At 38.5% G+C, this 72,089-nt stretch overlaps 1 long non-coding RNA gene across 1 annotated transcript; it reads left to right on the forward strand.

Moving 5' to 3' along the window:
* The first annotated feature begins 40,019 nt into the window (after positions 1-40,019).
* LOC148116732 (uncharacterized) lies at positions 40,020-50,833 on the forward strand. Its single transcript, XR_015731275.1, has 2 exons — positions 40,020-41,072; positions 50,467-50,833. It is a non-coding gene; the product is annotated as an uncharacterized LOC148116732 (long non-coding RNA).
* The last annotated feature ends 21,256 nt before the right edge of the window (positions 50,834-72,089 follow it).

Genomic DNA, 72,089 nt, shown 5'->3' on the forward strand with positions numbered 1-72,089 from the left:
AAACTAATTAAATGAAATTTGGCCCATAATTTAAAACATATCAATTAAAATCAGTATCAAACGTTAAAACCAACATGGAATCAGGCCAGCCCGGCTAGCTGAAAAAAGTAAGTTTTTAGGGCCTGACGAAAAGTCTGGAGGTCTGGGATCACTCGTATCTCTGGAGGTAGATCGTTCCAGAGGGTAGGTGCCACCAAGAGAAGGCTCTCCCCCTGGGGGTCGCCAGCCGACATTGTCTGGCTGATGGCACCCTGAGGAGGCCCTATCTGTGGGAGCGAACCGGCTGGTGGGAGGCAATTGGTGGCAGAAGGCGGTCTCGTAAGTACCCCGGCCCTAAACCATGGAGCGCTTTAAAGGTGGTCACCAACACCTTGAAGCGCACCCGGAAGTCCACCGGAAGCCAATGCAGCTCGCGCAGGAGAGGTGTCATGTGGGAGCGCCCCGTCGCTCCCATAATCCCCCGCTTATGTTGAATGAACATAAATGGTGGCCACAATTACAGATACAATCCAGATATGAAAAAGATAGGAAGGCATATGGGTTTTATAAGGAACCAAATGGGCTAGATCAGATGCTAATGGGAGCAGATGAAAAATTAATTAAGAGGATATATAATTATTTAATAACCATTAAATTGGAGGCAGAACAAGTAAAAGAAACTACCGTATGATCATTTGGGCTAAGAATTTTGGCTATACAATCGAATTAGACAAATGGCAGAAATTATGGAATAGAAACTACAAGCTTACAATGTCAACAGCATATAAAGAAAATCTCTATAAAATGTTTTATAGATGGCACTTGTCACCTGCAAGAATAGCGAATACCAGTATGTACAAAGATAAATCTGTCAAATGTTGGAAATGTAACCAAACACCAGGTTCATATTATCACATGTGGTGGACGTGTCCCAAGCAAAAATATTGTAAGAAAATTTGCATATGGCTAGAAGCTATGATAAAACAACACAGAGACTTGAAACCTGAGATATTCCTGCTGGGCATGCTACCAGAAAAATATAATAAGGGTAATACATATTTAATTTTACATATTTTAACAGCAGCCAGGATTGTATACACACAATATTGAGAAAATCAACAAACCCCCACAGATGAAAATATAATTAAAAAAAGAATGGAATGTGCAGAAATGGATAGGTTAATGCTAAAAATTAAAGAAAAAAAGATTCTGAATATTTTATGACATGGGAACTTTTTTACAAATGGTTAGTCGATAGATACAGAGATCAGATGGATGGGTTTATATGAAATATGGATTATACGATAAAGAAAAGTTGATTAGTAAACATTTTGATGCTTATATAATTGATGTTAATATGGAAGATAGTATACTTTATAAATGATTGATAGTATCTACTATGTGCTTGTATGTTGATATGATCATAATGATTACAAGGATGTTTAAATTTTAACACTTTTGTTACCTAGGAAACACACTGTTCAATTTAGAAATGGAATTTGTGATATAAAAACAATAAAAACAATATTTTTTAAAAAATGTAAAGAAAAACGATATTCATAATAACTTAAAACAAAATACTGATTTTTTGTTTCTGTGATTTCCTATTGAGAATATGTTTCCTTGTTGCAGACGATGCACAACTTATGTTGAATGAAGGTGAAAATTCTTTGTAGGAAAAGAAGCAACTTCTTGTAACTTGCAGTAGAAATAATTGAGGATATTTAGTGGGAAAAAAATCATTCATTAGGCCTGATCTTTTACATATATAACATAGCCATCAGATTCCATTGAATACATTGAGATTTATTTAGGGGTAAGAATGCATAGTATGGTGTTGCAGGAAAAAAAAATCAGATAAAAATACTCCTCTTGTAATGCAATACTATACAGTGCACATACAGTTGCTGGCAATCACTAGGAAGCATGTGATTAAAAAAGAAATCTTTACATAAACAAAATATTGTTCATTTGTTCTCTTTTTTTTCTGATGAAGCTGCAAAGGAAAGAAACACTGCTTCCACTTCTGCATTCAATGCATTGCATTTCATTATGTCCAAACCCCAAGCTTTGTCTAATCCTCATGGTTTATTGAAACAAGCCAACTTCTTGAAGCATTTGAATTTTCATTGTTATAAAAATCGTAATAAAAATAAACCACTGTTTTTCTAGGCATGGATAGTGACAGTAAAAAATAGTAGCTACATAAAAAAAAAAAATCCAGTACTTCCTTGTGACCTTATTGGAAGATGAGCAGTTTGTTCACATCAGCATAAATCAGCATATATTATATCCAACCAAGGCCTGAGCATTTGCAATATGGAAGCTGCATCTCTACTGTTCAAATTGTGCGTATTTATTCTGGCTACTGCGCTGAGATTCATTATTACATTATTTTAACACGTTGATCTTGGCATTGAGGAAGTCAACTTCATGGAGATGGAGATGAATTGCGCAACACTTGCCATTATTTATGAATAAATGTTGTAGTCCCATTTCTGGTAAAACCACCCACAAGATGGCATAATGAGCTGCGGTGGCGCAGTGGTTAGAGTGCAGTACTGCAGGCTACTTCTGCTGATCACTGGCTGCCAGCAGTTTGGCAAATCAAATCTTACTAGACTTAAGGTTGACTCAGCCTTCCATCCTTCTGAGGTGGGTAAAATGAGGACCCAGATTGTTGGAGGCCATAGGCTGACTCTGTAAACTGTTTAGAGAGGGCTGTAAAACACTATGAAGTGTATATAAGTCTAAGTGCTATTGCTATATCAACTAGCCCTATTAACAAATCTCATTAAAGACTAATGTGGCAGTCTCCCAAGTCCAGTACAGTGGGAAAACAGAGCTTCAGCATTAGCTGTAAAGGCTTGGAAAAGCTTGAGAGGTTTGGCTTGCCAACAGCAAAAGGATAAAGGAGTGAACCTGCAGTACTCTTGAGCAACTCAGAGCCAATAGGGGTATTTTGGATTTATTGATTTTATTTATTTATTTGTAAAGTGTATTGGTTGCCTTACAATCAATAAAAGATAAGGCTTACAATCATAAAAGATAAAGACTTGACAAAGCTAAAAGACATATATAAATAAATAAAATGCTATTTGGAGTCTAAGGGTGCTTTGCAGTGAGAATGAGTGGGGTCAGAACTTTCTTGCCCCAAACACATCTTTGATGGGATTGTACTGCAGATACCCAAGGTTGGGAAAAGGCATGGTTTGCTGACATTTGGCCTTGCCTTTGTATCTAGAGTAGTGCACATAAACCAGCACTCTCTACCTGCTCCTGTAAGTAATGCTGTTTCAATTGTAAAATCTCATCATGTCCCAGATTGTTCATTTTTAACCTCATGTTTGGTGTTCAAACATGTAGAAGAAGAGCATATCAAACTGATCTTCATTTTAAGGAGCTTTGTAATGGGTGGTTTGAGCTGGAAACGCAGCAGGGTTTTCTATCACAGATTTCTCTAATACAGCCAGACTGATCTGCTTCTTAATCTTATGATGACAACTAATAGATTGTGCATATGCCTTGCATATTAGTAGATCTTTCCTTTTTATTGTTAAGTGTCACCTTTGAGCATTTGCCACGAGTAAATGTATTTAGGGTCACATCCAGTTCTCCTGGAAATTATTTGGGACCATTGTGGATTCGCTAATTCAGCAGCTCAGCGTCCAAGGCAGCCAAATTAAACCATTTTCAGGAGTTCCAGGAAATTTTTTGGAAAACTTGCCTTCTAGAACAAGGCAAGGAGATGAGAAGGGCTGTTCCAAATCAAAGTTCCTCAGAAACATGGTTTGAATGCCATCTGTTACATAAGCTTAAGAGCTGTCAATGTGTTCAGTAGTCTGGATTTCAAATCATAAAACCATATGGTGGCGAAGTAACATCATAAGGAGATAATTCAAGGCAGGGACCCGTCATCTTGCTTTAAAATTAGTTTAAGTCATAAATAAGAGTTCTACTTTGTCTTGAAGCAAGGAAAACATTCCAGGCCAAGATTCTCTTAAGACATTTTCCACCTGTAAAAGGATGTGTGGTATTTTGAGACTTTTATAATAGTGGAAACTGGCTTCAACAGTTCAGTGCATTTATTAAAAAAATAAGCTAAGTTTGATTTATGACTCTGGGTATAACAGGGAGCATGTAAGCAAACAAAAACAATGAATTGAATTGGGATGGGGATTAATGTGCTGTTGATATGGTAGCCCAGGAGTCCTGGGCAATCTGTAAGGGGTATAGAGGAGCCGGCCTATAGATTGATGGGCCAGAAAAGGAGATGCAAACTATGTCTGATGAAAATGTGAGGGGGTCTTGCTTCATGACCTTGACCCAGAGATAACTTGCATTAAAATGATCCAGGCTGAGTTACCAGGATTGCTTAAAACAATCCCCTGAGCTCAAATGTCACTTATTAAAAGAAAATTCAGAAGGCCAAAGAAGTGGTAATTATGGCTTTTAAGTTCTGAATTGTTCATTAGGCAATTGTGAAAACTATAAAGCCCCCAAGTGATACATTTATTTATTTATTTTATTTAAATCCTCCTTTTATCACTTTTTACAAATATCTCCAGGCAGCACCCATATCCAACACATCTTCCGCTTCCCGTTTTCCCCACAACAATCCTGTGCGGTGAGTTGGGCTGAGAGAGAATGACTGGCCCAAGATCAACCAGCTGGCTTTCATGGCTAAGGCGGGACTTGAACTCACAATCTCCTACTTTCTAGCCTGGTGCCTTAACCAGTTGACCAAACTGGCTCTCTACATTGGGAAGAGAGCAATGGAGAAAAGAAGGGTGGTTTAGGGAATTAAAGAACTCACAGAGGATTAGTGATAGTATTTTTGGCCCTTTCCTTGGTTATCTTTGGAAAAGGAATGAGAGCCTGCAATTTCAGACAATTTGCCTTTTTTCTCTCAATATACAGAAAAGTATTCTATCTTATGCCATTTCATCCTATTCCAGCTAATACAGAAAATTATAGCTTCTGAAAAGGAATACTAAACATGCCATTTTATAGTTTATAAAGTTTATATAAATCAATTCCTTGGTAAAAAAAAAACAACAATTGCAAGATGTTCCATTAAAAATAAAAAAAGAAAATAGGAAGACTATCACCATTGAGAGTAATCATACTGTATTTACCAGCAATATAAGGAAAGTTACTAAACAGGATTGAGATTTATCAGACCAGATATCTGATTCTTGACAAGTTGAGAATTCACAGCTTTTAGTTGGCAAACCCACAGCAACTATTAACTCCCAACATTGGAAAGATCAGGTGATTTTGAGCTGGAATTTGGATGTAAAATCTGAATAGTGTAAGTCTATCCCTGTTATATAGATCAAAGATGGGTGGGCACTTTAAGTACCATTTGTGGCTTGGCTTGAAGCCTGGATATTTAATTTTACATCAGCATATGAATGTATGAATTCTTCTGAAAGGAAGAAGTACAGTGGGAAAGGTATCCTTTGGGATACTTGCCTAATAGGGTTAAGATCCTATTAGATTAGATTAGATTAGATTTTGGATGCTATTCTCTTATTCAACCATCCAGCAACTTCCATTCCATAAATGAGAGGCTCAGAGTTGTGTGTCAGGGTTCCAAGTAAATTCCTCAAAGGATAGCTTTATTGGAAAAATCATACTGGCACATATCTGGTGAAAACCGACTCTAAAGGTCCCCGCGGTTTTCACCTAGTTAAAAGAGAACGTTTTTCTCAAACCCCAAACAATTAGTCACATGGTCCAATCAAGATGCTGTCTCGTTGTCTGGTGACCTCCCTCCTTCTTCCATGTCCAGGTGTGAGAATGTCCCTGGTTCTCAAGAGAAAGTATTTTGTTTTGACTACACAAATCCTTCCAGGCAGCACACATATCCGACACACCTTCCTCTTCCCATTTTCCCCACAACAACCCTGTGCGGTGAGTTGGGCTGAGAGAGAATGACTGGCCCAAGATCAACCAGTTGGCTTTCATAGCTAAGGTGGGACTTGAACTCACAATCTCCCACTTTCTAATCTATCTCTCAGCTCAGTGGTGAAATCCAAATTTTTTTACTACCGATTCTGTGGGTATGGCTTGGTGGGCATGTCAGGGGAAGGATACTGCAAAATCTCCATTCCCACCCCACTCTGGGGCCAGCCAGAGGTGGTATTTGCCAGTTCTCCGAACTGCTCAAAATTTCAGCCAAGTTGCAACCAGTACTTTTTCCAACAGTTGTAATCACAATTACATATTGCTCTGCTGCTGGCATGGAGTGGGTTGAGTAGGTTGAGAGAAAAAATAGAATTTATGAATGGTACCAGAAAAAGTTCAGGAGCAATTTGGTAGGAGGAAGAGTAGCAATTGCTTGTTGGGAGGATAGATGAGGAAGAGTTAATGTCAGAAAGAAAAAAAACCCAAGCTGTCCACAGTTTTGCAGAAGTATAACAACTGAAAGAAGGAAACAAATTTACAGTAGTGGCCAAAATTGTGGAAACCTTTTGGGGAAAGTGTATTTTTGAGGTTTGATGGCTAATAACACCACTTTTTTTTTTGGAGTTTGAAGATAATCATATTCCATTGCTGGAATAGCCTGGAAATAGCCGAGACCTTAACCCAATTGAAAATCTGTGGAGCCAACTAAAGAAACTTGTTAGTCAGAAGCAACCCAGCATAAAACCCAGTTAATAGAAGCAATCATTCAATCTTGGTTTCACATTATAATAGCTGCAGAACTAAAAGACTTGGTTCACTCCATGGGAAGACATTGTAAGGCCGTAATTCATGCTTAAGGTTGCCCAACTAAGTATTAACTGACATGGTGATAATTTTTGTATATCTTGTTTTTTCTAAGTGTTTCATTTTTCTTATTTATACTGTAACTGCTATTCTAATGGCAAATCCTTCATAAAAGTTATTGCATTACATTCTTGATTAAATTAACTTTCCATTGATACATAATTTTATGGTACTACTAAAAAAAAGTGGTGTTATTAGCTAGTTTTAGAAAATACACTTTTCCCAAAAGGTTTCCACAATTCTGGCCACTACTGTAGATCTGGTTTTAAAGATACTATGGCAGAACCATGAATAAATCAACTCACTTCCAAAACTAGCTATTAATGTGAGAGCAGACACCTTTAGAGCTAGTACTGCAAAGCAATTGTGTGGAAGTGTTTGTAGTGAAAAATCTGACTTTTATCTTTTACTTACTCCTTTCCTTGCCTTCTGGCCATTAAAGGTGTGTTTAAAAAGAGCACTCAATTTATTGAGATTTATACCCAACCTGTTGAGTACAAGCTCAACATCTTATTAGTTTTGGCTAAGTGAGTGCCAGATTTATTAGCAAATGGCTTTCAAATGGTTGGTGGGTTGACTTTTTCCCCCCCTGCTAAATGTCACCCACCTATTTGATGACAGGCCTTGGGAAAAAACCATCTGTACAAACAAAAGCTTAGAGAAGTTGCTAAAGCCTAGCCAGCAGCTGTTATGTCTGCTTCAGCAAAGGCATATGACAAAAGATTTCCACCAACAGCTATAAAAACTGCTACTTTCCCATTTGCCATACAAGCTCAATCTGTTATTTATTATTTCTACTATAAGAGGACTCCTAAAAACTTGCCAGGGTATGTGGATATAGAGAAATTAACCCATCCGTCTTTGGGGAGATTGGGCCTTAGATTGCAAGCATAAAGACTTAATCATACCCGGTTTTGAAGGCCACTCACTGCCTATCCTTGCACCAGATCAAAGGCTGTTACAGAAATGGAAAGACGCCTTCCAGATGTAGAAGGGAAGACCTTTGAAAATAAATTTGGGACAGGATCCCAAAGAACACTGCATGAACTTGAATTTCACCATGAACCTGAATTCTCAGATGCCAAACCATGATAGTGGAACCGAAAGAAGCAGTAAAGTAGCTGTGGATAAGCCAATGAGCTTATGTGCTTCTACTTGTTTTCTGCTTTTCATCTAACTTTTATGGTTTTAATTAATTGTAGACTGCCTAAAGAACTTAATGAGTGGTACGAAAATGCTGTAACTGAAGCAGCAGTTAGTTCAAAGGAGTTGTATGGGGTTTTTTTCTAAGTGCATAGGTTTTGTATTATTCCTGATATATAAATATGTGGATAACATGATGGACTATAGCAGAGTTATTGTTCAGCAAAGATAAAAATGCAGTACTATTTTGGGACTGTTTCTAAGCCTAAACAAGAGGACAGGGCCTGTAAAATCTAAACCTGTCTTAAAATGTGCAATTTCAGAGAAAACCTGTGCAGTTTCTAAACCTTCATATAGCTCAAACTTTCAAGCAATGCAAAAATTGCATTGTGTAATATAAAATATGCCTGCTCCCAAGTCAAATTACTAGTGGAGACTCCTTTAGCACCCAGACTTGATCCAACCTACTTATTCCATCTCCTCCAAACACACAATCTGCATTTCTCCGCCCTAAAGTTCAGAAATGAAGGAATTCACTCCAAATATAGGTTTCCCTTTGTTAATAAGTCCTGTAAAGCTATCAGTGTTAAAGTAATGTTGGCAAAATCTAGATGTTCTATATAGGCATGTTATCAGTGCAAAACTTCACGAAACTTTTGCCTTTCTTTATTAGATTATTATCCCACCTTATTTATAAGTAGTGCAAGGCTGCAAACATTACCTTATATTCTGTCCTGATTCATATGTCACAGTGAACCATTACATGGTTAGAGTTTGTCCCAAAGTGACACCTGAAACCAGTGATGGACTAAATTTAATTCATCCATCCATCCATCCATCCATCCATCCATCCATCCATCCATCCCATGGATTGTTGGGCAACCACTTTCCTAGACCAAGGCTACATGCACTATCCAAACCAAATTGATGAAATTGCCTAGTATGCATTTGACAGTACAAACTTGCAGAATCTTTGGACTTGCCACATCTCTTGAACATCTGTTCTCTTCCCACTCACTCTGCCTGTGATGTCGAGCACTTTCATATGGGGTCAGTACAGCAAGTTGAAAGGTATCTACTAATTTCTTTTCCAGTGTCTTGGTATTTCAATATAGATCTTCTAAATGGATTAATGTTCAGCTTCTAGTGAGCCATGTTGGGTGCATTTTTAATGAGCTAATTAATTAGTGTCTGAAAAGACCATCATCATATCCTCCATCTTATTTTCTGTTTGTTTCTGTTTTATTTTTGTTTAAAGCAATTGTTTTGAGCAGATGTTACATGTACTATGCCAGAACTGTACTTAGCACTTACAACTAACTTAAAAAAAAAAAATAGGTATTTTGGTGGAAGAAGTTGGCATTGGTTATTAATAATGAACAATAATGAAACACGTTCATTTTTCAACTGGCATTAGATTAGATTTTGAAATTACAGGTATTTGTGGTATGGAAAAATTGGACAATGGACGAAAATACATACTTGGCTGGAAAAAATGACGAAGCAACATATAGACCTGAATTCAGAGATATTTTTGTTGGGCATTCTATCAGAAAAATACAATAAAAAGACTACATATCTGGTCTTGCATATATTAACCGCAACTAGAATTGTATTTGCGCAACAATGGAAAAATGATGAGATTCCATCTGAGGGGAATGTGATTAAGAAAATATTAGAATGCGCAGAAATGAATAGACTAACACTTACTATTAAGGATAAAGAAGAAGCTGAATACTTTTTGATATGGGACATATTTTATCAATGGCTAGACAATAGAAACAGAAGTTTAAAAAGAGGAGATATAAAAGGAGGAAATGCCAAGGTGGAGAGTTGTTAAAGAAGGTGATGTTAAGTATTATTGTTATTATTTATTTTATTTATTTTTATTTATTTACTTTGTCAAACATGTACGAAATAATAGGTACAAATAAATGGGGACAGTAGGACAGGGACGGTAGGCACGCTGGTGCGCTTATGCACACCCCCTTACAGACCTCTTAGGAATGGGGTGAAGTATACAGTAGACAGTTTAAGGTTAAAGTTTTGGGGGTTTGAGGATGTAACAACAAAGTCAGGTAGTGCATTCCAGGCACTGACCACTCTGTTGCAAAAGTCGTATTTTCTGCAGTTGAGTTTGGAGTGGTTTACCTTGAGTTTGTATCTATTGTTTGCCCATGTATTATTGCTGTTGAAGCTGAAGTCCTGCATCGAAAGGTAGGACATTGTAGCAGATAATTTTGTGTACTATGTTCATATTATTATATTATCAATATTACAGTGATGAATACCATAATAAATATGTGTATTCTGATAGTTTTAAAATAACTGTACCTAGATCACACACTGTTTGATGAAAATTGAATGTTATATAAATAAAACAAATAAAACATTTAAAAGAAAAAGAAAAAATACTGGACAGGTTTGCATAATCTTTTTATATTTGATAAGCAATAATTTATCACCCAAACATTTGTATTCAACAGTTAATACAACATATCTTAGAGGAAATGATCATTTTGAATATTCCTATTTCTGCCTGATTTATAGTCGCATATTTCATCAAATGAAACAGTAGGGTAAAGGGCTCCTGGTATCTCTTTTATTGAAGTCTACAAATTTCAAACAACAATGAAGAAGGAAGGAAAAAAAGGAAGTTGGTTTTTTCTTTCTCTCTCTTTCTGCAAATATCCCTTTTCCTCATGAATGTTTCTAAAAAATAAACTAACATTTAATGTCACCCTTGAAATTTCTGTTTTCAATGGCTGCACAGATAACCCCAATGGATAATTCAGAATAGAAAATTTCCCAATTGCTTTTAAATGTACAGAAGGATATTTAAATAGGATATGCTTAGGAAAGCTGTTCTTACTTCCTCAATATACACCCATCCAATTTTCATTTGCTTGCTGGGAGTCAGTGGTGAAGAGATAATGTGGGGTTTCCCCTTTAAACAGGTGATAAGGAAACAGCATTATATCTCTGGATGGGAAAACTAAGGATGAGATAAAAATATTTTTAAGGTGTCCTCATTAAGTAAGAGAGGTCAACAAATTTGGTAATGTTTTCTGAATTTCATAGGATTTCGCTGAAGTAAGATTTATTCTTACTTAAACTGGACAGATTCAGTTCACAGTTAAAGACTGCTTTAGCCCAGATGGAATTTTGTTCATGAGGAAGAGCACTAGGTCAGGGGTCCCCAACTCCTGGGTCGCAACCAGTGGTGGGTTGCCCCCGGTTTGGATTAGTTTGCAAGAACTGGTAGTAAAACTGGCGGGAGGCCCCGCCCACCGACCCGGATGTCATCATCAGTGATCTGTGCATGCGCAGAAGTGATCCGTTGTGAACCGGTAGTAAAGGTAAATAGAACCCACCGCTTGCCGCAACCCATTACTGAGCCACGGCCTGTTTGAAACCAGGCTGCGTGAGCAATGGGCAAGCCACAAGTGCACGTGTGGGCCAAGCTCTACTTGCTGAGCAGTGGGTCCTTGTGCTCATGTGCAAAGTTCCACTCACACAATGGAGGGTCCTTGTGTGGAGGGCACTTGTGCTCGTGTGCAAAGCTCCCATCATGCGAGTAGAGGGCACTTGTAGGCAAAGCTCCATTCGTGCAAATGGAGCTTTGCTCGTGAGCACAAGCACATTCCAGTCAAATGTTCTCCGCTTACATGAGTGGAGCTTCATGCAAAAGTACAAGTGCCCTCTGATTGCATGCACAACTTCATTTGTGTAAAAAGTTGAGATTTGATGTTATTATCTTATTCTACTGCACCAGAGGGAGTCAGAAGTCAACGCCTCATTTTTTTTCTTTTTTCCCCTTCTTTTTTACACTTTTCCTTTCCCCTTTCCCTCCCGCCTTTTTCCTACTATTTGCTTTTGTATTTTTGTATTTTATATTATAAACTAATAAACACTGTAAACATATATTTAAAAAAAGTAAATGTCTATGGAAATTCTCAATCATCCAGGTCATGGTTGTCTTAAAGGTGCTTTTCCAAAAGGCAACTGGATTTCCTTGTTTTTTTCCTTGAAAACATTTCGCTCCTCATCCAAGAAGCTTCAATTCTACAGAACTGAAGAAGCTTCTAGGAGAAGAAGTGAAATGTTTCCAAGGGGGAAAAAACCCAAGAAAGTCTAATTGCCTTTTGGAAAAACACCTTTAACAAAATGCATCGGTAGAGTTCCATGATATACAGGAATCTTGGTGTTATATGCAATATTGTCTAAGGCATTCATAGCCATTGAGATAAGGCAATGTCTTGGTGGATTTTCTGACTAACAGAAGATCAAATCAAAACTTGACTGGTCAGTGTCACAATTCTGTCAAAACTGTACAGATAGTCCTCGACTTATGATCAAAATTAGGACCAGAATTTCCATTGCTAAACAGGGCAGTTGTTAAACGAATCACACCTGGTTTTGTGACCTTTTGGCCACTGTTGTTAAGCAAATCTGGCTTCCTCCATTGGCTTTGCTCATCAGAAGCCAGATGAGAAAGTTGCAGATGGTGATCACAGGATTCCAGGGTGCTTTAACTGTTGTACATACATGCGGGTTGCCGATCAAATTTTGATCACATGGCGATGCTATAATGGTCGTAAATGTGAGGGCCAGTTGTAAGTTCATTTTTTTCCCCGTGCTGTTGCAACTTCAAACAGTCACCAAATGAATGGTGGTAAGTCAAGAACTACCTAAAGAGTGATAGTTGGTTTTGTCTTGTATTGGAGAAGGCACTTGCCTACAAATTGCTTAAATGGCACTTTTCTGTGCTTCCTATGGGGCTAAGGAACAGACACGTTGCTCTTTACAAAAACAAGAGAGAGCACTTGCTACTTGGGTGGACGCCATTTGTGAAATCTGGAAGCCCTCCGGTCTGTTTTGTGGCAGCCCCTGTTCTGAAAGCCTTTTGGCTTGACTTGGAGCGGTCTGGAAGAAACACCTGCTTGCTTTTAACATGTCCAATTTTTCCCCTTTTTCCTTTCCTTTCTGGGCTGTCAGGATTTGGCTTCAACTCTGTAAGGGAGCTGTCAGCTTGATCCTTTCCACCCCAGGCCAAGTACAGCAACATGTCTTAAGTGTTCTGGTCATTGCCCCGGTAATTGTGTTTACATCATCTGAGAGAGATACCAGCAAAGAGACAAATAGCCAAAACAGTTTAGTGATTTTTGGCTTGTTGTTTGAATACTTAAAGACATCTGCATCTGGAAAGAATTCTACTAATTTGTAACCAGCGCCAATGTATCAGTTCCATGAGTTCCCAAGTAAGTAAACAGATGTCACTGTAGCTGCCATAGAGGGAAATCAGTGAGACTAGAATGTGGCCAAGTGAAGAACAGTGTGGTACAAATTAATCCGAGAAGGAAACACCAAACCAGATGTGTAGAAGCAATGGACAAATTGTCCTTAAGCCTGCTTCAGTATGGACCGTAATAAATTCCATCACAATTGGACTATAAACAATGTGATTAACATACTAGATTTAGCTTACAAAATATAACATGGGTGGTTGAAGAAGGGGATAAAAAAAGAGGACATAGTTCAATTATCACTTACTCCAAAACAATTGTGCTCCATTTGGAGAGAGAAATCCATTCTCCGAAACATGAACGCTAGAGCCACGGGGCTAGAGACATTGCAGCTCCCCAGTAATGTAGTTGAGTCTAGATCCAACATGGATTACGAGATGGCTTGCTTTCTAGACCGCGTCATGCAAAAGGGAGCCAAATGTATCTCTGACAAGTTTAAATTCAAATGATTTGGCAATGATAATAAAGAGATGTGAGAGTTGAGTTTTGGGGGAAAAGAATATCTAGTCATGCTTAAAAACTGCTGGACAAAATATTCTGTAAGTCTGCCCATCTATGTCCTATTGTTCCCCTTTGCTCTTCCTGATAAAATGTTAGGCAGAAGCAAACACTGTCTGTAAAATCGGTGGCCTACACTAAGAAACCAAGTGCACTTTGGACGTTCGTATTTGTGTGAGAATCTTTGGTCTCTGTTTCATGCCACTTTCTAAAGGAGAGGTAAGGAGTCCTTGGTCCTGAGTTATTGATAACTGCAAACTCGATTGCAGAAAATATGACTTCAGCAACAGAGTGGTCAAGGCCTGGAATACACTCTGTGATCTCATCCCCAAACCCCCAAAACTTTAACCTTAGAATGTCTACTGTTGACCTCACCCCATTCCTAAGAGGTCTGTAAGGGGTGTGCATAAGCACACCAACGTGCCTACCGTCCCTGTCCTACTGTCCCCATTTATTCATATCCATTTCCTGTATTCATAATCATGATTATATCTGTTATCTTTTACGTGCTTGACAAATAAATAAAGAAAGGAAATAAACAAACAAACAAACAAACAAACAATCAAACAAACAAACCTACATTTCAGAGATCAAGAGGAGTGGCATATGATTAATTCTCTCTGAAACTCAGCCAGTGTAATATCTCACCATCCATAGTATAAATCAAGCAGACTTGATAAAACTACAGGAAACTGAAGACTAATGCATCAAATATTCCAACCATTTCCACTGATTCTTCACTTTATATTTCATAGATATACACTGGATGAAATGGCACATTCTTTGCATAATAAATCAGAAAAAAAAAAAAAGAAACGGTCAAACATGATAGCAGCATTTGTAGGAGGGGTGTCTGGATGTGTTGGGAAATTGAGAAAAAGCTAAAAATCCTTTTGAACTGAGCTCACCACCTGAAGACTCTATCAACACAACTTTGTTGGCAGAATTAAAGAAATAACCACTTCTTGTCTTTTTCTGAGATACTTTGTTTGCTTTCCCAGTCGAGCCACCGCCTTAGAGAACTGAGCAAATCTAAATCCAAAATTTGAAAATAACAATGGATAAATATATTGCTGGCAAATTGTCAAGGAGATTTAAAAACAAAAACAAAAAACATTCTTCCAAGGAACATTCTCTTCCAAGGAAGAGAAAGGAAAAGGCAGTCTCCTTCCCTTGCTCCCAAACTCTGTATGAATTGTTCCAGGTATGATTCTTAATTTTTTAATGACTCATTTTTTCAAAGTATTCTTAAGCTGATATCTATCTTTAGTGTTCCCTTCCCAGATTCCTCTGAAATGCAAGATTTCTTTAAACTAGATCTGTTTCCTTGTGAGAGGTGGGAATCTTTTAGCCTTGGTTTGAAAGCTGCCCCATTCAGGTGAAGGAATGAGTAGCTAAGACCAAAGATCATCCAGACCTACTGTGAAACCAACAATGTCTTTCTTTTCCTTATTTGTCACTTAGAACTGGCTTTTCCATTTGGCTCTCCCAGCTTCTTCCATCCCAACTAGGAGTTATAAAAATTGGGGATGTCTTGTTTCATTGTGTCATCTCATTTGAGATAGTAAGGTGGGGATAATTTTATTCTTTTACTTGTTATTGTTGTAAACCTCTGGGAGATTTTTGGACTAATATAGGGGACAAAAATACTTCCAACCCCAAAATATTCAGGGGTGTCAAGCTGCGGGTTGGATGCGTCATGTGCAGCCACACCCACCCTGGCTCCGCAAAGGCAAAAAAGTCACGATACATTGTGATATATCACATGATGCAATTGACTTTGACATCCGTGCTATAGATCATTCCTGCTTCCCATGGAAATTGACTTTAGGAATACCTTGAATTACATTTTGATTATCTTTCTCTTAATATATATGTGTGTGTGTGTATACACACACACACACACACACACACACACATACACACACACACACACAAGGAGATATATATGAATGATGGTGGAACATGCCCTGACTTGTACTTAGTGTGACTACTGGGATAAACCATATTTGGATTTCCTCGTGTAGCCTTATGCATCTTTTAGCCTATACACAGGCTGGCATGTAGAAAGCTATGTGTTCACTCATCTTTAAATTAAAACTGAAAGGCCACAAGGGAAATTAGGCAATGGGAAATAGCAGCTCCAATAAAACTGAGTCACACATTTTATTGATTATGGTAAATTTAATTATTCTATTCAAGCTGCATTCAGACAAAAAAAAGTATCGATTTCTCAGTATGTCTTTCTTCCTGTTTGTACTTTTCTTTTCTGGCTAATGATATGCATTTTGAGTATGGTTTTCAAAGAGAAACAGTAAAGATCGGATATTTTTTTCATTCTGTAGTGTATTTTAAACTCTCACGTTTTTTTCCTAAATTGCACAGGTATTCTTAATCTGTGCATGTGTATGGACACAAAGAAAGAATGGATATACATTTAAATCCAACACACATGTGCTTCTCCCAAAATATCTCACTCCTCTTCTGGGAATGCTTATGGCCTAATTCTTGAGTTCCTGTTCATTGACTGTACCTCTTCAAACCCAGGAACTTGGATGCTGAAATACCTCCCAAATGGAAAAATTTCCCCAAAGTACAACATGCCCCCCTAAAAGAATAGTTTGAGTTTTAGAGCCTATTCTGAAAATTCTTTATTTCATAGAAGAAGCTGGCTCTGAAATTAGAGTGTTCGGGGACAAGTAAACTCCAGAGTAAGAAATAAGGTAGTTGTTTGTTTGTTTATAATACATGTATCCTGCCTTTTATTCAATTCAAAATTGTAGACATAGCATTTCCTCCTTCTGTCCAGCTGAAATGTCTAGCTAAAATCAGAAACATAAGGAGAACAGAGATGTTGATCTGTGCATCTATTTGGGCCACAACATTGATCCACAGCATTGAGTGGTGCTGGAAGGTATCAGGAAGACAGATTAAGCTTTCTGACCTGCATAACTTTGAGCTATACACAATTACATTTCTTTTTAAAATGTAAGGAAAGAATGTCTAAATTTGCATGCATATTGAGTCTTCCTCCCTGCCTTTCCATAATTGGCCACCTAACTGAAAAATCACATCTGTGGTACAAAAATTACCAAAGGTCTGGCAGACGGAGCCCTGTTGCTAAATCTTTTGATATCTGGTTTTCCATTTCCACGTAAGGAGATCCATGATCCAATGCTGACTAGGGTTTGAGAACAAGAGGAGGCGTTGAGGTGAAGAGAGTGGTTATGAGCTCACTTTGGGGTTCATTGCAGGAATTTGGATTTTAAATTAGCTTACACTTATGGAAAATTATTTGCAGTGAGTATATATCTAGGAAACCAATACATCAGTAATGGGTTCCACTTGCCTTCGCTACCGATTTGGAACTGTGAGCGCTCGCGCGTGGCCCTTCTGCGCATTCACAGAACTTTCTGCACATGCGCAGAGCATCTGGGATGATGTCTCCCAATGCCCCCGTCCCTGCCGCTACCGGTTCGCCCAAACTGGTAGGAACCCACCACTGCAATACACCCCTGATTTACTTTCAGCTATTTTACTTTAGCTTCATGATTCAAAGATAATCACTTGGTGTTATATACAACTTAACAAAGGTGAGAATGACTTTGTTGAAGAATAGCTATTCTGCAGTCCTCTCCCCTTCTTTTAAAACATGCATGATTGAGGAAGTTTAACTTGAGAGAATTCAATGAATTAAATAAAAGCAAAGGGTTCAAGGAAAAAACTGAGCATTCCAGCTAGAGGAAGCTTGAAAAACATTCTCTGCCACAAATTCCACCCATTTTTTCCCAGATGTTGGGGGAGTTGGAATGGTAGCAGTTTGCCTTCCAGAATGCTCAGTTCCCCATCCCACCCTTAAACTTCCCAAACCTAGCCATCCTATCACTCAATTGCCTCCTGTAGTTGGGAGGCTCAGTTGTTATCCCAATTTCTCAAAGGTTGCCCATCCCTGGCCCAAAATATTAAAAGTAATCCTAACTGACATCATGGGGAAATTATGAAAAAAATGATTATTGGTTTCTCTCCAATAATTATCCATCATGTCCATAAAACTAAAATATGAATGGACACAGTGTGAATATTACATTACTGAAAGTGATGTGTATGTAACGAGTTTCTACTGTGATTACTTAAGGCATGGCTATGCATGTAGAAACAATACTGCTGCCTTAAAGGATGAGGAGGAAAGATGCTTAGATTTATTTCACATGAAGTTTGTGAGCTATAGTTTGACAGTTATGTTTCTTGTTTTACTTTTGTTTCTTGTTCATCTCCTGAGGCTGAATATGCTTGTGTTTCAGATGCAAGTAATTCTCTAACGTGGTTTGATGCTTTGGTCACAGATATCTGGACACACTCGTTCCGACCGATCACCGTGATGGAAGACAATGAATCTGTGGTTTATATTTCTGAATCACGTTAGAGCAAAGCCCTAAAATGTATTTATAATTTATATTTATAATTTCCTGTGGTTTTAAATGGAGATTTCTGCCTTGCTCCCTCAGTGAAATAACCTCCTCCTTCTTATTACTGTTTAGCCTAAAGATTACCTCACGGTGGTTCTCCATCTCTTTCTAATGAAAATAACAAGACATCTTAATGAGTTTTGGAACAGTCTGAAGTTCATCCCTCTTTTATAGATGGCTATTTAAATATTGGAACAGTGTTCCAATATTTGAGGAGCTGTCGCAAAGAAGAGGGGGTCAACCTATTTTCCAAAACACCAGAAGGCAGGACAAGAAACAATGAATGGAAACTAATCAAGGAGAGAAGCAACCTAGAATTCCTAACAGTGAGAACAATTAACCAGTGGAATGACTTGCCTTCAGAAGTTGTGGGTGCTCCATTATTGGAGGTTTTTAAGAAGAGACTGGACAGCCATTTGCCTGAAATGGTATAGGTCTCCTGTTTGAGCAGGGGGTTTGACTAGAAGACCTCCAAGGTCCCTTCCAACTGTTATTCTGTTTATTTCTGAAGATCCCAGCTGAAAGATTCTTAGAAGAAGAATATCCAAAGAACTACTACTGGTTACATTGCAGCAGAATGAATGAGGTGCGTTAAAATTTATTGAATGCTCACCTCCCAACCACTGAGAGTAGACAGCATTGTGCAAAAAGAGGCACTTTCTTTTATTAGTCCTTGGATCTTTCAGATGACAGTTCATCCTGAATGAAAAAGAATAAAAACCAGAGTTATTAAGAAACAAAAATCCTGGTGTGAACCTTGAAATGTGGCAGTAAAAAGTATGATCTGTACATCTGAACCAGCCTCACATAAAAAGAAAGTACAGAATACTTTAGAAAATCAAAGTACAAAATCAAAGTTAAGCTTTAACCTCCTAAAACTTAAGTACATTCTCAACTATCCCTTTGAGGCCAAAGCTAATTGTTTTCTTGTGGTACGTAATTTCTTAATATGGCTTGGGGAAGCGCTATGTGTTGTTAATGTATCTATACAACTTTCAAATGCCCCAAAGTTGCAGATGTCATACAGCATATAAATAAATAAAATAAAATACACAAGTAATGGAAATAAAATTCAAGGACCTTTCTGACCTGGTCACTCTTATATTGTTATTCTGAATATGTTTAGGTAGTAATGTTTGTTAATAAACTATGTTAATAACAAGTCATGAGAAATAGAAATAATATACTGTCCTGATTCTATTACCAGCATGGTTTAAATGTATTTCCTAATTTTATTTCTGATTCTAAACTCTTACACTGGCTTTATCAATGGATAAAGGACTTGTCTTCTCCTCTAACAAGACAGTATCAATCCAAGCAATGTTTCAGATTTCTCTCAAATTTTACATTTAGAATGTAGAGTTAGAATTTCTCCTGTTCTGCTTCCTTATTGCTCGGTGATCTGTCTTCTTTCTAGAATAGCACCTGAACTACTGTACCAAACTCTGTCTCTTCTGAATATCTGTATTGATTTATTTTTTTTATTTCATTTATAAAGTACCAGATCTCTTTCTTTTGCCAGCAAAATGCATTGGATTCTTAATGGTGTCCCTAATTTTGATGCTGTGTGCTCATTCAGTATCTACCTCAGGTATAATTTGAATCACTAAATTAATGTTTAACTGTTATCCTGTTCTATCATATTACAAAAATCAGTATTTAGATGATTCCTAAAAGCTGTAAAGATGAAATCAGGACTAGAAAACCTATGTTCATGGGTTACATATAGCTTCAATTGCCTTCCTCCCTGCTTGCAACATTGTGCCATGGAAATGTGATTTTCTGCTGATTCACCACAGAACATTTTTTTAAAATATATATATATATATATATATATATATATATATATATATATATATATATATATATATATATATATATATATATATATATATATATATATATATATATATATATATATATATATATACACACATGCCCTCACTGAAAAAGTATCACAAGAGGAAAAATGATCCCCAAATCCCTTGATTATTAGCTTTGGCAACCGCTAAGTCCATGTTGCCCTTTGCCACAGGAGAAAAAACATTTTTTTTTTTTGTATTGGCCATTGCTTAGCATTCTTTGGGAGTTTGCCAAATCTCATGTGCTCTTGGCATTTGGATGATTTAGCAGGGGACATGCAACTTGGCTTTCAATTTGCATTGCAGATTTGTTTTGTGCTATGTTACCTGACCACAGGGGCACTTAATTAGAAATTTTTCTTTTGTCCTTTTTCTATTTTTGGATGGGGAAACAAAATGGAATACAGATTTATTCCATGAAGCCTCATTTCAGCCTCCCTTTTAATAAATAGCTCCTACTATTATTATTATATATAAAACAATGTGAAATCACAGTTACCAGTTCTTTAGTGGTATTGGCCATGCATCATGTTCCTCCCAAGAACTTAGGATGTCATAATGTAGCAGTGTGTTGTGGCCCGCCAGTGGCCTGCACGGATTGTTGCTGATCCCGACGACAAGGAGGCTGGTGTGGTGCTGCGCCAGCAGCCTGTGCAGCCAACGCTCAAGTGGGACAGCGAGGAGGCTGAAGAAAATGTGGTGCCAGAGGCAGGGATTCAGTCAGGGCCTTCAGAACCTCCAGAGGCTCCTTTAAGTGAAGAGGATGAAGAGGAGGAGCTTCTTCTCAATGCACGGGCACGCAGAGCTGCCAAAAGGCAGGAGTGGTTCCTCAGGAGGAGTCTCCTCAAGAGTAAGGCTTGGGGCTAATTGGCCACTCCCTTAGCCTATTTAAGAAAGAATGCAGCTTGCAACAAGCTGCAGGAAACAACTTTAGTTCGCTAATCATCGAGTTTGGATATGTCTGCAACATTGCTTCTGGGCTTTCTGCCAACTACAGCAAGACTCTGACTATCTTATCTGTGGAATTCTGGCAGGCTGTTAAGAACGCTTATTAACAGCCGGCATTTGCAAAAACCTGTGTTATTTGAGTAAACTAAGTTTTGTTCACAGTTTGTGTGTGCTGTGTTCATTGGGATCCGTAGCTGGGGCAGAACACAGTGTAGTAAATGTGCATATCTTAGCAGTGTGGCCTTTTGTAAATAACAGATGATAGTTTAATTTTGTCAATGAGCAGGTGTTCTGTCCAAGATTTTTTGCTATGGTATCCAGTGTACCAATAACGACTGGGACCACCATGGCTGCTTTATGCCATAATCTTTCCATTTCAATTTTCAGATCTTGATACTGTGTGATCTTCTCCAATTCTTTGTCTTCTATTCTACTATCCTGTGGTATTGCCGCATCAATTATCCACACTTTTTTCTTTTCAAGCGCAGTTAAAACTGGTATGTTATGAGCCAAGACTTTATCAATTTTTATCTGGAAATCCACCAATATTGTAACTGGCTCAATTTTTTTTTATTATGTTTTCAACTCTCTGTTCCCACCAATTTTTCATTACTGCAACATGGTGATTTTTACAGATATTCCAATGAGTCATTCTGGCCTCTGCATTATGTCATTGCTTGTAATCAGTTTATGCAATCTTCTTGGCGTGAGCTGAGTATATGGTTTCTTCTGCTTTTATGTGCAATCTGCATTTTGATCATTTGATGTCTTTTCAGTTTTGGCCATGATTACATTCGTTCAAATAGCTTGCTCATTTGAACAGTCAAAATCAAGCCTTCAGTTTCTTTTTTTTTTTATGTTCCAAGCCTTTAGAACATGTAAACCTTTGTCAGGTTATGTCTTTATCCATTTTCCACTCGATCTTTTGTAGAAATTGATCATGGAATACTTTTCCTTGCCAGCATTCTGTTCATGTATTATTTTGGTATTCATGGTTTGTTTCCTCTATATTCAGTATGTTCCAATTTTTAACTTGCATCAGTGTTGTTTTTTGTTGTCTTTTACATAATCAGCCAATGCATGCTTTTCTTCCTTACCCGTTTGTTTGACTTCAAGTAAATCTCTGCTTCCATTTCTATGGAACAGGAATAATTGGTCAATATTACTGTGCAGAATGGATAATGATCAGTTTTCTTGTTTTGGAGTCCAAACTCTCCAATTCAGCTTGTATCCAGTTAATCATTCCAGCAATGTATTGTATCATAGATATGGCCCAGGTATTGATGGCTTTGATGGTGTTTCCTCTGTTCAATTTTATCTTTAGCAACTTTCTCATACTTTGAATAGATTATTTATTAATCACATTTTTAATGTATATATGCTTGATATTATCCAACTGTAAAATGCCCAGATATTTGGAGGCATCATCCTGATGACTCTTGATTGTTTGGCTAATCAGCATTTCAGATCCATTGCTGTTCATGATTTTATGTCGATTTATTGTTACGGCAGCACATTTCTCTAGGCTGGGTGTCTGCAACCTGCAGCTTCGGAGCTGCATGCAGCTCTTTTGTCCACCTGCTGTGGCTCCCTGTCTGCTGAACCCACCACTGGCTGACCCCACCCCTCGCCCTCCCCTCCCAGTCACTCCTTGCCTAGCCTGAGAAGGGGATGGAGACTCGCTCCATATTCCAGAGTGGGAGTGAAGCACCCCTATACTTGCCCTATCTTGCAGGCACTTCTTCCGGCTCTTGTTGGTGCTGTGCGCACCTCAGTTGCTCAGGGAGATGCACGACTTTCTCTCTGGCCTGAGACACTGGCCCAGCCTGGCTGCGGCTGGTGCTCTGCATCGTAATGGGCTCCAGGAGGAGGAGGGGACACCTTCTCCCCCATTGTGAAGCGTGCTAAATTTAACTGCTCGCAAGGTGATGTGAGAGCAGTGGGCAGGCTATGGAGGTTGCAACAGCAGCAGCAGCAGCCGCAGCCAACCACTTTTGAAAATGGTTGAAGCGGGAACACACACACATACACATGAGACAGAGAGAGAGTGTGACACACAGAGAGAGAGAGATACCTTTTTCCCACAGAAAACACCAGGAGCCACAAAACTTGGGTAAGCGTGGCTGGGGCAGGGGTCATGTGACTGGGTGGGACTGAGTGACATCAAGTTGGCCACGCCCACCCAAGTTTTGTGGCTCCCAGTGATTTCTTTTCTGTTGGGAAATGGGTCCAAATCGCTCTTTGAGTGTTTAAGGTTGCAGACCCCTGCTCTAGGCCAAATTCCATTGCTAATATTCTTAACTGTTTATCAATGGCTGATTTTTCGTAAAGCTTCAGATCATTCATCTAAAGCATATGTGAGATTTTATTAGCATTTTTCCTGTTTGATAGGCCAGGTTTGTTTCCTTTGAAATCATCAAAATTGGGTCATAGCAATGACAAATAATAAGGGTGATAATGAGTCACCGTGGAAGAGACTTCTAATGTTGACAAATCCATATATTTCACTTCCAATGAAATCTGTCATTTATAAACATTCTAATGTTTTTATTGACACTAGTTGTTTTCAAACATTTGATGAGCCAAAAGACTTTCTCGCAATGCTTCAAAGACCTTTTATAATCAATCTAAATCATATGTAAATCATTTTTTCAGCTTTTGCAGTTCCTCAAAACCATTTTATCAATCAGAAGCTGATCTTTTGTACCTCTGCTTTTCTTTTTCTTTCCCTTCTGGTCTACTGGAAATTTGTTATTTTCTTCTAAATAATTTTGGATGTTGTCCATTATTATGCATGTAAGGAATGTGAGGATTGGTTGTAAAGTTACTTTTTCATCACCATTGTAACCACAAACAATCACTAAAGGAGGAAGTTGCTAAATGAGGACTATCTGTATCCATGTTCTAACAAATCCGTCTCTCTCCTGCAACTTGAGTAATGTTAATATTAATATTAATGTTTCTGAAATGTCACTGGGGATAATATGTTTCTGGGTACCCACAAGAGGACAATAAAAAGGTACTGGTAAATTCATTAATTTTTGTGAGTAGGGTAATGGGCTATTGTAGAGACTCTGGAAAGAGTGCAGAAAAGGGTAACTAAGATGATTAGGGGATTGGAGGCTGAAACATATAAAGAACGGTTGTAGGAATTGAGTATGTCTAGTCTAGTGAAAAGAAGGACTGGGGTGACACAATAGCAGTATTCCAATATTTGAGGGGCTGCCACAATGAAGAGGGGGTCAATTTATTTTCCAAAGAACCAGAAAACAAAGTCAAGATCAATGGAGGGAAACTAGGTTTCTCAAGGAGAGAAGCAACCTAGAACTAAGGAGAGATTTGTGAGAACAATTAACCAGTGGAACAGCTTGCCTTCAGAAGTTGTGGATGCTCCATCACTGGAGACTTTTAAGAGGAGACTGGACAGTTGCTTTTATGGAATGATATAGGGTCTCCTGCTTGTGCAGGGGGTTGGACTGGAAGACCTCCAAAGTCCCCTTCCAACTCTGTATTCTGTTATTGATTATCTGATATGCAATGTTCTATGGAGGTTGAGGTGAAATTTTTGAAAACCCTGCATCTTGAAAGTTGTCCATGAAAGATATCAGGAAACAAACCTAAAATCTTACTCTATTCCTGGAAACTTCTTTATTAGTGGACTTTTATCCTCTCAAAAAGGGGCATAATGAATGAACCATGCTGCTACATATCACAGTACATCAGCACAGAGAACTAAAGCTGCTTGGAAACTCAATTCAGCTTAAGCAGTATGTTTTCTTTCACTGGGCGTGGATAAACTTGTATTTCTTTCTATCCAATGCCTATAAATACATCTTTCAAGAACAAAAGTTCCACTAAGGAAGGATAGTAAGGTTTTAATGAATTAATGTATGCTCAATAGAAGAGAAGAGAAGAGAAGAGAAGAGAAGAGAAGAGAAGAGAAGAGAAGAGAAGAGAAGAGAAGAGAAGAGAAGAAGGAATTTGTCTTGGTGCATACACTCTCAGTGTACATAAAAGAAAAGATGTGGGGGTGAATCTGTGTGAGATGGGGCCGATGGATCAGGGAAGGTGAGCAAAAGCTTTTGAGTTCATAAAGTTTTTAATGAGTTCAACCCTCTTATTCAAATGAAGTGAAATGGTTTTTGTTTTTTAAGGGAAAGGTTGAGGTTTATTTGTTCCAGCTACTTGGTTACAACTCCACATGGACGCAATTAATGGAGGAAATAGCATGTTTTACAAGACTAGGACTCCAAGTTACTTTGTGGCCCATGTGAAATTCTTTATCTTAATCACCACACATTCCAGACAGGAAAGTTCTGTTCAGATAAAGGGACACGTCTACTTTGTTCCAGAGAGCTGGGTCCATGAGTCAATGTCCACTGAAAGAACACTGACAGTAAGAACGGTTACATTGATTAATTTCATAATTGTTTCTGAATATTTACACATATTTTCATGTAGCCATAATTGTTACAGCTCTTATATATTCCTCAGTTGTCTACTTCTTTCGAACATAGATTGGCTGAATGAAGAATGTGCCTGGCTAGGTGGCTCAGTGGCTAAGACGCCAAACTTGTCGATCAGAAAGGTCAGCAGTTTGATGGTTTGAATCCCTAGTATAGGTCTCCTGCGTGAGCAGGGGGTTGGAGTAGATGACCTCCAAGGTCCCTTCCAGCTCTGTTACTGTTATTATTAAGAATTGAGGCTCAAAGGTGCTCAAATTCACAGGAAGAGATTGTCTGAAGGGATGCTTACTCATTGAGAAAAGGATAGAAACAGTTTATCATCTACTACCTGTTCCTAGGATATGGCAGTTTTCCTCATTTCTTCCAACTGTGTTTAATTACTACATGCATTGTGACCATTGGTTACACAGACTGAAAATAGGAGAGAGATCACCCCAGATCTCTGAAAGGCATGATATCAATCATGGTGCTTATTCTAAAAATTGTCTCAGATCATTATGCTATGCTTTTTGTTTTCCTTTATATGGATTGGAAAATTTCCAACACTGGTGGAAAACACTCTTTATCCTGAATTAGTTAGCACTTGCTCAAGAGAATTCATTATCTTGAAAGCAGTTCCAGATCTCTGGAACATCCATAGTGTTGGAGAGCTGACTTTACTGATTTCCAACTTAGGTAGCGATATAGCTGGAATGTTGAGGTGTATATATGTGTGTGTGTGTGTGTGTGTGTGTATGTGTGTGTGTGTGTGTTTGAGATGTTTCCTCATTGGATGGAATTCTTGTCTCATCCCTCTTCTCTGTTCTTGAGCTTCAGGACCTCCAATTTTCCTCAATAGCTCAAACAAACCCGTGAGTTTGAAAGTGGCAAGAATTTGAACACGTCCTCCTTCTCTTCAGCAGAGGACTAGACCAGTGGTGAAATCCAATTTTTTTTACTACCAGTTCTGTGGGCGTGGCTTGGTGGGCATGGTGTGGCTTGGTGGGTGTGGCAGGGGAAGGATACTGCAAAATCTCCATTCCCACCCCACTCCAGGGGAAGGATACTGCAAAATCTCCATTCCCTCCCCACTCCTGGGGGAAGGATATTGCAAAATCTCCATTCCCACCCCTCTCTGAGGCCAGACAGAGGTTATATTTGCTGGTTCTCCGAACTACTCAAAATTTCTGCTACCGGTTCTCCAGAACCTGTCAGAACCTGCTGGATTTCACCCCTGGACTAGACTGTATGGAAAATGGTTTCTCTTTTTCCTTTTGAATGGCCTCAATATCAAGAGATTTTTGTTTATGCAGGAGGACCAAAAAATTTTGTTATTCATTCGTGTGCCAATAGAGAGAAAAGTAGGTATATGTGTCTGATAAATGAACAGAAAAAAAAGACTGATCTAATCAATTTTTATTAGATTTTTATCCCACATTTATTTACTTTATAAATAATTCAAGATAACAAACATACCTCTTGCCCAAAATATGGCAAATGTATTTCTTCCTCCTCTATTTCCCCCACAATAACCATCCTGTAAGATGAATTGGGCTGAGAGCAAATGGCTGGCCCAAAGTCACTAAGCTGGCTTTCACGCCTAAAGCAGGACTAGAATTCATAGTCTCCTGGTTTTTAGGCCAGCACTTTAACCACTGTACCAAGCTGGTCTTCTTGAATATATGCAAGGAAATAAATATGTAGGCTTAATTGAGAATATGTATCATTTAGGTTCCTGTGAGCATATGAAAGTAGGAAAGTAGGAAATTCATAGATTGGCAATAGTAGCATGTTATAATCAAATGAATGGAGATAATGGATCAGTTTGATAGAAAACTGGCAATATTCTCAATGAATTAAATGGGGGGGGGTAATTATTCTGCTAGGTATCATGAATGAATGGGCGAGAAAGAGATGAGTGTATGGAGAAAAAATAGTTGGGCTATTCAAGGACATTAGATACAAGAGAATGATTATTTGTTTAATATATGCTTAGACAAAAAAAAATCAAATACTTGGTTCAAGCATAAATCTACTCATGCATACCTGAATGAAATGGAAAACATCATTAATTGTTCATGATGAAAGATTGAGAGAATTATGAAGGGTAAAAGAGCAATGGGGGGTCCTAAATGTTAGGAAAAAAAACTTTTAATATATAGTGTCAACATTTTGAGAAATATTCACAATGGAAGAAAAGGAAAGAAAAACCTAGGCTGAAAGTAGAATAATTACAAGAGGGGAAAGTATAAGTCCTAAATGGAAAAGTATTAAAAGCTAGAGAAATTTCCAATAGGATTAATGGAAGGTGGAAATAAATTGCTTGAATCACAGGGAAAAGAAAGATGTATGGAGTTATGTTTATGGGAAATAAGCTTGGCAGAATGAGTTGAAAGAAGCTGCGGATGAACAAAAGAGCCTCTAAAGAGAATGAGTGCTATAAAAAAAAATTGCAAAAATGAATATGTGGAAAAGATAAAGAATAAACAGGAAAAAAAGATAGTTGTAAAGAATGTGGTCAAACCAAGCAAGGGACAACTCATATTAAAAGAGGCATAAAAATACAGACCACTTTCGGTGAAAATAAAATTGTTCTGGAAATGAGGGAACAGGGTTGGGCGAGGAGCTTCTTGTTCAGTGAATGGAATTTAAAATAAAAGTGATAAACTTGTCTGGGAATAAATTGAAATGAAGGAATGTTGGCAGAAATGAAGAAACATTGCTTACCCCCAAAAGAAACAGCACAATGGGTACGTATGATGCATCTATGCATGCCCACATTATTTTAAGTCACCTTCAAATGACCTCAAGGATTGAGAAATAAAAGTGTTGATGGTTGTCCAGAAGTACCCTTGCTGACATCCCTTTAAAACCCTTGGGACTATTCTAAAAATGCCAGGAAATAAAAACTAATAAGGTTTTGCCATTATACAATTGGGGTGCCTACCCGTGTTTTCCCGAAAATAAGACCCTGTCTTATATTTTTTGAACCCCAAAATAAGCGCTTGACCTTATTTTTGGGGAGGTCTTATTATTTTTGTGGTGCATGGAGCAAGATGGGGCTCCTCTTGCCATCTTACCTGATTTCCAGCTCTGCGTTTAAATATTTTCGGGGAGGGCTTATTTTCGGGGGAGGCTTATTTCAGCGCATGCGCTCAAAAATCCGATTGGGCTTATTATCAGGGGATGTCTTATTTTCGGGGAAACAAGGTACTTAACAACTCCATTTCTTATGTTTTACTTAAAATGTGCTTCTCTAACATTACTAATATTGATAGGATGAACCTAATGCATTGATGTAGTATGAGCCACTGTATGCTATCAAATTAGTCCTTCGAAGCATGCTGCCTTTATTTACAGAGTTTGATGAAATTGTCAGACTTCCATATAGAGATGGTACTAAAAATAAGTGAAACCTGGGAGTGTTAAGACAATGATCATTGTAGTGTCTAAAATGCTTGGATGATCAACAGGCATGCATGTTTCAATACATGTGTGTTTGCATACACCATTGTAGCTAGCATTGCCAAAGTCCTTATGAATGTTTGTGAAAAGGCTAATTCCAGTCATGGATTAGCTATCTTGAGGGCCAATGGGTAAATATGTACATGGGGAAGCATTAAGATTTACCCCCCAACTATAAAGGGGAAGTAGTACTGTTATTCCATGAGCTCCTGTTCTAGAATCTATTTGACATGCCCTTGTTTTACCTAAAAGAAGCTGCCAGCAAGTCTTCTCCAGCTCTTTGGGATGCCCCTTGGTCCTGACAATCTGGAAACAAATTTTCTACACTGTATCCTCTCTCATAACCTTTGGGGTCCTCAAAGGTACCATCTCCTTATCAGTTCATCACATACCAGGAGTAGGAAGAAGGTTTTGCTGGACTGGGCTGCACTAGTCTAAACATGTCATGGCTACTGTGGGCAGGACGTATGGACTCTTGATGTTTATGCAATCCAGCTGCTCTTACTTCCCGCCTAACTCCCACTACCAATAAATATAGCTGATTGTATATATTACACTTCAAGGTCATGTACCAGCAGTGAGATCCCATTAGGAGGGCAAGGGTGACTGACTTCTGACTTCAACAATCCTTCAAAGTTAATCCAGCATCATAGAAGCAAAAATTAAATACATTGGGCTCTAAGTGGGGAGTGGGGGGGAACACCCGTTGTGGGGTAGCAAGCAACTTATAAAGGAAGAATTTAAAATGGCAATAAAAACTCTGTAATCTAATTACAGCTGTAAAAGTGAAAGGTGAAGCATTCGCAGCATGATTCACGTGCACTATGGCTAACCTCTGACATCTTGAATATATTATGTGATTTCTTCCCTGCAGAAAATACTTTGTAAAGATCAGCCAGCCCTGCCTTCTGTTTTCTTATGAGGGCTTTCATTCCATGTTTCTGTTTAAGTAAATATGCTATGTGCAGGCATTTTCCTTTCTTCACCCTGAACACAAGATTAGAGAGTTGTAGATCTGCCTAATCCATAAACCCAAGAAGGCACCAACGTATGTCTACTTTGGAAAGAAGGATCTCAACTTGGTGCATGCCTGCTAACAACTTAGCAAATGCTTCATTTGAAGTTTTATCCAAGAAAAGTAACTTTTCAAAATTTTGCAGATCCTTACTAATATCTACTAAATATGTATCTGTGTAAATGTCAGCCCTTTGACGTAAGCAAGGTTAGGAAACAGCAGTCAGTAAGAATCTTGGAATGTTCTTTAACATAGTTAGGGTGTTGTAACAGAATTTTGAAAGCCTGTTCAAAACCTCTGTCTATTTCAATTTATACTTAGTACGATCAAGGCCAAGTTGTGTTGAGTCCCTGAGCATATTGTAACCAAAAATGAGCCGTGGAGCAAAACTTTCTCTACACTCAGGGTGGCAATCAAAGAATTGTCAATTGGTTTCCAAATGTCATGGGAGGAGAGTCTTGTATATTTAAATGAACCCCAGCTAGTTTTAGTGAACAACAAAAGACTGCCGGCAGTCATGGAGAATGTCCTGATTTGCAGAAATGCAAAGAAATCCTAGGAACAACAAAGAAGAGGGGAAGTTAATGAGGACTGCACATCCTGAGCACAAAATGCTGAAAAACCATAAAGGAGGGGGAAATTAGAGAATTCAGGGAGAGACTGTGCCTGACTGAGTGGACTGCTGAACAAGAGCATCTCAACACCACAGCTCATTTGACCCCAAAATACTAACATCTCATAAAAATGATGAACTTCCTTAGAAATGTTAAAAGATCTTGCAAGTAATTAGAGATTTACATCATTTGGAGGAATAATAATAATAATAATAATAAGAAGAAGAAGAAGAATAAGAATAAGAAGAATAAGAAGAAGAAGAAGAAGAAGAAGAAGAAGAAGAAGAAGAAGAAGAAGAAGAAGAAGAAGAAGAAGAAGAAGAAGAAGAAGAAGAAGAAAAAGAAATTATGTGTTGTCCCGATTGTAATTGGAGCCCTTGAAGCAGTACCCAAAGGGCTACCCCGCTATTTAGAAATTCTAAATTTGCCGGACTTGAACATTTTGACTCTACAAAAAACTACCTTACTCGGAACAGCTTACATCCTCCGACGATACCTTAACAGTTCCTAGGTCCTTGGTTAGGACTCGAGCTGCTGAGCTATTAACCAGCCTCAAAGGCTGTGAATCTCACTAAAGATTAAATAATAATAATAATAATAATAATAATAATAATAATAATAATAATAATAATAATAATGAAGTGTTCGGCTAGTGATTTGGGATACGAAATCCAGCATGGTCATCTCGTTTGCTGTGTATACTGTAATAATAATAATAATAATAATAATAATAATAATAATAATAATAATAATAATAATAATAATAATAATATGTTCCCATCCCAAAGGTGCTTTTTCAAAAGGCAACTGGACTTTATTTTTTTTTTGAAGATGTTTTGTTTCTCATTCAAGAAACTTCTTCAGTTCTTCTTCAGAATGTTCAGAATCTTCAGAACTGAAGAAGTTTCTCATCCAAGAAACTTCTTCAGAAGTTTCTTGGATGAGGAGTGAAATGTCTTCAAAGAAAAATAAAGGTAGTCCAGTTGCCTTTTGAAAAAACATCTTTGGAAAAACTGTGACCTGGATGACTGAGAATCTCCATAGACATTCTTGTTCCTGTTTAGTTGTATGCATATATAAAGTAATTAGCATTTTATGTTAAATAATAATAGATGTCCAGCACATGTGACTACATATAGTTAGCTACTTCAGTTTCATAGGAAAAAAAAAAAGAAATGTTCTTTTTGGTTAATTGATTATGTGTCACTAAGTCATTGTTGATCCTTAATGAATACATAGATAGATTTTCTCCATGATGATCTGTTTCGTTTGCAACCAAATTGCCCAGCTCGGAGCTCAAACCAACAGCCTAATCTTCCATGTACCTAGCAAATTGTTTTCCATTTATTTATCACCATTATTTATGCTCTGCCTTTAGAAATAACAATCCTTCCAAAAGTGGCTTATAATTAACAATTATAAAGACAATTAAACAAAGGAAGAAGCATTTAGGATCCTCACTGGTCCCCATCTCTCTCTTTTCCAAGCTATTGGTTGATAATTGACAGCAGGTTATGTTTTGAATTGGAGATAGAAAGATGGCTATTTTAGGCTGGACTCTGGGATTTTATTTTAGTAGTTTAAATGTAGATTAGATTTGTTGAATGTATTATTTGTTGGCTTCTTCATGCTGTTTTTATCCTATCTTTCTCCCCTAGGCACTCAAAGAAGATAATTGTAAGCAATAAAACATATAACACTTAAAACTTTACTAAGACAGTAATAATCACTGATAACATTTTATTTAGTTATTTCTATGTCACCCATACATATTTTATGCCTCCAATTTTATTTCAAGGTTATTTACAAAAAAAAAAAAAAGAATGATTTTAAAGTGTTATTAACCTATATCAGTAAGTAGTACAGTAAGACAAGCTATGTTGTGAAGTGCAAAGAAATATTAGCCAAAGCACTGTCTCTGAAACATTTCAGAGTAATAAATTGATATTTATTACGACTTTCTGAAAGGTTGTACACCGTTAGATAACCATAGTATGGGAATTAGAAAATCAGCAGTGTGTACAACCAGTCTCTTACAGTTCTCAGTGTGTTGTTTAATCAACCTGAACCAGGGGTGGGTTCTACTTACCTTTACTACCGGTTTGCATCGCGCCCGCACGCTCTTCTGAGCATGCACAGAAGCTTCTGCACAAGCGCAGATCACCTATGATGACATCCGGGTCAGTGGGCGGAGCCTCCCACTGGTTTTACTACTGGTTCTTGCGAATCAGTCTGAACCGGGGGCAACTCATCACTGACCTGAACAAATTATATATCGCTGTTGCACAATACATTGAATACTGTCCAAGGCTGGTACAGATGTCTTCATAAAAAAAACAAAAACAGGCTGCTTCTCTTTTCGACATGGAAATTTTTCTTGATTTTCTAACTCCTTTACTCCAACCACCAAATTTAACTATTTCACAGATGAAGTCTACTGTAGGACTTAACTTTCAGAAAAGTTCTGTCTGCGTTTTTTTTTTTTTTAATCTTGTAAGTAACTTGTATGTCTATAACCTGTATGCTAAAGATGACCTGGTGTAGAACATACTTTGAACATGGGTGCAGCAAAGAATTAAAAGCGATTAACTTTTAATGTAAAACATTCTTCAGGTTGTATTTTATGTTTTTTCCTTGTATGTATGTATTTACGTCCTGAACCCATTCAGTGCAAAAACCAGGGATTGCTAGAGCCAAAGCCCAATACAAAAGATCAGATTGGTGAAGCATCTGCCAGACAGAATAAGAAAATAATTGGAAAGATTTATTATCAAGCATGCATATGTATATCTTTGTATAAGTTAGAATTTCAGCTGCGTCACAGGAACTTCTCAGGAAACTAGAAGGTGTGACTTCTGCATAGCAAGAGAATTGAGGTCACCTTCCCATTCCTGCCAATCAGTCAGGAAAAATAAATACATCTGTGCTGTGGTTATAATTTGAATTATGTAATATTTCCACCAATCTTTTTCTTAACTTTTTCTCTTTTGAAACTATCCGAACAGTGATTTTTTTAAATAAAAACACACATAATTTATAGACTTTCATTTTGCTTATGTTTCTAAAGAGGTGGCCCTATGGTCATGGAATAGGAAAGAACAAACCTCCATGTATTTGTAGATGCAAAGCAGTATGTTCATAACACACTGCAAGCAACTCCTCAGAGGTCATATACAAAGAACATGTCACCTTTAAATGGGCGAGGAACTGTCCTGAAAAGTTGACAGACTGGCAATTAGATGAGGAGAAGCTTTAAAGTGGCAGAAGAACTACAATGCAGTGAGGAATATGGTGCACAATTGAAAAACTGTGAAGCTGCAGATCATATATTTATTTATTTATTTTATTTTATTTGTCAACAAGTACAAGAAAAAACTAACAGAATAGACATAGATATGGACACATGAAAAAAAAATTGGCACAAAAAAGGATATAAATTGGAAAAACATAGCCATAAACACATAAAATGATTACATATAATTGGGAACAGCAGGAAACAATAGTTTACTATAACTATTTTCTGCTTCTAATTTCACATGATAAGCTTTCTATCCAAGATTTCGCTAATGGATTCACAAACTCTCCCTCAAATTTTTCGTTCCAATTTTAGTATATGTGCTGCCGAAGCGAGCACTCTCCCTCAAATTTTTGTACAACGATTTCTATCTCATCTGCTGTAGTAATATCTTAAAAGACAGATTTCTATTTATGAGAAAGAAGACATGTTAAAGCATAATGGTTATTTATATAGTACAGTATAGGATTATGTGCACTGCAGAAATCCAGATAACCACTAGATGGGAGGAAAGGGATAGTGGAAAATTGAGCTTGATGCTTCCATGTAATATTTTTGGATTTTTGCCAATCACCTGGGGTAGCCGTAGTTTATTATTAATAACACTGCTTTTCTTCTGTCATGAAATTCAGTGGCATAAACAATTTTCTCAGGTTGTCTCTCATCTGGTGCTGAAATCTACTTAGTTTCAACAAAATGGGTTTTATGTGCCCCTCTCGGCAACTTTTAGGTAAGGAGATAATTTGGGTCTGAGAGCTGTATTCCATGCTGGTTTAGCTTCTACCATTTATAGGGGAAAAAAACATTTTCAATCCTAGAATCTTTCTAATGAATGGCAGTTAAGAAATATATAAGAGAAAATCTTCCTCTTTTTCCTCTATTGTGTTTGTCTATGGAGATTCTCCATGGGACGCAGTGGCTCAGTGGCTAAGACGCTGAGCTTGTTGATCGAAAGGTCGGCAGTTCAGCGGTTCGAATACCTAGTGCCCTAGTGCCGTGTAACGGGGTGCGCTCCCATTACTTGTCCCAGCTTCTGCCAACCTAGCAGTTCGAAAGCAGGTAAAAAATGCAAGTAGAAAAATAGGGACCACCTTGGTGGGAAGGTAACAGCATTCCATGTGCCTTTGGCATTTAGTCATGCTGGCCACATGACCACGGAGACGTCTTCTGACAGCGCTGGCTCTTTGGCTTTGAAACAGAGGTGAGCACCATCCCCTAGAGTCAGGAACGACTAGCACATATGTGCGAGGAGAACCTTTACCTTTACCTATGGAGATGTTGAGACATCCAGGTCATGGTTGTCCCAAAGAGCTTTTTTTTTTTTCAAGAGGCAATTGGAGTTTCTGGTTTTTTCTTTGAAAAGGTTTAGCTTCTCATCCAAGAAGTTTCTTCGGCTCAGTAAAAGATGATTTTAGATAACAGTATTGTACTTCCTTATCTGGGAATGTCCCACTAAATTCAGTTGATCTAGCTTCTTACCATAATATACACAGTAGCACTACATTAAGTAGTCATTCCTTAAAAGTTACAGTCCTACTGAGCAGATCTTGCACAGTTAAATTCCTGGATTTATGAAGAAATGGTGGAGACACTGTAGCCTATGTGTTTGCCCTGAAGCAAGATGGGGCCCTTCATGAATTTCCAAATGTTTGTGAAGTCCTGACGATTTCAAAAAACCTTTGGGGACTAAAGATGGATCAGTACTTAATTGTTCTAGGTGAGAAGAACACAGGGGTGAAATCTACTTATCTTCCCTACCGGTTAGGAAGTGTGCGCACCATTGTCACATCTGATTTTGGACCCTCTGCGCATGCGCAAACCTTCTGCACATGCGCAGAGGGTCAAAAATTGTAATGATGTCCAGGTGGGTGGGCGGAACCTCGCACTGCCGCTGCTACCGGTTTGCCGAACCACGCACCACTGCCGCTACCAGTTTGCCTGAACCAGAGCAAACCAGAAGCATTTCACCTCTGGAAGAACACCTGTGAGAGTTACATTGATATCTTTGTATTGATTGTTGTAGTTATGGATTGTACTGTTGACTTTAATGACATGTTCAAAGTCAACCACTTTGAAGCAGTATGAAAAATATTCTGGTAGAAAGACAAACAGAAATTTCCAACATAGAGAACTTACAGGGGAAGGAAAAATCTCTGCCTCAATAAGAAGGGACATACAGTAAGAGTCTTGGGCAGTGAATAGACCAATATTCTAATATTCTGCATGAAATAGTAATACAGATCAAACAGCATTGAACTGGACCTTGCTACAGTACTTAGCTTAATAATGCACATCTTGGATTTTTCAAGTATTTACAACATTTTGTGATTGTTTCGTAAATTTATTCTTTGGATGGATCTGGACTTGAAACTTGCAATGAATAGATACTTTTAGAACTTGTAGGCTTCAACTTTTTTTTTTTAGGTTAATTTTCCCTTGCTTCATGGGTAATGAATTATTTCTTGACTGAATTTTTAAAAATGCATGTATCAAGAATGTTCGTTGGTTAAGATTACGTACATAAAGTTTGTTAAGATTACATACATGATGTAATATTACATACATTTATCAGAGAATACACGATAATGGATATGGTGGGATATATATTTACAAGGCCACTTGCATAGGACTTAACAGTAAATGCGTGCGCTGCAAATAAAAATGACATGGAAAAACATGGTTCTGGAGACTGGCAACAGATATCTATAGAATGCCACACTTAATACTAAATGTTGAGCCTCATTAGTGGAACCTCTGCAAAGAAGATACAGGATGCTGAAATACTTTGCTCTGTACAGATGAATTCCATTTCCACCTTTCAGAATCCTCAGTCAAAATGAAAGTTGGTTGCACTATCAAGAAGCGATGGGAGTTGTAATCCAAAAATTGTGGATAGGTTGGACAAAAGGTTACACTTATCATTTCATTATTTGCTACAGGAATAACCATAGCTGTTTCAGAACCACTACCAAGCAAATGAGCAGGGGCTGCAACTTGTTTCATCACATCAGCTCATGGGGCAATGATAGTGGTATTTTTAGATACACAAGGGTACATGTTTAAAAGATCAGAGAAGAAACCTGCCATCTAGGCAGTTGAACTGGATGAATCCTGAGATCCTTTTGCAGTTTTGATGCTATCCATACAGTCACTCATATTTAATTACTTTGTATTTGCATAATTAAACATTGGGATCTGTGAATCAAGATGGCATCCTGCCAGTAGTTGCATACTTATGTGTTAGCAAGGTGTTTGTGGATTTGTCTAGGTGGGGGTATATCTAATAGTAATGCAGTGAAGGAGCTTAGCCTTAGTGACAAATTGATGTACTCAGCCCGCCTTACCAGCTGAAAGTAATGTATCTTTGATGTAGCTCTTGCCCAAAGCAGGGACGGGTGTGGTAGATACTCAAACCTGCAAAAATGTTGTTGTAACCTTTATGTGGCGAACCTCTTATCTCTAATTGTTTCTCAGATTCCTCTTAAAGCCCTGGAACATTTTCTGTTCTCTTTCAGGACAGGCACAGAACTGAAGAAATGTGTACATTTACAGGGAGATGTATACAATCTTGTTTTTAATTTGGTATCGTTTTCTTTCCAATCCCTTAAGCTACTGTATTATGGTATTTTTTTGTAATGGATCAGTTCTAAAGCCTGTGAAGCAAAATCTGAGCTTGTCTCACGCCAGCCTGCTCCAACCTGACATTTAGCCATCACTCTCTAACCCTAATCACAATCTTCCACTCAACAGCTGGCTATGCTTACTGGGCTTGTCATAGCTGTAGGCACACCTGCAGGACACTGGCTTAAGAAATCTGCTTTAAAGTTTGGTGAGCTGGTTTTATTAACAACAGTCTGAAAATTCCAGTGGGTTGGCTTTATAGGAGAAAGCTTTGAATGGCTCAAATTAAGCCAGAGCAATTCTAATGGGAAAACAGGAGCAATAATTATCTTGTCCTTTAAAAAATCAGAATATAGACACCCAGAAAAATGTATAATGATATTGATTTAAATACTTAGGTTTAATTCTGGAAGAAGCTGATTATTATCTTTTATATTGTGGGTTTTTTCCCCGCAATCGTGAAACTTGAAGTATTATATCAGGAAGTTTCCAGACAGTTCTCTAATCCAGTTCCAGACTTGGTTAACTTTAGATAGATAGCCTCTCTGGATTTTTAACTATTTGGAGTTTTTTGTGTTTTGCGTTCCAAATCTTTAATATACATATTTCAGGGTTCTTTATTGATTCAGGAAAATATCTGCCTCATTGTATTTGTCCTAATTGGTTTGACACCTTTAATTATTTGAACTTTTCAACACTCTTTCCAATCTTAATTGTTTTGATTGATCAGTAGCTGGTTTTGTAACCTGGCTTTTATTACGTGCTCTCTTTCCTCTCACTGCTATTGCTTTTAATTTAAGTTATAAGCAACGGTTCCAAATTCAGTCAGTCAGTCAGTCAGTCAGTCTGTCTGTCTGTCATATATGGCCTTCCATTAGGAATGTGGACAACACTTCTGCAAATAGCTGATTGAATAGTAGTCCCATTTTCAAGGTGCTTGCAAGAAAATGGAATACATGGGTGGACCTTTGGCTGAGTTCAGAGATTGCTATTATCTTCTGGAGATTTCAGAATGTGTGCTTCAAGCAAAGATTTAGTAAGCAGACAATGAATATCTGCCATGCACATTTCTTAACATCATATGGGAAAATTAACTTACCAATTTTAGCTATCCTCTGCATTTTGTACTACCAAATGTATTCATGTATGATTACATTTACAGCATAGTTTATCACTATTAATATTAAATTAGAACTTCTTAGTGGTATTTCACAGAATATTGCTACTCAGGTATACTGCTAAACCACTTTGCTGATTTTTCCACTCAGGTATTCTAACTTTTTACAATGTAAATTAATTGAAAAATAGGACAGACCCTGGAAAAAAAATAATGAATGAAATGATGTGTTATTATTCTAATAGCAATAGTTTATTCTTCCCAAGTTTCCTGGCTACCAGATATTAAATTTCAGTTCATCTAACTTTTAGTACAAGTCAGTACAATCTATACCCAAGCCTGCTAGGGATTATGATAAAGCAACATATCTGGACCAGATTGGATCAAATATTCCAACTCATATATAGGGCTGCAATTTAGAAAATGACATATATATGACATTTATTTTGCCGTTATTTTTTTCACTATGAAGCAAACATTGGATATCATCAAAACTATTCTTCAAATCCCATTTGACAGAGAAAATATATTATAGGAATGGGGCTCCTTAGGTATGTTAGAACTATATCTAAAACATTCTGGAAAGGCCTAGCGTCTTAATAATTACCAGTCCTGTGGAATATTGATCAAAATTGGAAAGTTCAGGGGCAAAGAATTGATTTTCTTCCAACTGTTATTGATAAGGTTTTTAAAATCACCTGTATCTTTTTGATTCTAATTCCTGTAAACTTTGACCTTTGAGAAGATTGGCAGGACCCTAGAAGGATGGAATAATTTGGAAATGCAGACTGGAGGTGGGGGAGTGACCAAACTGATTCCTGGTGATACAAAGATTGTGAGCAACAACACAGAAAGAGGCAATTCCATCTCTCCTTGAGACTCCCATATGCTCTCAAAATCATCTACAAAAGATTGGGAATCCTGGCTTAGCAGACCTGGAGAGGAAAGGAAGGAATCTTTGCACAAGCTTCACTTGTACAACTTTACTTCATCCCTGATTTGATTTAGTTCTAGTCCTGCCTTAGCCCAATTTTGGGTCAATCATACTCTCTCAGCCCAACTCACTATCCAGGATTGTTGTTGGAGGAAGAGAAAGGCGCATAACGTAGATTTGTGTCCTTATTTATAAAACAAATAAAGGCAGGAGATTTTTTTTTCTTTTTCTTTTTAAAAAAATGCATGAACTTGAGCCATGTATCCATATGACATAACTGGAACAGCTAGAGTATAGGAAGAAATACCTCCCTCATCCTGGTCTTAATCTGTTTATAGCCCCAAAGTGGTTGGCTGGATTTTTGGAAGAGTAAAACTGTTAGATTATGATTCCACAGATTCTGTTGTTCATAAAACCAAGATGTGTGATCAAATTCCTGTCACTTTTTTACATGCATTGCACATCAGAAAGAGTCATTAAATGCATTGCTGTAGCATTTTTCTACTCCCCTGGCTTGCTGGTGCTCTGGATGATAGAGACATTCACTTGTGGGGCTCCACTTATTTATTTGTAATGTGTTTTTTTAAGCTTTTAAGTTTTGCAAGCTGTCACCAAATACATGTGAGAAGCTGTCCAAATTTCTGGGCTGTCTCTCTGTCTCTCACTTGATATCAGGTTACGGGAAATGCCATAGGGATACCTACTGTAGTAACTAGAAGGTTTTCCTGCTCAATTTTTTTTTCATCCTTTGTCCTGATATTTCTTTGCCTTCCTGTCATTCTTCCTTTCATAGAAAGCAAGACCTACACATCACTGCCATCATCATCACTTTAAGATGTGTGGGAATTATGTATCATTGATGATGTTGCCTACCTGAATAAAAAGTGGCTCCATTTTCCTACTTTGCCAATGGATGCTGCCCACTAGGAACTCACTTCTAAGTTGACCCATCAATGTCATTGCCAATGTTCTACACTGGATGAATATTGCCCATTATGATGTCTCACTGATGCTGTCATCATTTTAGGCAACAGTTGGTCAGTTGTGGCTTTTTGCAGGTTTGAAAGAGACAGGATTGCAGTTTCCTGGAAATGCCACCCACATGAAGAAGCGAAACTGACTTCAGGATGATCTTCCTATCAAAGAAGAGAGATCGATGCTAGGGTTATATATCTTCAACAACAGTCTAACTGGACTCTTGCAAATCCAACATCCAGGTTATTGACTCAGTTTTAGCCCAGACTAAAACTGCTTTTGCTTTGAGAGAAAACTTACTTCTCTCAGGCCATTAACTATTCCCATATTATGTGCATTACTTCCCTGATGATTAATTGTTATTTCTTACATTTGTGATGGAAGCAAAGCCTAAGAGAAGCACTGTGAAAAAGGGAATTCTCTAAGCATTACATCTCTGGCTTTTTTTGGTTTTCAACCTTCAAACTCTAAAGACCAACAGGTGATGAAAAAGAGACAGAAGTGACTAGGAAGAGGGTTTGCTAGCACAGCTCCTGTCCACAGGGATGCCAACTTCAAGTGCACCATTGCAGAGTATTAGTTTTATCCACAAGAGGGAAAAGAATACAAAAGGTGAGCGATAGAAATAACCATCTTCCAACTTCCTTGATGGTGCCTGGAAGGATTAAAAATGTAGCCAACAGACAACTATTTCAGCCATCCACATCCTTGCTGAAAGAAATGTTTGGGGAGGAGACTGCTGGATGTCCCAAGCGCTTTTCAATCACTATCTTGAGAAATGTGTCCTTTGTTTTCAAACCACATAGAGATTCTTCTGCTTTTATTTCTTCAATCCAACTCAGATCTCTCTTTGGACAGGCTGAATATTGATGAACTGAGCTCTAAATCCTGTTAGTTTCCTAATTTTTCTGTATTGTGCCTACCTAATACATTCTGATTGGATGGTTTAGAGTTGGGGATAAAGACATGTTGGCTGGAAAATTACATGAGTTGTAGATCAAACCATACGCAGATGATCCTCACATAGGCCAGTCATTTATGTATTGAACAGTAGACATTAAAGACCTTGGCAGCTAGCCTTTAGAGATACGAACCCAGGAAAGTTGTCCTGAAAAAATATGGCTATTATACACAGGAAACAACGAGACATTAAATCAAAACCTGAAAACATTTTTTTTTTTAATTATGAAAATCAAAGTGAAATTGAAGCTAAATATTACTTATATCACACTGGAAAATACAGGCTCCAGAGTTTACAAACATATGGTTAGCAGGAGATAGACCAAAACATCCCCTGTTCACATTGTAAAATGCTTGTTTTTTCTGCTGATTATTCTGCTCATTAGCTCTTTGTCCTTTTCAAGACATACAGTATTTGGACTGGTAGCAATGACGTCTCAGTCTGTGTTGTTCCTATAATGCATTTAACCAAGACAGGTTTACTATATTATGGAAACCCTAGAGCCATGGCCCTGAAGATAAGTTTTAGTTTTAGCCAGAAACAATCTGGGTTGTTGTTTTTTCAAGCTTACCATGTTTTTACCAGTCATGAAGATAGAAGATAGAGTGAAGATAGAAGAGAGCGTTAATAAGATTCAACATTCTCATCCAGCTACTGGCAGAGGGCTGAAATTTTAGAACACCTCCATTGAATCAAGATTTCTTTGGGAAAACACATTCTCTGTGGGTCTGTGGGTCTGTGTCTTTTTTCCTGTGCATCCCCTCCCACAAAGAGAAGGTGATCTTTTGAATCATTCCATCTTTCTCCTTCACTGAGTCAGAATACTGAACAGAACAGAATAACAGAGTTGGAATGGACCTTGGAGCAGTGGTGGAATTCAATTTTTTTTACTACTGGTTCTGTGGGCGTGGCTTGATGGGCATGGTGTGGCTTGGTGGGAATGGCTTGGTGGGCATGGCAGAAGAAGGATACTGCAAAATCTCGATTACCTCCCCACTCCAGGGAAAGGATACTGCAAAATCCCCATTCCCTCCCCACTCCTGGGGGAAGGATGTTGCAAAATCCCCATTCCCACCCCACTCTGGGGCCAGCCAGAGGCGGTATTTGCTGGTTCTCCGAACTACTCAAAATTTCCACTATCGGTTCTCCAGAACCTGTCAGAACCTGCTGAATAGCACCCTTCCTTGGAGGTCTTCTAGTCCTACCCCCTGCTCAGGCAGGGGACCCTATACCAAACTGCTATTTCCTTGCACGATCCAGAGGAGTATTCATTTTCTGAGCTTAATTGGGAGAAATAGTAAATGACATCTCCCACCCAACTGACATGGAAATAAAAATATGTTCAACAGCATCAAACCCTGTGAAAAAGGCCCAAAACTTCAGTGCTTCCTCTCTGCTAACTTGTATTCTGGAAGCAAAGAGATTTATCTTTAGCATTTATCCTGGGTATTTGCGAGACCGCCTTCTGCCGCCGATAGCCTCCCACCAGCCAGTACGCTCCCACAGAGAGGGACTCCACAGGGTGCCGTCAGCCAGGCAATGGCGGCTAGCGACCCCCAGGGGGAGGGCCTTCTCTGTGGTAGCACCTGCCCTCTGGAACGATTTGCCCCCGGAGATACGAAGGATACCAGATCTCCGGGCCTTTCGCCGTGCCCTAAAAACTTTTCTTTTCCATCAAGCAGGGCTGGCGTGAAACCCCACCCCCCTTTTTAAGCTCTTTTTAGCTTTTTAGTTTTTTAAGTGTAAACTGGGTTTTAATTGGATTGTTTTAAATTGTGGGCCAAAGCTGTATAATTCTTTTAATTGATTTTAAATTTTGTATTGGTATTTTTTTTTTTTTAAATTTTTATTAATAATAAAAAGAAAAAACAAAACCAACATAAATACATAAAATGACATACAAAACTAACAAACATCGATTCAGTCCAATGACTGACTCTTAGAAGTTACTATAACGGTGGGGTATTTTCCATTTTTCTATTTATGTCAATGTCTATAATCATCTGTTTACATGGTTATATATATATATATATATAATTGATTCCTTATTTACTACTATACATTTCTATTGATTAGTCATAAATTATCTTTGTATTCCGATTTTTGCCTCCAGCCAGCCGTACCATCTTTGCCATACTAAATAGTAATCAGTATCATCTTTCTCTTGTATTTCTTTTGTAAGCTTATCCAATTCTGCGCATTCTGTAATTTTAGCTATTATTTTGTCTTCTGTAGGTAACTGTTCAGATTTCCAATGTTGGGCAAAGAGTATACGTGCTGCTGTGAGGATATGAATGATTAGATATTTTATTTCTTTGGTATAATTTGCTGTGATGATTCCCAATAAAAAGGTTTCCGGTCTCATTTCAAGTTTTTGTTTCGTAATTTCTTCAATCATTGTTTTGATTTGTTGCCAGTATTGTTTTGCCCTTCGGCAGAGCCACCAGAGATGGTAATATGTCCCTTTCTGTGATTTACATTTCCAGCACATCGGAGATGTATTTGGGAACATCTTGGCTAGACGCGCCGGTGGGAGATGCCATCGGTAGAACATTTTGTAAAGGTTTTCTTTGTAGGGTATGGACAATGTCATCTTATAATTTATCTTCCACAAATTCTCCCACTTATCCAATTCAATAGTATATCCTATGTTTTTGGCCCATGTTATCATGCTTTCTTTGACAACCTCCTCTTCCAATTTGTATTGTAATAGGTACTTATAAATTTTGGTAATCATTTTCTCATCTGCACTTTGTAATATTTTATCCAATTCATTTGGTTCATTTTGGAATCCGAATTGTGCCCGATCAGTTTTGTATCTTGATTCTATTTGCATGTATGGCCACCAATCAATGTCTATACCCTGATTTTGTAATTCTTGTCTTGTTTGTAATTCTCCTTCACTGTTCAGTAGTTCTTTATAAGTCCTCATTTTCGCTATGTCCATAGCATTGGGATATATTTGTGCTTCCATTGTCGATAGCCATCGTGGGATCTTGGTGTAATGTTTCCTAACCTCTTGCCATGATTTGTACAATGCTTCTCTAATGATATGTTGCTGAAAATACCCATGGTGCTTATCCTTTCCCTCCCAGAGAAAGGCATGCCATCCGCGATGTAGATCAAAGCCTTCTAGTGATAACATTCTTTTATTCTTAAGATCTATCCAGTCCCTTATCCAGTTTAGCGACGCTGCTTTATAATATAGCTCCCAGTCCGGTAGGCCTAGGCCTCCTTTTTCCCGGGTATCTTGCATACATTTTATTTTAATTCTGGCCCTTTTCCCATTCCAAATAAATTTTGTTGTTATTTTAGTAAGGTCCTTAAAGAAATTCTTTCCTGGCCAGATTGGGGCTACTTGAAAAAGGTAAAGTAATCTAGGGAGTATATTCATTTTTATGGATGCAATTTTCCCTAGGAATGACAGTTGTAATTTATTCCACGTTTCCAGGTCTTTTCTAATTTGTTTCATTAATTTATTGTAATTGTCTTCTCTGATTGTTATTGCTTTGGCAGTAAGCCAGATTCCTAAATACTTTATTCTCTTTACAATTTGTATTCCTAATTTGTCTTCTAGTTGTATCTCTTGTACTTTTGTCAAGTTCTTTGTTAACACTTTAGTTTTTTGTTTGTTAATTTTAAGCCCTGCGACTCTTCCATATTCCTCTATCCTCGCTAAAAGTTTGGCTCCTGTTGTTTCCGGTTGCTCCATTATAAACACCACGTCATCAGCAAAGGCTTGCAATTTGTACTCCTCTTTCCGTGTTCTCAAACCTTTTATTTCGGGGTCTTTCCTGACTTCATTTAATAATATTTCCAAAGAGATTATGAACAATAGTGGGGATAAGGGGCAGCCTTGTCTCACTCCTTTTTGTATATCTAAGTTTTCAGTCATATCTCCATTGATCATAATTTTGGCCGTTTGGAGGGAATATACTCTTCTAATCATTTGTAAAAATTTAGCACCAAAGTCCATAATTTCTAATTGCGATATGAGGAAGTTCCAGTTTAAATTATCAAAGGCCTTTTGTGCGTCTAAGAAGAGTAAGGCTGCTTGTTTATCGTTTCTTTTCTCGTAATATTCCAGGACATTAATAATTGTTCTTATGTTATTTTTGATCTGTCTTCTTGGAACAAAACCGTTCTGATCCGTATGTATGTATTTATGAATAATTGTTTTCAGTCTTTGCGTTATGACCAACATGAAGAGTTTATAATCTACATTAAGCAGTGAAATCAGCCTATAATTTTTAATTTGTGTGGGGTCTGTGTCTTCTTTAGGGATAAGTGTAATGATGGTTTCAGTCCAGGATTTGGGAATTTCTGCCTCTAATAATGCATCGTTGAGAACCAGGAGTAACAGTTCATCCATTGCATTTTGACAGTTCTTATAAAACTCCGTTGGTATACCGTCCGGGCCTGGAACTTTGTTGTTTTTTTGCTTTTTCCTTGCTTCCACCAGCTCGGACATTGTAATTGGTCTATTTAATGCTTCTCTGTGGGACTTCTCTAATTTTGTGATGTTTGTTTTACATAGGTATTCCTTAATGTCTTCCTCCCGAATCTCTTCTCCCTTGTAGAGACTTTGAAAGAAATCTTTAACTATACGTTTTTTGTCTAGGTTGGTATGATATATTTGTCCTGTTTCGTCTTGCAATTGAAATATTGTTCTCCTTTCTTTTTCTTTTTTCAATTTATACGCTAACCAGCGCCCCGTTTTGTTTGCATGCTCAAAGTGTTTCTGCTTTGCTAATTTAATTTTCTGTGCGATTTCTGTCTGAGTAGTCAGATTGATTCTGTGTTTAGTAAGGTTTAATTTTGCTTTTATTGTTTTGTTTTGGGGGTCCTTCTGCAATTCTAATTCATATGTTCTGAGTTCTTCTAACAACTTATTCCTTGACTGTTGTTTCTCTTTATTTTTTTTTGCCATATACGCGATTGTAAGACCTCTTATATATGCTTTAATTGTGTCCCAAAGATTTTGAAGTGATGTCTGTTCTTTAGTGTTTATTTGTAGGAACATTTTAACCTCTTTCTCGATCATCTGTATATATTCCTTATCCTTTATTATTCCCGTGTCCATCATCCACCTCCTTTGCTTTCGATGTCCCTTCCATATTATTCTAATGGGGTTATGATCTGCCCAGGTGTTCACTGCTATTTTGATATCTTTTACCTCCTCTCTGAGGTCTGAAGTCATCCAGGCCATGTCGATCCTGGACCATGACTGATGTGGGTTTGAATAATATGTATATTGTTTCGTTTGCATGTTTGCCTCTCTCCATACATCATGTAGGTGTAGTTCATTGATCATATCCTTGAAGGGTTCCGGTAGAGTTTTCTTTCTGGTTTTACTTTGTTTGGTACTCCGGTAATCTTTTTCTATGTCCGTGATTGCGTTGAAGTCTCCTACCATACAGATAGCTTCGTACTCCAGGTCTTTAATTATATTGTGTAGCTTTTTGAAAAAATCATTTTGATTTGCGTTGGGTGCATATATAGATATTAATAGTATTGTTTTGGATTCTGTTTGTATTTCTATTATTAAGAAACGTCCTTTTGTGTCTGCATATATTTGTTTTGTTTTTAGGTATTTCTTCACATATATTACGACTCCTCTCTTTTTTTGGTCTCCAAGCGCTGCATATAGTCTTCCTAATCTTTGATTATCCAATAATTTTTGATGCTGTCTTTTAATATGTACCTCTTGGAGTGTTATAATATCCATTTCTAGTTTTTGAAGTTTTGTAAATGTGTGTTTTCTTTTTGCTGGTGAATTGAGTCCGTTTATGTTGATTGAAATGAGTTTTAGCTCTTTTTCCATCTCTCTTTATTTATTTATCCGTTGATTGCAGTCTTTTGTTGTTTCTGAGTATCATTTGCATCTTTTCCCTCGCTCCCTCTCTCTCCATTCTTTCTCTTTCCAATCTTCTCCCCTCTTCTTGGTCTCTTCCTTCTTTCTCTGTCCGCCGTTCCTCTTGCCTCTTAGGACCCTCTTCTTTTCTACTCTCTTGCTCCTCCTCCAGCCCAAAGTGTTGATCAAAGAAGTCCTGTGCTTTTCCTACGTTATCAATTCTGTATTTTTTGTCTTCCCAGGAAATTAGTAGACCCTCCGGTATTAGCCAGCGGAACTTTATTTTAAATTTATTTAATTGTGCCGTTAGGAAGTTGTAGTTCCTTCTTTGGTCCCTCGTCCTTTTTGGTATCTGTTTGAGGGTTAAAATTTCTCTTCCCTTATACATAGCTGTATCCTCTCTCATCTTCCTATAGATCTCTTCTTTTAAGGATTTTTTTGTAAATCTGATATGTATTTCCTTTGGCAGTTTATTTCTCCGGGCGTAGTTCGTGTGGACTCTATAGATTTCGTCTATTCCACTTCGAATCTCTTCCTTGTTCCTCTGGGTCACTTCAGAGAGTATCTCAGTCATGATTTCTCCTAAGTCCTCCTCCTTTTGCTCTTCTACATTCTGGAACCTTAAGTAGAAGGATGCCTTCTCCATTTCAAGATATGATACCGTGTCCTCTAGATCCTTATTTGTAGCTGCTTGGTCATATTCCATCCTCTCCATTTTCTTATTTGTATATTCTATTCTCTCCTCCACCTTACAAATCCTCTGTTCATTTTCCTCCATTTTATGTTGTATCTTTCCTATCTTCTCGTTCATGTTCCTAATATTATCCTTTATCTCTCCCACATCCATCCTTAGTTCCTCGTGGTTTTTCCTTGTCTCCTCATGGTTATAGGCCATAGTCTCTTGCATTTTATTCATTCCTTCCTGGATCGTCGTTAATATGGAATGAATGTTTTGCATACTAAGGGTGGGAACTGCTTTATCCTTTTCCGTGGTTTCAGCTGTTTTTTGTTGTACTGGGGAGGCCGTGAGTATCATCTGGCTTGATGGTATTTTCTTACTTAACTTAGAGATTGTTGTTGAGCTTGTAGTTGCCATTTGTATTTCTTTTAATATCTTCTCCCAGAATCTCATATACTGATTTCTATTTAGGTTATTCTATTTCTTTTGGGATTTTTGTATGGTTAGTGGCTTTCAATAGTCCCGGTAATCCCAAGAAAATAAGCAACTAGGATAAGTTCCCTTGTCACACTATCACTATCTATATGTAAATTTATCTATAAGTTCTATTTTCCCTTTTTCGATATTTTACAGAGATCTTCAATTCATAATAACTATCTGGTCTGTATTACTCTCTAAACATAGGGGTAGAATATAAGGGGGGGGAAGCGAGGGAAAAGTCTAAAACTTCAGCAATTCATCAGTTAACTATCCTTATATTTAGTTATTACTATCTTATTTAAATTAATTATTAAGTACTATTAATTAGTATTTGTCAAATCAATTACCTTAATTTCAATCCTAAAAACAATTGATCTGTCTAATATAGTTTTCAAAGCTAGACATGCAAAAAGATATAATATTTAACTACCAAGATAAAATATAGCACTAAGATAAATATAGTTATATATTAAGAGTAAATATGAAATTAAATTAACAGTTATATATATAGTATATAGTATATAGTATATAGGATTATATAGATTTCACAAACAATACATTTAATATTAATGCCTTCTATAGTTCTTAATCACTAATTTGTTATCAGCTTTTAATACAATTAATTATACTTTACAGTTGATTCTTCTTCTTCTTCTTCTTCTGGATCACTCTCTTCTCTCTCTCTTTTTTTTTTCTTTTCCTTCTCTTCTTCCCAAATTTGTATCTTTCTTATTTATTGTTCAAAGTCCAAAGTTCTAAGTCCAATGTCCAATGTCCAAATATTTTTAGATTAAGTGTCCAATGTCCACCAAAGCTTCAAAACTCCCAAGTGTCCACCTTTCAACAGAGAGAGAAAAGGAGTAGGGGGTAGAATAATCCAAATCCCGAAGTTTAGGTCCAAACCTCCAAATCTCCAAAGTCCAAAAGTCCAAGAGTCCCAAGAAAAATATTCCTCTTAAGTTAATTTAATTTAGCTCCAAAAGTCACTGGTCTCCACTTTAAACGAAGTTTTCCTGGCGCTCTCTCTTCCGGTATCGAATGTTTGTTAAATGTCTCGTTATCGCCTCCACAAAGTCTGTCAAGTTAACCCCCTTTCTCTCCTTAAATTCCGTCTCTCCTCTGTGGCTGTATATTCAAAAACCAAGCTTGTCTGGGCTCGCTTTCTCCTCCTGGGTTTCCTCCGCTTTCGCCGGCTGCTAAATTGTGCGCTGTCACTGTCAAAATGGAAGCTGTCTCCGCTTATTTCTCAGTCGCCGCTATCTAGCTTCTTAGTTGGAGTTTTAACCTCTTCCGCCTTCGATTTTCACGTTATGGGTTGTAAATATACCTTTTGAGCCTTTTTTCTTTCCCGATCTTTCCACCGAAGTCTTCTTTATTTGATTTTCGCTTCCCTCTTAGTCAGCTGTCAACGTTTCTGGCCAGCCGGGTGGCTGGTTTTTCCCCGATCAGGATTAAGGGGGGTTTCCTGAACCTTCGGGGGGATTGCTGTCCTCCCCGAGGTCCTCGGAGTTTCCCCTTTTTTCTATTGACCTATCCGAGGTCAATAGTGCCTAAATCGGCTCCTAAATCGGCGATATTAGGGACTTGGAGAACGGAGAACCGTTCCTTTCGTCCCTAACACGATGACGTCACCGCAGGAAGTCTAAATTTTGTATTGGTATGTTTTCTACCCTTGGCTGTGCACCGCCCTGAGTCCAATAGGAGAAGGGCGGTATATAAATTGAATAAATAATAATAATAATAATCTTCTGGATAAATTTTCCTTTTTTCGCAAAAGAGTTGCAGATGCCTGATGCTTTCTGCAGTCAGCATTTTAGGATATAAATGCAGGCTCTGTTCGGTGAGGATTTTCTTTGTGTTTCTGGTATACAGTTGGAAAAACTCAGGTATGATTCACACCGCTGTGCCAATTTTCAGAGAGGGGTGGGGCAGAATAATGGACCTCACTTGAGACATCTAATCTGTGAGTAATGCAGAACACATTCAGTATGAAATGTGTAACATGTTTTTAATTTGTGTTGTTTAATTACAGTAGACAGCATCTTTGATTCTGGAAGCTACAGGGCCTTCGTCCATCCTCCTATTTCCCAGGTTTTAAAAGAAGCATTTTGACAAATGAATCTTGATGTTAGTTTACATGCTCGCAGTTCATTGTGAGAGAAGCCAATAAGCATTCCACCATATCAAGAACTCTTTTTTTGTTTATTTTTAAACTATATCCTTAATCATACATTAATGGCTCTGAATTCAGAATGAATTTTCTTTAGCTCAGATTTCATCTGATTCCCTTGATATTTTGGATATATTGCTAGACTTTTCTCATTTTGTGGCTCCAAAATGCCTTCTGATTCTGATCTGGCTAGATTGACCTCTCTTGATCAATAAATGTCTGTTAGACATTTTCATTTTCTTCAGTCTTGTTCTAAATACAAAATCAAGTCATAAAGAGCAATTTCTATGCAGTGGTGGGATTCAGCCAGTTCGGGCCAGCAAACCGGTAGTTAAATTGCTGGCTGGCCCTGCCCTTTCCTGCCTCACCCATTTCAGGATTCCCCATGCGCCCCATTTTCGCTCCCAGAAGGCTTCAGGGAGGCCTTCTAGGCCCAAAACAGGGCATGGGGGGGGCATGAGTCCTCCCTGCAGCCTGTTTTTGCCCCCAGGGGGGTACAGAATGCTGAGTGCTGCCTGTCACACCCCCTGGCGAATGCCCACCAAGCCACGCCCACAGAACCAGTAGTAAAAAATTTTTGAATCCCACTGCTGATTCTATGACATCAAAAGTGCATTGTTCGGTTTACACAATAAAGTAAATAGGTTTTCCCTTTCTATGAAAATTCATAGGAATCCCCACTTGTTTTGCTTTAGAGCAGAATAAAGTGTTAAGTGGAAGATGCACAATTTCCAATCGTCAGGAGGCAAATGCAAATTAAGTGCGTTCACTGCCTCAAATTGATCTAAATACACTTGAAAAGGTGGAATAAAATGGTGATGGTGATGATATCGCCTAGGGGAAAACTGGCAAGAAGATATTTTTTCCATCTACTAAAAATGCCTCTTACTCAGCCATATTCCTCTTAGTTTGGCAAGCCTACATTTGAGAATGTACACGTTCCAAGATAAAATAAGAGTATTGCCCTGAGATACCATATCAAAAACTATGTTTCTTAAAGTATTAGGCAAAAAAAAAAAGTGCATGTAAATATTGAGACAGAGATATTACCGCTGGTGTTCAGTTGGATCTCAAAGGCTAATTGATGTTTTATTAATACTCAAATATATTACTTTTATTTTCAATTTCTTTGAATGGTGAGTAGTCTCTGGTTCGCACTTCTCTCCCATCAGTTGCATTCTGTGATCAGTGAGCAATGCCATTCCTCTCTAGTCAATTTAACTGCTGTGAACTGCCTAGAGTCACTTAAGTGAGATAGGCAGACATACAGATCAAATAAGTAAACAAATCCTCTATTTTTGTAGTTCTCCAAATCCTACAGATCACTGTCTGCGGATCCAATCTGGGTCAGGCACTGGGACCAGAGATTTAGTTTTCTAAACTTTTTGACTCGTGCTGGAGCACATCCTCAGATAACATCTCTCCAGTAGAGTGTATACTTTGGGCTATTCTGTGCGTTGTATTTGTGTGGTGCCTGGTTGGGTGAGGCTTCCTATTGGTTGATTGGGGTGTTGATAGCTGGCTGTTAAGTTGTTGGTTGTTTAGCCAGCCATCAACATCCAATCAACCAATAGGAAGCCATATCCAACCAGGTACCGCACAAATACCACACACAGAATAGCCCAAAGTACACATTCCACTAGAGAGAAGTTCCCTGTAGATGGGCCCCAGCACAAGTCCAAAAGCTTGGAGGACTAAACTTCTGGTCCCAGAAATGGATCCAGACCAGATTGGATCCTCAACAATATCCTGGGACACATATATTTGCCTTCATTTGTGAGATCACTCTCTTTCTTCAGTGAAGTAATACTGTAATCACTTCTGAACACTGGAAATAGAGCTGAAATGATTTAACATTCTTTTCAGTTGGCGTCAGTCAAAATACAAGTTATTCATAGGGTGCTGCAGTGCCAATTAGAGTTGATTGAGCAAGATAAAGACATCTTTAACTAATTTTCCACGTATATCTTTAATCTCCTTCACTTTCTTATAGCAATAATGCTGCAATTTAAAACCTACAGAACCTTTTGAGATTATATCCCATTGACTGCAATAAGACATACACACCAAGCATACAGAGGATTAGTTTTTTCACTTCTAATAACCAGTTTCATCACTTTCCTATTAACATTATTACCTTGTTTTATTATCTAGTTTTCCTGAAACTTATGTCTGGAAACATGAGTTTCCTTGTTTTTTTCTCATGGATAATACTTTCGGATAAATTAATATGCAAAACTGATCTCATTTATTTTCCCACATTGCTAGCGTTTTAATTTCACAATTCTCAGGTTTCACTAAAATGTAAATCTTACTCAGACAGCTATTATGCTGCAACGGCTAAGTATCTATAAGATATGAAGCCCATTATTCAAATTTCCTCTACCTCAGGCAACCACAATTCTCTCATTTATCTGCAACATAAGTATAATAAGATGGCATACCCATCTCATAGCATCTTAGCCATTTAAGCATTATTTCTTGCTCTTAGTTTGTAGCCTTTTGCTCCTATTTCTTTGCATTTTAGACTGCTCGGGGCCAATTTTGTATCAGCACCAGCTGCTCTAAGCTCCATTTCACCACATCAGACTTTTACTTCCCAGAAAGACTGTGAAGCCCAAAACTGTCCTCTCCACCACAGTCAATCTCCAAAATATTAAATAGGTAGATGAAATTGTCCATGACTTTGTGGGGAAGAATAACTGTTGTGAAAATGAATAGAGTTTTAAGATCATTATTTAGATTGAGAAGCATAGCTATGCTGATTCCATTTTAGATAGATAGATAGATAGATAGATAGATAGATAGATAGATAGATAGATGGACAGACGGACAGACACCGTAGATGATAGGTAGGTAGGGAGATAGAGAGATAGAGATAGATATAGAGGTATAGAGATACATAGACATATTCTATTTATATAGCTGGCCATTGAAAATATATGACTCTGGATACTTCATAAACAATTAAAATATATTAAAAGAACAATAAAAATAACATAAAGCTATATAAAAACCATACATCAAAATCAAAAGTCATCCCAGAGGGCTTTACTTCCCACTCTTTCTTCTTCCTGAGTGACCATCGGGGCCTCACCTGGTCACCGCAGGCTTCTGCCTCTCCCAGCCACTCAGGGAGATCCACTCTGGCATGGGGTCTCACTGATGCTTCCCCCCAAAGCCTCGACTTCCTCCTGGTCACCAACATCATGTGCTTGGTCCCCACAGTAGAGATGTCTCTCTGGGTTGACCACTATTGCAGTTGTAGCCTAATGTCAGACCTTCCCCAGTCAGATCCTTTAGGAAAGAAAGACCCTTGATTCCAATTGATCAAAGGTTATTTTACTAAACGTTGGTGGCTGAAGTAAAGTCAGGCTAGAACTAAAGTTGCCATGCAAAACATTACAAACTTTTCCCTCTCATCCTGGCCCTCCCCCCTTGATCAGTTTGTCTCCGACCAATGAATAACCACATGGGTGTTTTGAGAATCGCTTGGATGTTTAAGACAATCCACGTTCCATTCCCAGGCTTTATGGCCTTGAAAACTGGCACAAGCTGGTTTCATGCACCTCTGATCTCCATCAAGCTGTCAATCTCCCTCCCTATTTCCCATCTCTGCCCCGTACATGTTTATTGCCCATTTGCTCTTGTTCCCCCTCCCCTCTAGCAGTTGATAGCAGGATCCCGATGAGGCACCAAGCCAAAGATGGCAGAACTGATATAGCCACTTATTCTAGAATAGTTTATTAATGCTGAAGAAAAGTTCTTACCTGTTCCCTTGCCACATAGGCTGATATAGATGTTTGCTTTGATACTTGGGCATGAATTTTGTTACTGGCATGTTTTTAAGGATTATCTTAATGCATAGTCCCAGGGAGAGAAATAAGTCTTGTATGCTTAAGGAAATTGTTTAAGAATCTTGCTCATGTTAAACAAATCCCAGTCTATGGTGTTTCTGGGTCCCATTCTGGCCATGTAGAACAGAACATTCAAAATCTGGACATTCCTTTCTTCTTTTATATGAATGGGGTCAATTTTGTTTTTATGAATGGGAATTTGCACTATTTCTGTGAGAACCTTGATGTTCCTGATTTCAACGAATCGTACTGCAACACTTGAATAATTTGCCTTCAAACCCCTTGAAGCTTTGCCTCCAAATCTGATTTTAAAATCTTTAAAATAAATACATAATCCTAGGTACATTGCCCTGAAATATAGAAAAAGTGGTATCAGTAAATAAATATTGCAGAGATGGGGATTAGATGAAGACTATTTTGTGACTGGTTAATCTGGATTGGATTTTTAGTACAGATTAACAATGCCATGTACCAGTGATGGCTAACCTTTTTGCCGTCGTGTGCCAAAAGCATGGGGAGTGGGGGGGTCGCGCGTGTGCCTGCCCACACCCATAATTCAATGCACTCAACCCCCTGTGCATGTGCGCGTGACCCCCTGCGCTCCCCCTGCTTTTGGCATGCAATGGCACGGTGGGCCCAATAGCGCTGTCTTTCACCTTCCCCAGGCTCCAGAGGCTTTCTAGGAGCCTGGAGAGGGTGAAAACAGCCTTCCCCACCCACCTGGAGGCCTTCCGGAGTCCAGAAATGGCCCATTTCCCAACTTCCGGTGGGCCCAGAAGGCCCGAAAATCAGCCGGCCAGCACGCACATGCTTGCTGGAGTTGAGCTAGGGCAACACACGCATGCCATAGGTTCGCCATCACGGCCATATACTATACTAAAACCCAGTTTTAACAGTCAAATCTGATCTAATTTCCTTTAATAAGAAATGGATTCTCCCTTTTTTTACGGTAAAAGCATGTTTTCTTTCTTTTTTATAGCCTTATTATCTTCTAAGGGATCATGTTGGGTTGAATTTTGACACAAAGGACTGGATAACACATTTCTGTTTGGACTTAATTGCTCAAATCAAGCAAATTACAACCCTTATCATGGAGGAAGTCCAGAAATGGGTCTATAGTTTACAAGCCTCATGGATTAAGACGCAACTTTCAAACATAGTGTTTTTCAGAAAGGCTATTGGAAAAGTATAGATTTCAACAAATCCACAACTTCCTCTAATGCTATTTACAGGTTGTTTTTAGAAATTAAACATTAGGCTTAGCAGCATCTAATTCATGTTTGATTAAAGGGACTATCACACTCCATAAAGCTTAGATTTTGCTCTTTGAGTCTAGAAATAGTGTTCACCTGGGTGGGCCAGGTGAACCACTCTGAATTTATGGTTGCCTTGTGCTCCTTAACTCACTGCTGAGAATTAGGAATCATGCTTGCAACCCAGATCATTTTTACTTTGGGGGTAATTCTTTGCCTTGTTATTGGTCTTCCAAATTCTAGTTATTTGAATAGATGGATTTTCCATAAGCGACTTCAAGAGACTCCTAGGAGGCAACTGTTTGGGGTGGATACAACAAAATAAAAAATAAAAAAAAACCAAGCAAAATAAAATACAAAAAAACCAAGCCTAGTCACCCTGCCTAAATGATGGGAAAAAGATTCACCAGAAGTTTCTGCCTTGAAATGCAAGGAGACTTGCCTAAAGGAGATAAATGCTTGGGGAGAGATTAGTCTGCTGAGAAAAAAAGTTTGTGTGGGAGTGGCAATTTTATCTGCATCCAATACTTCTTGCCTGTGACTCATTCAGAGGACCCAAACACACACCTGAACAGGAAGGGAAACTCTTCCAGTAGCTGTTGGAAATTGTATTTTAAACCGAGCTTAGTCATTGCCATTAATCACCATCAGTCAGCCTATTAAGTATAACTTTCCTTATGACAATGTACAAATTCGTGTCTTGTACAGAGCACCCTATACATTAGGGCCTCTTCTTCCAAATGTGTATCCCATATAGAATAATTAGGAATTGGAAAGGCTGCTCCTTCATGTTCTTAATGAATGTGATTAACTGTGCCTAAATTCACAGGGCTTTCCTGTTTTTAGACTCCGGCTTTCGTGTCTCCCCTACCACACACATTTTAAAAAGATGTTAATATGCATTACTTCACTTCCTACAAATAGTTCCCTGGAGGGAAGCCTTCTTTATATGGTAATATGTGTTACTTAATTTACTTCTCACTATGGTAAACCAGATTGGCCCTGTTTTGAGGGAGTGTTGATCATTGTGCTAAAGACCCCCTTGAACCTTTGCCCCCCTCCCAAATGAATTCCTGATTGGCACCACAGGCCATATCTCAGGGAGTGCCTTGAAAGGCAGTAAAATTAAGTTCTTGTGTTGAAAAAAACACTTTCCCTGAAAAATATTGGTAGAGAGCCATACAATTCATTCCCTCACAAATTATGGACACCTCTTCTTTTTCATTAATGAGACCACTCTCCTCACTCTACCTCAAAGAAAGACAATCACCAGCTGCCGTGTTGGAAGGACTCCAGAAAAAAATTAGAGGCTGGTACGAGAACGCCGTCTTCCATGACAGTTCAGCTGGACTGTTCCTCTTTGTTCATGGCTACAGTTAGTTGCCCTGTAGGAAAGATCACAAAAGATTCTTAATTTGTTCTTTCAATTATATTTATTACAATGTTTTTATTTATAGGAATAGTAATAACACAGGCTTATATACCACTTCATAGTGCTTTACAGCCCTTTCTAAATGGTTTACAGAGTCAGCATATTCCCCCAACAATCTGGGTCCTCATTTATTGACCTCGGAAAGATGGAAGGCTGAGTCATCTCTTGAGCCAGTTAGGATCAAACTGCTGGCAATCAGCAGAATTAGCCTGCATTCTAACCACTGTGCCACCACAGCTATTTATAATTGTTTATATTGCTAAGAAGTTAGAAGCCTCTTTGGGAAGATCTTTTCAGCGCTAATGATCCCTCCTGATTTATAATTTGCTTCGCAGTTTGATTACCCAAGGCAGTCATTTTAACAATCATTGTTACTGGTGGATCACATTAATTGGGTCAAATGTGGTGATTTAGTGACTTGCTTCTTTTCTCCTAAAGGTCCCTAGTATATCATCAGCAACTATACCAAGAAATTACTGGGAAAGCATCATAAATACTCTAACCTCTTCGTTGTCGGGTGGAAAGTCTATAGTAGGCATTAAGGCTACACACACCACCTTAGAGTGGAAAGGAAAAAGTTGTTTCAAAGTGTGCCTGAACTTGCATTTTATTTAAGGCAATTCCTTAAACCAAAAAGCTCAAGGCGGTTAAGACAAAATGGCTTAAAGCAATTCCTTCAACCAAATACCAATAGTACTTAAGACTTATATACTGCTTCATTCCACTCACACCAGGCTAAAAGCCATGAGACTGTGAGTTTAGTTGCAGTTTAGGCATGAAGTCACCTGGGTGACCTTGAGCTAGTCCTTCTCTCTCAGCCCTAGGAGGCAGGCAATAGTAAATCTACCCGAATGACTAGATGGAATTATCTTAATCATGTGCATAGTGGGTTTGTTTTGGATGAAAATCCCACCGGGGTTAGTTGCCTGGGTCAAGATTTTTCTTTTCCTTGGACTATTTTAATTCCATTGAGCCAGTAATATGTGTTACTCTAACGGGGCTTACTTGTAGATGATCAAAAACTGTCTTATCATGAAATCTGCCAAAATTGAAAATAATATTTAATAAAAAAGTAAGGTCTGTTTAATTTGGAAAGTAATCCTCTTCCAGGTTGGTATAGTAACATAGAATCCTCATCCCCATATTTCCAATTGCTTTGTTGTCCATTGCGCCCAACAAGATGAAATGACTGTCAATTGGAAGTGACATGATATCAGGTGGACCTAGCAAACCTACCTTACACGCTTTCTGTGAGCATGAGGGGAAAGTGACAGAGACAGCAACCCTGATTGTAGATTTGCATATAGATATCTGTGGAGAAGGTACCCTGTTTTCCCCAAAATAAGACATCCCCTGATAATAAGCCCAATCAGGATTTTGAGCACGTGGCAATAAGGCCAAGCGCTTATTTCAGGGTTCCAAAAAAAATTAAAAAAATAAGACAGGGTCTTATTTTTGGGAAAACACGGTACATAGTGATTATACAGGGTCTGCAACGTGCCTTCCCAGCCTGAACAAGTGGGATGGGCTGATGTGATGGGGAGAAGCCAGTTCCTTAGAGAAGCTGGATATGTGGATATGTCCCAAGTCTTGTCCTACTCTTGGATAGCTGTTTACCAACAACAGGGATAGCTTGAGAAATTGGGGAGCAACTATTTTACTTGGCATCCAAGCTTGTATTGTGATTAACAGTTCCTGGAGGGTTTTTTTGTTTTTGTTTTTCCTTAATTTGTTTCCTGTTTTTTGGGGGGGGGGGATCCCTGACATCCATTTGCAAATAGGGTGGGAAGAGAGGTGTAGTCATTGCCATCTTTCTACCCTCTTTCATTGGTTTATGTTTCAGCAGGATGAGGGCAGTGGTGGGATTCAAGTAATTTAACAACCGGTTCTCTGCCCTAATGATTTCTTCCAACAGCCAGTTTGCCAAACTGCTCAGAAAGTTAACAACCGGTTCTCCCAAAGTGGTGAGAATTGGCTGAATCCCACCACTGGATGAGGGTGAAAAGACACAAGCAAAAAGGTGCTTTTTCAAGAGGCAACTGGACTTTCTTGTTTTTCTTTAAAGACATTTCACTTCTCATCCAAGAAGCTTCTTCAGCTCTGAAGAAGGAGCTGAAGATACTTCTTGGATGAGAAGCGAAATATCCAGTTGCCTCTTGAAAAAAAAAGCACCTTTAGGACAACCATGACCTGGAAGACTGAGAATCTCCATAGACAAATACAATAGAGGCAAAAGAGGAAGAGCAGTCCTCTTTTTGTACAGCTGCAAAAGGTTTCCTGTGTAGTTCTGCAGGCTGGAGAGAAGGGCAACCCAGCTTTTTCAAGTTGGGATGGCATATGGCATTCAGGATAACTATAAAGTTATGCTTAGGCTAGGGGGGGGGAGGAGAGAGGCATGATCCTAGTCCCCAAAACATTGTCAGGCACAAAGAATCAGGACCATCTATAACATTGCAATTTAGAAGATTTGTTCAAGCCTATACACAAGAATATAGGTTCAGCGGTTCAAATCCCTAGTGCCACGTAACGGGGTGAGCTCCCATTACTTGTCCCAGCTTCTGCCAACCTAGCAGTTTGAAAGCATGTAAAAAATGCAAGTAGAAAAATAGGGACCACCTTTGGTGGGAAGGTGACAGGGTTCTATGTGCCTTTGCCATTTAGCCATGCCAGCCACATGACCACAGAGATGTTTTCGGACAGCGCTGACTCTTCGGCTTTGAAACGGAGATGAGTATCACCCCCAAGAATTGGGAATGACTAGCACATATGTGCGAGGGAAACCTTTACCTTTACCTTTAAGGGTCAATGCAATTCAATTCAAGGATTTGACTTGGAGTGCTTGTGGGAATGTAAGGACTCCAAACGTGCCTAACTGCATCCCCCAGTTGTATCTGTTCTTCTACAATGATAGAGTTACTGCTTTCACATGACACATTGCATCTGTAATTGACCTGATTATGCAAGTTACCCAATAAACCCTGTTTTTGGATTGGCTGTGCCAGGAGCCTTCTATCTGAAAACTCTCATTATAGTTAGATTATCTATGGAATGCGAATTTTGCAATGGGGTGTCACCTCCTTTCTGAGACTGTACTAAGAACTTTTCTGTAGTAACTACCACCCCTATTCCTATATTAAAAAAATATTAGCATTTGAAAAAAATCTATTTAGCCTGATTAATGATTATCCAAATCACAAGACTTCATTAATAAGATAATTAATATGTATTTCTTTATTTAATCTTGCTTGCTAATCAAATACGCCTCATCCATTAATCAAAGATTCATTGATTAATGATTTACATCCAGCAATAAAGCCATTAGAATATACATCATTATCACAGCTGCCACATTTAGTTACCAATTGATCAATGATGTGATTGTGCTCATACTTTGCTGATCACAATCAGGTAAGAATAGTACCTGCTTTGTTGTGATTTTACCTTAAGCACCCATTCTTATGAGCCATTGTTGAAAGCAAATATTTCCAGCACTGATTGTTTGTCTGGCTTCCTGTTCAGTGCGGGATCACCATTGATTTCACCATTCAGGAACAATGAGGGAAACATATAAAAGGTATCAGTCCTTTGCCTGGGTAAGGAAAAATTAAATTAACATGCATTGTGCATCTGAATATAAAGTGGGTAAACAAGATTCTAATATAGTCAGGCATCTTATGGAAGGAATGTGGGACAACAGGAGTTAGGCAATTGGCTATATAGATTTTTCTTGGACAGAAATGATTTGCTTTGCACTAGCTGAAGGCTATTGCCGATGTTGCTTAAAAGTCAGCCATCTTGAGAAACATATGACAGCTGCCAAAGCTATCCAGGATCCCACCAAGATGCGGCTGGCCCCAAACCCATTGGCCTTAAAACATGGTTTTGCCAAGTCACCTGATGCTATATGATTGTTAATTGAGTGTACGCTCTTGTATGCTTTTCCAGTATATTCTTTATTGTGTTTTTTAAAAATATTTTTTAATTTACATTGCCTGTTTTTAAAAGTTTTTTATATCTTATTTTATTTTCCAGTAATAAAACATGAACCATGGTAGCACAGTGGTTAAAATGCAATATTGCAGGCTAACTCACTGCTCACTATCAGAGGTTCAATCCTGACTAGCTCAAGATTGACTCAGCCTTATATCCTTCCGAGGTGGGTAAAATAAGAACCCAGATTGTTGGGGGCAATAGGTTGACTCTGCAAACCTCTTAGATAGGGCTGTAAAGCACTGTGAAGCAGTATATAAGTGCTATTGCTATTGCTGTTATTATGCATGCCACCCAGAGTCACTATGTGAGATTGGGAGCTATACAAATGAGATAAATAAAAATAATTTTAATGACTACACATTTATTCATTTTAGGAAGTACCCAGGTTTATTTCAGTTAAAAAGATCTGGATTTACACTTCACTTTGCTCTTCTTCTTCTTCTATGCAATGCAGCTATTATTGACTTCCCAAAGAAACCCTGTGCTGGTTTTTCTCATAATCGATAGAAATAATGGAAGGAAAAAAAGCAAAGCCAAGTGAACATTTTTGGCCTTATATAGTTTGAAAAATTGAGCCCTTCCTTTAGAAGGAAAAGAGAAGATGCTCCACAATTTGCAGGTGCCTTGTTTGATACCATCTCTCACACACAAGCTTTGTCTTATAAAGTAAATTGCAGTACATGGATTCTAATGAGGAATTTCAAAGGATTTCCGCCTTAGAGCCATTTTGTTTAATAAAATAACTGAATTAGGGAGAAGCTTTTGGGGCTGTGGTTGAGGTAGTGAATTTTTTTTTCTTTTCCCAAACCACCTTTCCTTAGTTGATTACCGTATATGTAATTCCAGTATCATTATGTATCTATCCTCTAGGCAAATTATGCAATCAAGGATGCATAAGTGGTTCATTTGTCACTACAGCTGTTCATATCTCTGGATATGAGATATGCCTACAGTATATAATATATATGCAAAATATGTGGTGTAAAGAACAGAGGAACCAGGATTCTGTGGCTTTGGTAAAAGGCTCACTGTGGTTGTCATCTTCTTTTGCAACACTCCAGTGATACACTTCAGTGCTTTTAAATTCTGTGGGTTCAACCTCTATAGCATCCTGGCGTCCCAGGTGGTTTGGTTCACCTCCTCACTCACCCTGGGTTGCAACACTAAAGCTGTAACTTGTCCAACAAGGAACTCCAGCTTAGAAAAGCTTTGAGTGTGAGCGAAGCAGAAACAGGGCTGAGAATTGTACCACCTTCACTTGTACCACCTTCACTTGTACCACCTTCAACATATCGTCTTCAGTTGTACTACCTGTTCTATAGCATCTCCCTACATTGTCTTATAATGGTGGCAGCAACATAGAAAGAGCAGTTTTAAGCCAGCCTTGGTTGTTGTACTTTTTTTTTTTTCATTTAGAAGCAAGGCTTCTGAAAGTTCTCCATACAGCTTTAAATTATATTTTGCAAAGGTTCTCAAACTTGGGGTTCTGCAACTATTTCCCGGGCTTTGTGCACTGAAAGGAACAATGACCAACATGAGTTTTGATAGGGTCCCTATTGTACCACTTTCAACTGTACCGGAGTGAAGTCTTTGGACACAGCAGTCCCTATTTTGTCTATGCAAAGCTGATCATTTTGGGGAGGGAGGAATGTTAGACCTAACTTGATTGTGACACCATCCCACCACCAAGCAGGTCCCAATCCCAATCCTTGAGATTTCCCTCTTACAGTTACTTTTAAAAACCTAGGTGAGCATTACAAAGAGTAAACCTGAAATGTGATGGGGATCCATCCAGTCCGCCTTCTTATTTTACTGCTTGTGGACAACTGGCTCAATTCACACAGTTTTTTTTTTTTTAATTTGATTTATATGCCGCCCTTCTCCGGAGACTCAGGGCGGTTTACAATGCGTTAAGTTACATATACACAGTTAGTTATGCATTGATTTGCAGTACAGTCCTGAAATTTACGGCGAAAATAATGTAGGGTAACAGTCCAAACCTATTTGATACAATCAGTGCAAGATCATTCTTCTCTCAAAGCCACACCAAATAATAAAAATGGGAGTGGAGGAAAAAGTATTTGTCAGCCTCCACTTTTTCATTGCTTGCTTGCTCGGCTGCCATTGTAACAGGGGGAGTGGAGAGCTGTTTGAATGTCTGGGAGGGGGAAGTGAGCTGGTGGAGAAGAGAAGAGAAAGTTTTCTTCAGCGTTTTCTTTGAAGCTGATAACTACTCAAGGTCAACCGTCGTGGCATACCAGGAGGCTGCACCCCACATGACCCCTAGGGGGAATGTGGATTGGATAATACTGACTGGACGGTTGGGGGAAGGGTTTTAGGGATGCTTTCTATATGTAATTTTCGCACCTATTGCCTCAAACCTTGCTTTTCTTTGGTTGCATTCAGTTCATACTCAGTAAAAGTACCTTTCTCTATGAAAATGGAGTCGGGGGTTTTCTTTCTTGAGTGCTGAAAGGAGGCACACCTGACAGTATTATTAAATTTGGATGCTGCTCGATTCTGGGTGGCTCACAACAAGAAGAGTAATATAAAATATTTACCCCAGAGACACTGGGGGGGTCCACCTAAACCAGGGGTGACAAACTCACGGCCCATGGGCCGGATGCTTCAGGTTCTGGCCACGCCCATGCCCGGTTTAGGAAAGGGGGGGAAGTTGCAATACGTCACTTGATGACTTCGTGACAACGCGGGTTTGACACGCCTGACCTAAATTCACAGCTCCTGCTTGAAAAGAAGGTGGCAGTTGTAGCTAGGAAAGTCTTTGCACACCATTGGGTAGTATGCCACTAGTTGTCTACCAGGGCCTGGGGATCAGAATGCATGCAGGGTTGCATTACCTGGCTTTATTATTAGCTGGTTAATCATCACAGCTTCTGTTTACATTTATACTTATTGATTTTTGGGGGGTGTTTTTGTTTTAATGACATTTAGATTGTTTTAACTTGTTTTAGACTTGTAAGCCACTTGATTGAGTTGGCAATAGAAATAAATGGATGAATAGAATAGAATGAATGAATGAACAAAAACAAATACAAAGAATTAACTGAAGTACAATATAAGTGCAAAATAATTACAAGATGATAATTCAGATTACAAAGCAACACATAGAACATCAGAAAGGGGCAAATCCCATCCACCTTAACCCAAGATGATCTGGGTAAATAGGTTTCAAGGCCTGTTGGAATGTCCACAGGATGGGAGCTGTAGAGATCTTAGGAGGGAACGTATTCCAGAAGCACAAGCAGTGCTACAGAGAAAAGGCCCATTTCCTGGGTCTCAACTCTGCTTGTTCAAGGAAACCTGCAACATGCCTATTCTGCTGGATATTTTTGATCACTCAATTACGTACCATCTAGTTGTTTGACCACACAGATTTTTCTCCATGATGATATTTTCCCAACCTGTTCTTTCAGGTCTCGTGGTGTGTGCTTTTAAAAGCAGCTGGCAAATCACAACAAATACCAAACGAGTTGTTGCTGTCTGTGAATATGTGGATAGGAAAAAGATCCAGAAGCTGACATTTCCATGTATGAGCCTTGGTGGCGCAGCAGATTAAAGTGCTGTTAAATAGCACCAGCTGCCTGTAATTACTGCAAGTTCAAATCTCACCAGGCTCAAGGTTGACTCAGCCTTCCATCCTTTCGAGGTAGGTAAAATGAGGACCCGGATTGTGGGGGCAATAAACTGACTTTGTATAAAAAAGAACACCGCTTGGGGGGGGGCGAAAGCCCTACTAAGCAGGTATATACAAAAGTATGAAGGCTATTGCGTAACATGCTGTAAGCCACCCTGAGTCTCCGGAAAAGGGCGGCATATAAATTGAACCAATAAATAAATTGGTTAAATAAATAAATATATCCATTGACCCAGGCCTTTATCATGTTGGGTTGAGAGAGATTCAGAGAAATGGTGAAAGACTTCTAAGGAAGGGAGCAAAAGTAAGCAATTCCTATCTGTTCTCATATGTGCCATCCCTTCTTTAAAGTATCATCCCAGCGAGTATCATACAATCAGAACCTGAAACTACCAGAAGGCTTTAAAACCAGCTGAACTCTGCAGGTTTGAAACCACCTTCTGAGTATTTATCCCACTACTTATGTCAATGTTTTTCAACCTTAGCAATTCTATGACATGTGGACTTCAACTCCCAGAATTCCCCAGCCAGCAAGTCTGGCTAGGAAATTCTGGGAGTTGAAGTCTGCCCATCTTAGATATGGCAAGGTTGACTGGAGGTCGTAAACAAGGGGCAAGCAGACAATTGAAAAGCTTCTCCAAATGAAAACCCTCATCATGGAAAGAAGAGATTATCAGCGATCTTCAGGTGCTTCTGAATATTTTCCATGGTTACACTGGGAGGAAAGAAAGCACATTGTACTTGCTGTTTAGTTGTTTACATCTATTATGGTTACTGTTTATAATCTGACAACCGCAACAGATTGGGTGTGCTCTTGGATTCTTATTTGATTCTTGATAGTCAGCAAGAAGCTGAAGCCAAGAGTGCATTTTGCCAATTTTGGCTGGTTCTTCAGTTGTACCCATTTATGGAGCAAAATCATTGAGAATATCTTACCACACCACCCAAATGCTGTTACTTGGAATTTACTAGTCACTAGGGCACAGGTGTCAAACTTGATATGTCATGTTGCTGTCATGTGATGTTTCATTACATTTTTCCCATTCACAGAGCTGGGGTGGGCATGGCCTGTGTGTGACATATCTGCCCCATGGGCCACCAGTTTGACACCTCTGCACTAGGGAATGCTTGTACCATCCAATGAGCAGTCCAACATTTTTCTGTTCTTTCCTTTTTTTTTCCTCTCTCTTTCTTTTCCTGCACCCGAAAGGCTAATTTTCCTCTAAAAGCAGCTGCACTTCTGGCATTATTCAAATTGTCCAAGTATTTTACAATACTTCTTAAATACCTTCCTGGAAGGTAGGTTTTATCTGATATTCTCCTAGGGGAATTGATTTTGCTTTTCTTTCACTCTCCCCTCTTACTTTCAAATATTACCTGTGAAATACTCGAAAGAGTTCAGAAGGCTTTTATTTAAAACAAAACAACAAAAACCTAACTTCTCAAGGACTTGCATGGTGTTTACAGATCAATCATATGGTGTGATTATGACACTAGAGTAATTAAGGGAATTTCCCTGTGCACCAACAAGGATAATTTACCATGCACTGAGAGGCATGCATCCTGGTGAATAATCAGAAAAGCAGCTCCTCCAACATAATGTGGAAAGAAAATGGAGAGAGGAACTCCAAAGTGATTAATCAGCTTAGAAGACAGCAAATATAGCAATAGCACTTAGACTTATACTGCTTCATAGTGCTTTACAGCCCCCTCTAATCAGCATATTGCCCCAACAATTTGGGTCTTCATTTTACCCACCTCGGAAGGCTGAGTCAATCTTGAGCCAGTGAGATTTTAACTGCCAAACTACATCTAGCAGTCAGCTGAAGTAGCCTGCAGTGCTGCACTCTAACCACTGAACTACCTCGGCTCTAGTAACTTATGAATGAGCAAACTCGGCCATTACTTTAGGCTCCCTATCTCCAAACTGGATGGAATATAGCAAAATAAATGTGAGAAAACCCATAAAAGGAAGGGATATCATAATGTTAATTTGGAAATTCATTGTGTTGCAACAAATATTTGCTAGTTTATTCATTGCTAACTCAAAACCAGACTGGACTGATGTAATGAAATCTTGATGGATTCTCCTTGTCAAGAAAATAACAATGGCCAAAAAGACAGTTGCTGTGTATAACACCAGTTTTATTAACCACATGTCCCACCCCCAATTAAAATCTGGGTTGAAAATTGTTTGGGAAGAGATATGTTAAGAATATTTACAAAGGGTGAATTTAACGTTAAGTATGACTAGACAACCTGTGACACACTGGGTAATTCTTTTTTCCATGTGTAATGTAGGCATTTCCCCTCCCTACATGGTCTTCAAAAGACCCTTGAAAAGAGTTTCACCTTTTTCTCGACTGACCTGTCACTACCTGCCATTTTGCTGGGAGGTGGGGGGAACCAGTGGAGCCACAGACTATGAGGAAAACCACACACCTACTCCCAATTCAGATACATTTCTTACCTGTCAACCTCTGTTGCCCCCACCCAGCCAATCTTACCTTACTACTAACTACTACTACTACTTACTACTACTACGACACCTGAGTCACTCCCTTGTCCTTTCTCTCTCCGCATATAGCTTTGTGCTATTTCTGCCTCCTCATGATCCTTAGGAAAAAAATCATGATAGTATACAAACCATCTAAAGCTCTCCAAAACATCTTAATTAAACCAAAAGACCCAAGAAGAAAAAAACAGGAATCATGTACAGAATACAGTGTAAAGATTATAACAGCCACAATGTAGGCAAACAGACAGAAGATTAGCATAGCACAGCTGTGAACACCAACTAGCAGTCATAAAACATGAGGAAAACTCCTTAATCTCAGAAAACACGATTTAACCATAGTTTAACTGATAAACTGTAAGCATCCTATTCCAAGCTAAATCCAAAAATGGTAGGGAAGTTCCTGAAAGCTTGGCACAAATCAATCATCAATGGATATATGTCGATAAACAACCTTTACACACCATTCAAAAGAGGCAATAAAAACCTAAAAAGGAAATGAAAAATCAGAACATTTCCTCTTCAGCAAGCAACACCCAGATAAACATGGATTAACACTAGAATTAATGTCAGATAAACATACAAGTCATAAACAATACCCTCCTCAAGGAACTACCAATTCAGACAAACAGTCAAACAGGAAACAACAGTATTAATCAATGAAAACAACCAAGGTTAGAGGGCCCCAAGGACTCCCCAGTTATTAATTATTTATTAATCTAATTTACATTAAATTATATCCATCTCATAAAACATGGCTCTGGAAGATGTACAACATTTGAATATTTGAGATTTCTGTACTCTTAGTTAAAAAAGCAATGTAATCTACATCTTTTTACTTTCAGTTTCGATTCCAATTGTCTTCTCCTGTCAATTCCTACTGAAGTTGGTTGCTAATATTTGCAAATATTTGTTATTCCTGCAAATATTTGTTATTCTGCAAGCCATTCAAAGTCACTCTGAGAGTGAGATGGGCAGTACTTAAATTTAACAAACAAATAAAAATCAACCTATTTGTAAACAATTTCAATATAATCGTTCCTTCTTTTTTTAACCTCAGTGGTCTCTATAGTCTCTTGTCCATAATTATTTTTGAGCAATGCTATCTCAGCTGTAAATTTTTCCATCATTTTCTTTCTAATTGTTGGCATTATGTACACAATGAGAGGTGCTTAGATATAATTTAGTGAACTCATAGCATGCTGAATTGGTCATCCTGGTACAGAAGTACACACAGGTGTAGCTATTATAGCATTAAGTCAAACTGTAATGGCCAGGCGTCTGATCTTCACTATATATGCCTCATCACTTATTCAGGAGAAGAAAGTCCTTTCTGCTCCCAGAGGTATTGAAAGTTTCAGCTCTTTTTTATATCAAGAGATATGGATTATACATTCAAGAATCAACTCTATACTGAAGGAATGCTTCTGACATGGGAATACCCTGTGACTACTGCAGTGGTGGTATTCAGCCGTTTTCTATCCGGTTCGGGTGAATCGGTAGTGGCGGCTGCGGGAGGCTCCGCCCACCCTCCCAGACATCATCACACATGCTTTTGGCAGTCTGCGCATGTGCGGAAGGTCCTGCACATGCGAGGAGGTGGTGCGCACGTTCTCACATTTGTGAGCCGGTAGCAAAATACCACCCCTGGACTACTGTATTATGTCTGAATGGAGGCATGGGAAGGATGGCTTTCTAGATTGAAAGAGTATGAGATTCTTTTTTGATAATCAACCCCATTTTCATCTGGAAGGAGTCCAAACTTCTACTGTTGAATCACAATAAAATAAAATAAAATAAAATCAAATAAAACAATAAAACAAACAATGAGGTGACCACAGATGGGAGGACCTTTCATGGGCTTTATCATTGAGAATCAGAAAGTGGGCCAACAGTAGAGAGGTATGTCTCATGCTATAAGAAATACCATGTTTCCCCGAAAATAAGACCCTGTCTTATATTTTTTTGAACCCTGAAATAAGCGCTTGGCCTTATTGCCATGTGCTCAAAAACCCGGTTGGGCTTATTATCAGGGAATGTCTTATTTTGAGGGAAATAGGGTAGTTCAGGAGTTTTGTTCCAGCCAGAAGGTTATCTGGGAGATCTGAATGGAGTTTTCAAATCATTTAAAAATGCAGTTCATTGCAATAAGAAAAGAAACTATTTTCTTTTCCTTTCTTTTTCTGCTACTCTTTTATTCTAGTTCCAGTTCTTAGGAACATTTTGCATCCTTCTTCCTCTGTGTGTGGAAGTATAACATACACAAATGATCAGTGAAAATCACAATGCTAATTTAAGTTAGCTACAAAGAAGAAGTTCAAAACCAGTTCCCATTAGTTTGACTTTAGTAAAAACTACTTGTTTTTACACATTATGTGAAAAAGTAAGAGAGAATTTTAATAATTCCATGTGCTTGTTCCATATTCTGGTGTATTCACCAGCCTTTTGCCTATCATAGATTTGTGACAAGGATTTCCCTAAGGCAATCAAGTTCTTTCCATACTTCCCTTTTCATGACTCCCACGATTTTGAACATTTATTTCTTCCCTATTATGCTTTAATCATTGTACAGTCATGTTTAGGCAAAGGAATATCACTGCTTCTTTGCTGATGAAATCTCCTGATAACTGCGTAATTAATCCAAAATTATATTCTAGAGCAAATGGGATTTCTGTGATAATACTCTCAGTATTATTGATCAAGCTGCATTTTTCTTGCTGGGAGCTTGGATCAAGAACATCTGTGACCTGTTGATTAGTCTAACTGAAATACTTGCAATGCTTCAAACTAGCTGTCCTAAGGGATCAAGTAAAGGTGACACTGGTCAACTTGTCTGTCAAAACTAGGTTACTGCTAAATCCCTCCAAGGCAGATTATAACTTGTATAATGAGGCTTGAATGCTACCTAATGACCTCTTGAATGACTGGATAAACTTCATGACCCAAATCTCATCACTGTTATTTTCACACCAAAACTTTCCATCTAGATTTGGGTTTCCCAACAATGTTAAAAGGTCGGATTATAGTTGGCAGTCCACTGATGTATAGGTGACACCATCAGTATGCCAGATTCATAATTAATCTGAGCATGTTAAAATTTATGTTAAGTACAAATAGGTGAGGTATTAATTCTAAAACTAGTTCACTGCAGAGCCCCAGTTTGGTGCAGTGGTTAAGGTAGCAAGCTAGAAACTGGGAGACTGTGAGTTCTAGCCCTGCCTTAGGCACAAAGCTGGGTAACCTTGGGTCCATCACGTTCTCTCCCAGGGACTTGTCCAAGCAGTCTCCGGGAGTCAAGCTGACTTGAAGACACATGTACACACATTTCATTGCAGAGTAGTGTGATTTTTATTCATTGTGGGATTATAGTCTAAAACCAAAAAACAATCAGTAGGTGGCCACATCAGTCTTTTACATATTAATTTAAATACATAATTCCTCTTTTGGTCTGGACTTCTTAACCAAGTTATTTTGGAATAAAGAGATTTATTCAAGAGATAGTTTACTTGTCATGCGTAAGGCAATGACTTTTAGGTGTGTTCTACAGCAGGGGTCTCCAACCTTGGCAACTTTAAGACTTGTGGACTTCAACTCCCAGAATTCCTCAGCCAGCAGTTGCCAAGGTTGGAGACCCCTGTTCTACAGTATGCAAACTCTCTAAACAGATCAATGTCATTAAAGAAAAGGCCTTTCAAAGGAAACGTTCTATAAGGAAGGCTTCTAAGCCCCTGACTGTCAGGGCAGTGGTTCAAATAATGAGGTACTGTGGCTTAAAAGCAAGATTGCACACGATCTAATGCACTGTTGGATTCTGCTGAACTAGAGAGCTGAAGTCTCCACTTTTTTGTCTGTGGGTGGTGAGTTTACAATGAATTCCTTTTGGCTCGTAAGCGACTTGTGGTATTTGATCTCTGTAGCTACCGGCAATCCTGAAATTGCCTTTGGTGCTGAGCATATCTGCTTCCAGAGCAGACAGCTCCACAACCCTGCCAGAGCGAATGAAAGGAGAATATTGGGCAGCCATTACTACATAAGAAATGACTCCCTTTTTGATGAGAGTTAAATCTGCAATTGCTATAATTAACAGGTTCATTAATCAGTAGATGATTGATTATAATGTTAAAGAAACTACTCATAACAACAGGCATGGGAGGCTTAGCTATTCCAGCATTTTCTAGCCAAGCAAATGCCTCTGGGCAGGAAACAAACAAGTAATTAGGGACTTAACTGGACCGCCACCTAAGTATGAGCCAGCAGTGTGCTGCAGCTGCCAAAAAAACCAATGCAGTCCTGAGCTTTATCAACAGAAAGATAATACCAAGATCATAAGAAGTGATAATATCCAGTAGTGGGATTCAAAATTTTTTACTACCAGTTCTGTGGGCGTGGCTTGGTGGGCATGGCATGGCATGGCTTGGCTTGGTGGGCATGGCTTGGTGGGCGTGGCAGGGGAAGGATACTGTAAAATCTCCATTCCCTCCCCACTCCAGGGGAAGGTTACTGCAAAATCCCCATTTCCTCCCTCAGCTGGGACTCAGGAGTCAGAGAATAGTTGGGGGCGGGGCCAGTCAGAGGTGGTATTTATGGTTCTCCGAACTACTCAAAATTTCCGCTACCGGTTCTCCAGAACTGGTCAGAACCTGCTGAATACCACCTCTGATAATACCCCTTTATACTGCACTAGTGAGACCATACTTGCAATACTACACACAGTTCACCACAATAAAACGAAAATCCTGAGACCTTAGAAAGTGTGCAGAGAAGAGCAACAGATGAAAAA

Source organism: Pantherophis guttatus, chromosome 1 (genome assembly GCF_059756535.1).
Source record: "Pantherophis guttatus breed Tessera chromosome 1, ASM5975653v1, whole genome shotgun sequence".
NCBI lineage: Eukaryota > Metazoa > Chordata > Lepidosauria > Squamata > Colubridae > Pantherophis > Pantherophis guttatus.